Consider the following 71,163-nt stretch of genomic DNA (forward strand, 5'->3'; position numbering starts at 1 on the left):
TTAGTGTGTTGCACTGCATTTTGGATGCGTTTTATGTGTGTTCCAGTGCATTTTGGATGTGTTTTTGGTGTGTTCCAATGCAGTTTGGATGCATTTTGACGTGTTCCAGTGCATTTTTTAATGCATTCCAGTTAATTTTTTTCCCCTCTCTTTTTCTAAAATTTAATTAGGGACATGTGCGTTTTAGTGCGTTCCAGGGCATTTTACCACGTTCCAGTACAGTTCTATGCATAAACAAGGCAGCCTGTTTGACTTTTTTGGCAGCACCTGCAACGCACTGGAACTGCAAGCGCTTATGTGAAGTATGACATTGACAACCATATAACCTTCTTTCCGTGCGTTTTGGATGCAAAAAAAGCAACTGAAACACATGAAAAACATGAAACACATGAACTGGCCCTAAAGGTTATTATAGGTCAGGGAACGGGACTGACCAGGAATTGTGAATTCAATCAGACTAGTGGTGAGATACAATCAGGAATTGTATAATAATGCCAGATCTGAGCTGTAGGTGATAGGAAATGAGACACATTAACTAGATCAGTAAATACATAGTTAAATAAAAAGAATGGGGCGGGGATACATAGATTTGCAGATGGAAAAGGTTATGACGGGGGGGGGTCAAGTTGTATAAGGAGAGAGGTTTAAGGGCTCGTTCACACTTGACTTTATTTCTAACTCTTGCCAAACGCCCTTATAGTGTTTGACAAGCGTTTGGGAAGCGTTTTAACGCACCTCAAATGCTCCCCAAACGCCCTATGTGCGGTTTTGAGGCATGTGATAAGCATTTACCAAGCGTTAAAACTGCACCACAAATGCCTGTAATGAAGTTAAATGGTATTGACGCTACGAAAATGCCTCGCAACCACACCACAAACGTCTGCCAGGCATTTGAGGAGCGGCACCATAGACTTGAATGGGAGGCTTCAACTCCTCCTGACTGGACATGAGGCGCCAGTTTTGCCGTGATCAGGGACGGACTGAGCATTCGAGCACTTGGGCATTGCCCGAGGGCCCGGGGTCAGTAGGGGGCCCCATGAGATGCCCCTGGTACCTTTCATTGGCTTTTTCATAGGCTTTTTTGGGTGTGGGTAAGGACACAGGGGCCCCATAATCCCCTATTGCCTGGGGGCCCCATGAGTTGTCAGTCCACCCCTGGCCGTGATGCAATGCTAACGCTTCAGTTTGAACAGCCCTGTGTGCTGCCATGTGCAGAATTTTCATAGGTGTTTGAGAAGCGTAAAAAACGCTTCCCAAACGCCTGTCTGATGCCTGCTGACAAAGCTACTGCGAATGCAGCCTTAGAGAAGATAAAGTTGTAATGAAATATAAACAGAAGGAAAATTGAAAATTTCAAACTTGTCAGAAGAACAGGACGCAAGTAAGATTCACTCCCTTTCCACTTTCTAGTCAGTAGCCAAAATCTTAATTACCGTATTTTTCGCTCCATAAGACGCACCTGACCATAAGATGCGCCTAGGTTTTAGAGGAGAAAAACAAGAAAAAAATATTCTGAACCAATGGACTGCAGGCACAGTACAGGGGATGACCAGAGACTGCGGACACAGTACAGGGGATGACCAGAGACTGCGGACACAGTACAGGAGATGACCAGAGACTGCGGACACAGTACAGGGGATGACCAGAGACTGTGGACATAGGACAGGGGATGACCAGAGACTGCGAACACAGTACAGGAGATGACCAGAGACTGCGGACACAGTACAGGGGATGACCAGAGACTGCGGACACAGTACAGGGAATGACCAGAGACTGCGGACACAGTACAGGGGATGACCAGAGACTGCGGACACAGTACAGGAGATGGCCAGAGACTGCGGACACTCTACAGGGGATGACCAGAGACTGTGGAGATAGGACAGGGGATGACCAGAGACTGCGGACACAGTACAGGAGATGACCAGAGACTGCGGACACAGTACAGGGGATGACCAGAGACTGCGGACACAGTACAGGGGATGGCCAGAGACTGCGGACACAGTACAGGGGATGACCAGAGACTGCGGACACAGTACAGGGGATGGCCAGAGACTGCGGACACACTACAGGGGATGACCAGAGACTGCGGACACAGTACAGGGGATGACCAGAGACTGCGGACACAGTACAGGAGATGGCCAGAGACTGCGGACACACTACAGGGGATGGCCAGAGACTGCGGACACAGTACAGGGGATGACCAGAGACTGCGGACACAGTATAGGGGATGGCCAGAGACTGCGGACATAGTACAGGAGATGACCAGAGACTGCGGACACAGTACAGGAGATGGCCAGAGACTGCGGATACAGTACAGGCAATGACCAGAGACTGCGGACACAGTACAGGAGATGGCCAGAGACTGCGGACACAGTACAGGGAATGATCAGAGACTGCGGACATAGTACAGGGAATGACCAGAGACTGCGGACACAGTACAGGGAAAGACCAGAGACTGTGGACATAGTACAGAAGACCAGAGACTGCAGACAGTAAAGGAGATTACCAGAGACTGTGGACCTTTGGGGAGGGAGGGGGAACGGGTACCTGAATTTGACAGGTACCCGCTCCCACTTCCACGGAGTTGTCCTTCCTTCTTCTTCCCGCGGCGGCTTCTGTGACAGCCGGGTGCCCACTGCGAATGCGCGAGAAGCGCTGCGCTTTGCGAATGGCCTGGAGCCTTCTGGGACCTGTCATGTGTCCCAGAAGACACTGGACCATTCACAAAGCGCGGCGCTTCTCGTGCATGCGCAGTGGGCACCCGGCTGTCACAGAAGCCGCCGCAGAAAGACTGCAGCGCTGGAGCGAGGAACAGGTAAGGTTCTGCAGGAGAGAACAGCTGAGCGGCCGGCCCGGTATTCTGACATGGTGGCGGCAGAAATACCGGACCGGCCGCTTTACATTTGCTCCATAAGACGCACTGACATTTTCCCCCCTTTTTTTGGGGGAAAAAAGTCCATCTTATGGAGCAAAAAATACGGTAATTGATCTATATTCCTGGCACTGACAGAACCCTGGAAATTGATCTCCATATTTTGGGCATTCACAAATGTCAAGGAGCTTACAATCTAATGCAGGCCATAGATGGGTCGAAAATCGGCCGAAAAAAAAATCGGCCAATTTTTGCACCGTTAGTGGGTTAATTGGTTGGCCGTTTTTCGGGGTTTTAGCACATTTTTTTTCTATTGGTAAAGTTGGGAAGAAGGAGAAGGAGAATAATTATTCCAGTCCGCTATTATATTTTACATGAAAAATCTTGCGGTTGCAACAATGTATCTATTTGTATCCGAATAAAAACATCTGTATCCGAAATGGATACAATGTTGCAACCGTAATACTTTTCATGTAAAATATACAGCGGAGCACTCTGCAAGGGACAGAAGTAAAAATGCCGGCCGTAGACAGGACGAAAATCGGACGATTTTTTTGCCGTTGGTGGTAACGTCGGCCGATTGAACGACCGATTTTTCGTTTTTTAAAAAAATAGCTGTTTTTTCACATATACTAGGCCCAATTAACCTAACAGCATGTCTTTGGAGTGTTGGCAGAAACACACCCGTGCAGAGAAAGCATGCAAACTGAGATGCAGCCATGACTGGGATTAGAACTCATGACTCACATGCTGTAAATTCTGAGTTCTAACCACTAAGCCACTGTAGGAGACAGAGTTTAAACTGCAATGTAGAATAGTTATATTGTTTAAAAATAATGATAAAGCGAGCGCTGATAAAATTATATAGACTACTAAAATGGTATTACACAAGATAAATATAAATATAGGTATAGATATGAAGGTAGCAGCTAGCACTCAGGGTATTGGCAACAGTCCCAGAATAGAAATATGTTAAAGTAATAGTGCAGCGCTATAAATGCATGTTATCAATCATCAACGCATGTAAAATAAAAAAAGTGCAAATAATTACAATAATGATGTAAACTGGTAAATGGTGCTAAAAAATGTTCATATAATAATTCTTGAATAATGGAATGTCATTTGTGTGAGAGTACCAACTCAGAGAGTGCCTATGAATGGCACGTGTGGTTTATCTGTGACGGACAGTAGTGCATGAACTCGTGAAAGGTAATCCACCCTTGGGTGTACACTCACCAGAACAAAAGTATTAATGTGCATGGGTTATACGCATCACACATCTGGGGGTGCAGCGGTATGCTGGCAGCTATGGGTTAGTCATCCAACTCCATCCATCAGGGTGGGTGCCAAAATGGTCCTAGGGAGGAATTAGCTCAGCCACTGGAGCCAGAAAGGTGATTAATAGTGTAGTACTTTATTATAATGGTCACGAGTAACAATTTAAAATATCCACATGGAGTAATAAAAATAACAGCAAAGTGAGTACCAAGATGGCAGATGCTCCTCAATGGCGGTGGCGTGGAGTCAACAATAGGGATCCACCCAATGCATTTTGTGTACCAACACGTCCTATTGGTGTGCCCCTGAGGGCGTGTTGGTACACGAAATGCATTGAGTGGAGCCCTATTGCTCACGCCACTGCCATTGAGGAGCATCCGCCATACTGTTCGTCACGGATAAACCTTCTGCACTACTGTCCGTCACGGATAAACCACACGTGCCATTCATAGGCACTCTCTGAGTTGGTATTCTCACACGAAGGACATTCCATTATTCAGGAATGATTATATGAACTTTTTTTTGCACCATTTACCAGTTTACATCATTATTGCAATTATTTGCATTTTTTTTATTTTACATGCGTTTATGATTGATAACATGCATTTATAGCGCTGCACTATTACTTTAACATAAAATAGTTACATGATTAAAGAGAAGGAAGATATATCATTATATTGGGAAATTAGAACTAGACATTCCCAATTATTTGAGATATAAGTGTGAAAATGTTTGACATTTGAAAATAGAATGTATGACATTCATTAGGAAATGCATTAGTTGTCTGATCATTTTGGAGAAACAGCAACCCAAAAAAAAAAATATATATAGGTGTACTTTTACTTTAAATTCTAAGTATTCTCATATGCAAACACAAAAACGCCAGTGGGACAAAGCCCGTGGTTGTGCGCCACCTAGTGAACATATCCGGTATTGCACCTAAAAATGTGCCAGACGCGATTCCACATTTACTAACAGGAAAGAGTCTACAAAGTAGAAGCTTTTCAATGAGTTTGCTAGACACCTTTCAGAAGACTGACAGGTCTTGATTGATTTAATTGAGTCTGCCTGAATGTTCAGTGTCTGTTGGTAGCAGGGGCAGACTGACATCTCATGGGGCCCCCGGGCAATAGGGGATCATGGGGCCCTGTGTCCTTGCCCAAACTCAAAAAAGCCTATGAAAAAGGTACTAGGGGCATCTCATGGGGCCCCCTACTGACCCCGGGCCCTCGGGCAGTGCCCGAGTTTCCAAATGGTCAGTCCGCCCCTGGCTGGTAGACTCAATTCTTAGTAAATCAGGGCCAGTCTGTCCAGACAGTATGGTCACCTGCTGACTTGACATCATCTGCAGGCAGCTTTTTTCTTCAGTAAGATACAGAAGCTGAATCCAACAGAATTTACTTCAGCTAATTGCAGTACAGAGAATGTTTTTTCTGTCTCTATCTCTTAACTGTCTCTGTGAATGATTAACACTGACTGGGGGAACATGGAAGAAGTGAGGAGGGTTTAGTTTTGGACTATTATTATTATACAGGATTTATATGGTGCCAACAGTTTGCTCAGCGCTTTACAATATAACGGGAGACAATACAGCAACAATACAGAGGGATAGGAGGGCCCTGATCCTGGGAACTTACAATCTAGGAGGGAGGGGCTAGTGGTACAAAAGGTAGTAACTGTGGGGGATGGACTGGTTGGAAGAGTAGAAGATTCCATTATTAGCTGAGGGCAGGATAGGTTTCCCTGAAGAGACAGGTTTTCAGAGATTGCCTAAAAGTGAGCAGAGTAGGTGATAGTCTGATAAATTGTCATCCTACCTATCCCACCGCACCTTCAGCGTCAATTACAATTTTACTTACTCCTCTCCTCTTCCTTTCTCCATCAGGGTCTCCCTAGGTTCTGTTTTTGTCATTTTCCTATTCTCCATCTACACCTCCTCCCTGGGTCAGCTGATGGTACCCAAATCTATCTCTCTACCCCAGAGCTCACGCCACCAGTCTCCAGATGCATCACTAATTTACTAACAGACATATCAGCCTGGATGACACACCACTTCCTCAAACTCAATCTATCCAAGACCGACCTCATAATATTTCCTCCCCCACATGCCCCTTCCCCTGGTTTCTCTGTCGAGATCGACGGCTCAACTAGCAACACGTCTCAACATGCCAAGGTGCTAAGTGTAATCCTGGTCTCTGAACTCTCCTTTTGGCCCCTCATCCAATCACTGTCCAAATACATCTCCAGAATACGCCCCTTCCTAAACAATGACACCACAAAGCTTCTAACTCACTCCCTGGTCATTTCTCACCTTGGCTACTGCAACTCCCGCCTTATTGACTTACCTCTACATAGGCTATACCCTATTCAGTCCATCATAAATGATGCTGCCGGACTCATCCACCTTACCAACCGTTCAGTGTCTGCTACGCCTCCCTGCCGATACCTCCACTGGCTTCTGCTCGCCCAAAGAATCAAATTCAAAATTCTAACAACTTACAAAGCCATCCACAACTTGACCCCCAGCTACATCACTAACCTTGTCTCAAAATACCAACCAAACTGTTCTCTTTGTTCCTCCCAGGATGACCTACTCTCTTGTCATCTCCTCCCATGCTCGCCTCCAGGACTTTTCCAGACTCTCTCCAATCCCACGGAATTCCCTACCCCAATCTCCTACTCTGTATACTTTTAGATGCTCTCTGGAAACCCTTCAGAAAAGCCTATCCTGCTCCACATAAAAACTGTACTTTATTTTATCCATCAGCCCATCCCGCACAGTATTTTTTTTTTTCCCAAACAAATTTTATTGGAGTATAACAGCAAATACAAGTAAAGTACTGCACCGTATAAGTAGGTATTTGCAATACAACTAGTAATCAAAACATCAGATTAGGGTACAAGTCAATCATTTGATAACGAATCAAGTCTCTGAGAGTTACAAAGAAACATGGACAACATTGGCCATCGAGATTGTTACAGAAAATCCTACAAACACGTGATGGCCTGGAGGCCCCCTGATCCCGGAGACTGCAATTTCCTTCTTCCAGCTAGCTAGTTACTTAGCTAACCTGATAATCAGGGGACCCCAGAAAAGAGGAGAAGAGATGGAAAGAAGAAGGGGGGGAAGAGAGAAAAAAAGGGGGGAGAGAAAGAAAGAACAAAAAGAGGGGAAAGAAGTAGAGGTGTAGAAAAGGTGTTTTAGGAGGCAATGTGTCACCTTCACCTTTAATTAAGGTAATAAGGTATAATTATTTTTTTCACTTGTTGGGACTGATTTCTTCACTTTTTGGGACTTTTTTTTTATTTATTTCTATCAATTGATATACAGTATGTCACGGTTTTATAATTGGTCACTTTGATTTTATATTTACTTTGGAATGTATTTCACCTTTAATTAAGGTAATAAGGATACACAAGGTTTATTAACATTCTTTCATTTTAATATTATTTATATTATGATTTGACAATATGGTATTTTAGTATTTACAGCACTACATCATTTGTTCAAAATTATTCTTGGTGGGTATTATTAGACTGAGCATGAAGCCGACCGTAGATGGATAGAAATTTGACCACATGCATTTCGATCCATTGATGGTCGCTCCCGTTCTATTCAATTCAATCTAGTAATGGACTTATCCCGAATGGGATCGTTGGTATATTTCTGCTCAATCAGTGGAGGAGTCCTGCTGCCAGAACACAACAGCCCAGCACAGCAGGGAGGATTCCCCCATCCACCTCAAATGTTTTATTGATCAGCCGGTTGGCTGATCCATCTATGGCTAGCTCAGGGGCAGACTGACCATTCGAGCACTTGGGCACTGCCCGAGGGCCTGGGGTCAGTAGGGGGCCCCATGAAAGGCTTTTTTGGGTGTGCTTTGAGTGTGGGCAAGGACACAGGGACCCCATGATCCCCTATTGCCCAGGGGCCCCATGTGTTGTCAGTCCGTCCCTGGGCTAGCTTTAGTTTTTTGGTTGAACAAAATGTTCCTCCAGGTCTGCTGGGCTACAACAAAATGGCCGAAAACAACCAATCACAGAAGAGCCTTCTTTTTACCCATGCTGCTAAGTATTGGGGGATGGGCGCTATTGTTGCAGGAAGTGAATGGAACTGAGTTACAAGCAATGGAGGCAAACTGCACCAACCTGACGGAGAGGATATTAGACCTCACCCTGGAGATCATCTACCTGCTGACCGGGGAGGTGAGGAGGATTCTGGGAGCACGGACCAACACATTTGGTTAATTTTATTGATTGATACCTGACCGAAAAATAACTTTCCTCCAGTTTTATTCCAGCAACAAAAAGTGTCTAATGGATGTATTTTTTTATTTACTGTTTCTATTTGTAATACATTGTAACTGTCAAGATGCGGAGCATTGATAAGTAACTTTTTTGTACTCACAACTGAATGATTTTTTTTTTTTTTTTGTAACAACTGGTTTAGTAAGTTACAAGGCAAAGTTTTACTAAGTTTTTGTTACTGACAATGACAAATTGTTTTTACATATGTATAATATATATGTCCGCATCCCCCCAAAAAGCAAACAAAAAAACTATATATATATATATATATATATATAATTATTATACAGGATTTATGCCGCCAACAGTTTGCTCAGCGCTTTACAATATAACGGGAGACAATACAGCAACAATACAGTTCATTACAAGAGGGAAAGGAGGGCCTGATCCTGGGAGCTTGCAATCTAGGATATCTATCTATCTATATATCTATATATATATATATCATGGAAGAGTGGTGGCAGAAAAGTACATTGAGTCTGTCTTTTTCTTTTTACTTACATATGTTTTTTTATTTTCATCTGAGTATAGATGTGTCTATATGTTTTCCCAAGTATGTTTGAACCCACTTCCTGTTGAATGACTCACTACCACTGTCTGTTCCAAGCATCAACTACTTTTTCAGTAAAATAATATTCTCTAAGATTAGTTTGGAACTTTCCTCCTGCTAGTTTGAGGTCAGGTCCCTGTGTTCTTGATCTTGGCTTCATCTTGAAGATGCTGCCCTCATGAACCTTATTCAGCCCACTGATGTGTTGTCCACCATTATAATTCTGACATTCCTCTCCTACATGTAAAAATCATATATTTTTTTTGCTGCAAAATTACTTAGAACCCCCAAACATATTAAAATATATATATTATTATTATACAGGATTTATATAGCGCCAACAGTTTGCACAGCGCTTTACAAAATCAAGGTAGACGTTACAGTTACAATACAATTTGGTACAAGAGGAAACAGAGGGCCCGGCTCATTAGAGTGGCCCTAGATCAGCCTTTCTCAACCAGAATACCCAGGCACCCAGGTGCCTTGAGGTTTCTTCAGGGGCGCCTTGGCAAAATGTATAAAAGTTGCCCAAAACTTGTATACAAGCCAGCGGGTGGAACAGGCCCGCCTTTTAGTAACACAAAATCACAGGTTTTCATTGTGCACCATTACGACCTTCTAGCCGCCTGCGTCCTGACAACCAATGACATCATCAGTTGATAAGGAGAATGTCAGCTGCTTGCACACCATTCTAGTTTGACCCTCCCCTGCCCCTCTCCATCAGTGCTGGGGTCACATTAGCTCAGTGTTGGAGAAAAACTGAGGGAGAAGAGAAACATGGGAATACTAGTCAGTACCAGTGTGCAAAAGCGTATTTGCTTTGGAAGAATAATTCACCTCTAGTGTTGGGTGTCCTACATGTTTGGATATTGCTGCAATATATAAAAACTTTTGGAATAGTTTTTCACATTTTAGAATGGGGTACCTCGAGACTGTCCATAATATTAAAGGGTGCCTCGGGACTGTCCATGATATTAAAGGGTGCCTCGAAACTGTCCATGATATTAAAGGGTGCCTTGAAACTGTCCATGATATTAAAGGGTGCCTCGAGACTGTCCATGATATTAAAGGGTGCCTCAAGACTGTCCATAATATTAAAGGGTGCCTTGAATGAAAAAAGGTTGAGAAACACTGCCCTAGAGAACTAAACAGTGGGTGTTGCAATTTTTTATGGCACGCAGTATTTGCGCAGCGTTTTTTTAAATGCAATTTTTTTGGAAAGAATACACATTAATGAATTTTATTGCACATAAACACAATATAATGCCCATTTTTTGGTACAATATAAAATATCATGTTACACCAAGTCAATAGATACCTAATATGTCACTCTTTAAAATTGTGTATGTCCGTGGAACTATGGTACCTAAAAAAAAATCTCCATAGGCGACGCTTTAAAAGCCTTTACAAGTTACCATTGATGTGCATTTACAGCTGGCATTGATGGGCACTGATGGGGCTACACTGATCATCAGGGCACACTGATCATCAGTGCCTTGATGATCAGTGTAGATGTCCGCTCTGAGTAATGCCGATTACCGGATCTCCTCTCCTCACAAGCTGTCAGCGGGAGGGGAGAACTGACGATAAACGGCATTTCCTACTTACATGTGATCAGCTGTGATTGGACACAGCTGATCACATGATAGAGCCGACGTCATCGGCTCTTTACAGCGATCGGTGATCCGCGGTGTCCCAGGGACACAGTGCACCGCCGATCGCCGCATGCCCCAGGGGGCGCGCACGTGCAGTTACAGTGGGAGGACGTTACATGACATCCTGAGAGAACCGGCGCCCTCCCGTCATTACATCATATGGTGGGCGGGAGGCGGTTAAAGGATAAGTTCAAAATGTAACATGTTCCCAATGCTGCAGCCGCTGACTGATTCCCCCCCCCCCCCCCCCCTTTCCCTGTAACAAAAGTACGGGGAGAAGTTCCCCATACAAAGCTGTCGTTTTTTTAAATCAGCGCGGCCATGCGGGCTCCGCCCACACGGCCGCGTCATTCATTCACAGAGTTCTATGAATTAATGAACCTCAAGTCCTGATAGCCTTAGCGGCTATTGGCTCGTAGTTCTCCATGAAGTACCACTGCACTGTGGAGCGCCATCGTGGTTGATTCTTTCTGTCAGTATGTCTGCTTGCCCATACTTCCCGTTGTTTTTTGTTTTGTTTTTTGTCAAAAGGCAAACTTATCCTTTAGATTTTCATGATGACTTGTATTGCTCTTGCAAGGGATAGACCACATTCCTTTTGATAGCTGGAGCAGTGACTGAGAGATCTGGGGTCTGTTAGATCCCAGATCTCTCCTCTCCCCTTAAAAGCATGTGATCGATCGATTTGATCAGATGCTTTCACAAAGCAGCAACGGCTTGTTTATATAGTGGCAAAACCGGACGTGACAAAATACTTGTCGCTTTCAGTTTCTTATACCATAGAGATGATCTGGGAAGTTACGGTCCTTGGTCATCTCTATGGTAAACCAGTGGGGACAGGAGAGCCCGGAAATGCTGCGGAAGATGGCAAAGGGGGGGGGGGTGGTACCCTTCCCTCCGCATGTAAAAGCAGTCTACCAGCTATGCAGCCGCTAGGATCACTCTTACATGAAAGTGAATTGTCAGCTGAAAAAAAAGATCCTGGATTGCAGCCTGGATATAATTGCTGAAACTCGATGTCATATGATGTGCTATGGGTGGAAATTGGATAAAGGTTTCAATAATGTCTCCCCCTTTCCCTTCTTTCCTCCAGACTGTACATTTGAAGTTCCTGAAGCCTCTCCGGATATGTTTTATCCCTCAGACCTTTCACCCGTTTTGTTCCTTGTCTATGGACTTGTTCTATCTTATCAATATCTTTTTGTAAGTGAGGTCTCCAGAATTGGGCACGGTATTCTAAATGAGGTCTAGCTAAAGATCCATATATATGGATATTGGAGACGCACAATCTCAAAATGGATTTTGGTGGAACTCCAGCCATAAACAGAACCATGTAGGTCACATTAGTGTTCCTGTTTGGTCTACGGGAGGAGGGAGGCACAGATTACATATTTCAGATTGAAGTTTACCAACTGCAAAACAATAGTGACTGGACGAGGAGTTCAAACATATCTAACTACTTTTTTTTTCTAAGTTCTGTTGGCCAGGACTGCCTAAGCTGCCCATACCCAGTTTATAAGCAGTGACAGTCTCGTGCCGCTCTGTAGGCCCTTTTGGTACTGATGACATCTCAGTACGGTTTTTCTGATAGGTAGGGATCTACCACGAAATGTAGAGGTGGCCAAACCACAACTGGACATTACTTGTACACTGCAGCCCTGCTCTCACTCTGCCTCAAAAGGGTAACCTCTTACGTCTTATTAGACTCGGCTCCTTCTCAATGCCCGTTGTTCATCCATATCCCAGCCTTGCATAACACCTATGATCTTGCATCTTTCAGATCATTATGAATGAGCCGGTCCACCTTCATACCACCCCAATTATTGCACAGTACTTAAAGTGATACTAAAGTCTTTTTTTTTTATTTGTAATTATTTATTATTATGTATTTCAGGTACTTATATAGCGCCGTCAATTTACGCAGCGCTTTACATATATATTGTACATTCACATCAGTCCCTAAACCTCAAAGGGCGTACAATCTAAGGTCCCTAACTCACATTCGTACATACACATAATAGGGCCAATTTAGACAGGAGCCAATTGACCTCCAAGCATGTCTTTGGAGTGTGGGAGGAAACCGGAGTACACGGAGGAAATCTACGCAGGCACACGGAGACCATGCAAACTCCAGGCAGGTGGTGCCGTGGCTGGGATTTGAACCAAAGACCCTAGTACTGCCAGGTGGAAGAGCTAACCAAATAGCAAACATGTCATACTTACATGCTCTGTGTTATGGTGTTGCACAGAAAAACCCGGATCCTCCTCTTCTCAGGCCCCTGCCGGCACTCCTGGCCCCTCCCTGTTGTCAGATGCCCCCATAGCAAACATTTTGCCTTCTTGTCCATTCACACACAGAGCCGCAGCTTGCCCCCCCCGATTGGCTCACTGGCTGTGATTGACAGCCAATGGCTCCTGCTGCTGCTTCAGCCAATCTGAAGTGAGAGTCCCTGGTGAACTGAGGCTCTCGTGGACATGACTGGATCAAGAGGGAGCTTAGGTAAGTGTTAGAGGGGGCTGCTACACACAGACGGTTTTTTACCTTCATGCATGGAATGCATGAAGGTAAAAAAAAACCTTGAGCCTTTAGAAGCACTATAAGCTGGCCATGGATGGATCGAATCCCAGCCAGTTCAGCAGGGACTGGCCAAGATTTGATTCATCTATGGGCAGGCTGGCTGTGCTGAAGTCGATCCATCGTTTGACTTCAGTACAACCAGCCTGTCAATTTTTTTTCATGTGATCACCGCCGCTGGCTATAGCCGTCAGGAGTGAGCATGGCGTTCTGCCAGTGGAGAAGGATACCCACCAGCAAAACACAATAGCTCCACGGGAGGGATTCCCACATTACCACCGACTGTGCTGATGGGGAAATCGACCAGTTTTATTTCCTGCAATCTATGGTTGTAGGAAAGAAAAATTGCTTAATGTATGTCCTGCCTTAGACTAAGGTCAGGACTTCTCCCATACTTAAAACGTCCCCTTTTTTGTGACCTCACACCATCACATCATACAGAGAACCCCGAAACTAAGACCTTACAAGAAAAGAGGGGCCATGAATGCAGGAGGTTACATTTGAATGCGACTGCACTATAACTGATACTGTCTTAGTAAAGTAGTAGCTGATACAATGTGACTGAAAACATCTCAAAGGCTTACCTGAAAAGATGAGAAGAAACCTAATTACTTCTGAAAGAGATGTAGGAAGGTGCAGGTCCCCCTTCATGCTGTAGGTGGCACCGTGCCATTATTACAGGAGCGGAGTCTGTCAGGGGGATTCTATCAGTATTTCAGAGGGGCCTGTCTGATTGGACCCTGCAACCTATCAAGCTCTCCGGCAGCCATATTGGTGTGGGACCTTTAATAATAGGGTACTTGCATCATTCGGGCACACCTGGAGTAAAAGGTAGGTCAGGGATAGAGACCTCGTTGGTTAGGGAAAGTGCAAAGCCATTATTACAGATGGGAAAGAAGTCTGTTAGGGGAATTGTCCCCTCAGAAGGGCCAGCTGTTTCACTGGATGCTGCAACCTCTTAAGATCTCCAGTGGCCATCTTGGTGTTGGACCTTGCTGGTTAGGGAAAGTGAATAGCACAGGGAAAGGTTCCTGATGAATAGGGTCAGCTCAGGGATGTCTGTTTGTAGGAAATGTTCTGGTATCCAGATCAGCAATGTTCACAGCAGCATTATAGTGCCATCCCAATACATTGCAAACTTCTATTCCTCCAGAAGAAGCTGTCCTCCAGTAATACAGGCCCAAGCCTGGTGACACTATAAATACCAACTTTTCTATTGCTATATATCCGTGCCTACAAAAAGTGTCTTTATACATCACTATTAACCCATATGATATACAAGATAAATGACAACATCAAGAATTGGGCGTGCATGGCCTCTTCCTGTTTGAGTACCCTTGGCCTAGGCCCTGCCTACAGATGCTGCCAATCAGATTCTAGCAAAGATTGTTGATGATGGCAGCAAGTTGTAACTTTTTTTGGGGGGAAATGTCTATAGTGATTGGTAATTTCTCTCCACAGGATAACATAGTTGTGAAAAAGACATCAGGAAATGGACAGAACCCCATTATGGTTCCTCTACTTTCCTTACCAATTACAGAAAGAAACAATGAGCAGAAGATTTTACAAGTTACCCAGAAGATCATTGACCTCCTAATGAGAGAGGTGAGCGGTGCCGGGAATTCTGGGGCATTATCCAGGAACAAGGGATGTGACTGGATGGTGACTGTGTCATGTGTGTGTCAGATTCCTATAAGGTGTTAGGATGTCTCCATTGAAGAGCATTTTAGAACATTTGTTTTATATTTATATTCAGAGTGGAAGCTGGAACAAATTTAATGTTAGAATCAAAGAAGAGATAAAAGAAAGAGAGGAAGAGGATGGTGTGATGAAGGATTGGAAGTGTTTAGAAAGACACAAGTATCTCTACAAGGACTTCAAGATGGAGAGTCAGCCACCCCTCACATCACCGGGTAAGAGGAGACTTTATTGTAAAGGAGAGAGCAGTATGGAGGCTCCACCTAGATCCCCCATCATCTGATAAACACATAAAAACAATGGATTCAGTCAGTGTGTGTGTTTCCTACAGATGGATCCAGTAATGGGAACCCACCAGAGAGATGTTCCCGTCCTCTGTATTCCTGGGATTCCACACAGGAAGATCACACCAACCATCACCATCGTCAGGTAGGTGAGGCTGAGGATGCTGAACTCAAACTTGGCTCTAAACTGTAGTAGATGATATTCTTGTATGTAGTCTCAGGATAATAATGCTGAAATTAATTCTGTTATTTTAGGGGGAAGAAAGGATGGGTCTAAAATTTGAGATTAAAGAGGAAGAAGAGATGTATGTGATAGATAATCAGCTGTCTATAATAGAAGGTGAATTGATGGAGACCATGACCAAGGAGGAATCTTCTCTAGATGCCAGCACAGGTAAAAATTATATAACATAAAATAAAGCACTTCACATTTTTATGTTCCTTCTTTCACATTTCAATTAATTTTCATCAAATTTAGATATGCAGATTCACTAAAAAGGATGGAAAATCCATCAAACACAATTTGATGCACATAGGGTGCCCCACCTTTAAAATAATACGTTTGGCTTGTTATGCAAGAAACGTATCTGGTGAACCTATGACACTCCCCATGCAGTGGAGATCAGAGTACCTTCCACACCACCTAATATTCCCAACAAATGAGGTGGAGATACTGTACACCATATGACAGGTCCATCTCCATTCCTCAATATAGCGTCATGTTCCAAACAAATGAGATACTGTACACCATATGAAATGTCCATCTCCATTCCTCAATATAACTTCATGTTCCAAACAAATGAGGAGGAGATACTGTACACCACATGAAAGGTCCATCTCCATTCCTCAATATAACGTCATGTTCCCAACAAATGAGGAGGAGATACTGGACACCACATGAAAGGTCCATCTCCATTCCTCAATATAACGTCATGTTCCCAACAAATGAGGAGGAGATACTGTACACCATATGAAGGTCCATCTCCATTCCTCAATATAGTGCCATGTTCCCAACAAATGAGGAGGAGATACTGGACACCATATGAAAGGTCCATCTCCATTCCTCAATACGATGTCATATTCCCACAAATTTCATGGTGGAAGGTCCATTTCTGTTCCTCACCATATCAATGTCATTGGTGTATGTACAGTACATCTTCACCCATTGTCTTTTAACTGCTTTGGTTGTATTGTACACCTTTTATCGGATTTCTATCCTTGCGTTGCCATCTCTGTACCCAACTGCAGACCAAAGATCTAGATAACGGTTGACTTCTAGACCGACCTTCATTATTCCAAACTGCAAAACAGAAACAATAAACATGTTTTATTATCTTATTATTTCCAACAGGAGACCACAGAAGCTGGAATAACCCAGAAGGATGTCTTATTTTATCTGCAGATTATAATGAGGAGGATATTGGCATGGCACTGTATTCCCCAAGAAAGACCATTGTTACTAAAAATTTTCATCACAAACTTAATCCTATGGTAAGATACACATTGGTTTCATTTTGAGAATTCCAAGGATAAATCCCATACCAATATCCCATATGTCCACACAAGCTATAGATGCAGATAAATCAGCAGATCCTTCTAATCTTGATGAATCTTCTCACAATTGTTTTTCTACTTTTCAGAATTGTGAAAACCCATTCAGAAAATACCATGACCTGGATGTACACCAGAGAATTCCCACCAGCGAAAAACCCTTTAAGTGCTCTGAGTGTGAGAAGTCCTTCATGAGAAAAGCAGGACTTGTTCAACACCTGAGACTCCACACTGGGGAAAAGCTTTTTTCCTGTTCTATTTGTGGAAAGACTTTCACCGAGAAATCGCAACTGAATAGACACAACATAGTCCACACCGGGGAGAAGCCCTTTTCCTGTCCTGAGTGTGGAAGGTGCTTCCCTCACAGGGGGAACCGTGATAAGCACATGAGAATTCACACCGGTGAGAGGCCGTTTTCGTGTTCAGAGTGCGGCAAATGTTTTGCACAAAAATCGACATTGATTATCCACCAGAGAATGCACACTACCTGAGGCTGCTGAAAACATTTACAGTGGCGTGTCATTGGCTGATGCTTTATGTTCTTTGAACAATCAATACGAAAAAGATGAGGAAAGGATCAGCCAACCTATATATAATATTTTAGGGGTTTTTTTTGTTGTGCGATCTGTTTTTTTTATATCATTATTTAAAAAAGTTTTTTTTTTATATATATCATTTGTTGAGTATCTTTTAGGTTGCGGTTTTTCCTAAAACTCAAACATTTTGTCTTTCTCGGTTATGGGGATTTTCCCCTTTTTTCCTGTTGTGTTAAAAATTGGGGGAAAATCTATCCATCAAGTATCAATAAAATCACTGAGTAGCGCAGGGAAGAGATTGGACGACTTTTTTTTAGCTGTACACATGGAACCACCGGAGGGACTTTCTGTCCCAATGATAGTTGTCACAGGGAAATTTCCTCAACATGGATACAGAAAATAATAATCCAACAGAGGTTTGTACCTTCTTCGTTCTGTCAAACAAAAAACAGTTCCCACTAATTATAGAAGTTCTTCGGGAACAATGGTGGGGTCTCAAGCTGTCCTTCTTTCTTACGTTAAAGATATGTATTGCGTGACGGAAATAAAATAAAATTTTCATTGGCAAACCATAGTATGGACCACTGATTACAACTACATCTTCATCAGCAATGCTATGATAGTGGCCAATTGGAATTTGGTCTTTGGAGAAGGTCATGTGTTTTCTAAAGAAGAGATTATCTGGGTGTAACTTTATTTTTTTTGCAATTAAAAAAAACTAAAAATTTTTTACTTAGTGTTACTAAACCCCGGACCCTGTATTCTCTATATCCGCTCTCCTTGGACCCTGCATTCATTATTTCCGCTCTCCCCGGACCCCGCCTTCACTATTTCTGCTCTCCCCGGACCCTGAATTGCCTATATATGCTCTCCCCGGACCCCGCATTCACTATATCCGCTCTCCCCAGACCCTGCATTCATTATATCTGGTCTCCCCGGACCCCGCATTCACTATATTCGCTCTCCCTGGATCCCGTATTCACTATATCCGCTCTCCCCGAACCCTGCATTCACTATATTCGCTCTCCCTGGATCCCGCATTCACTATATCCACTCTCCCCGGACCCTGCATTCACTATATCCGCTCTCCCCGGACCCCGCATTCCCTATATTCACTCTCCCCGGACCCCGCATCCACTATATCTGCTCTCCCCAGACCCCGCATTCCCTATATTCGCCCTCCCCTGACCCCGCATTCACTATATCCGCTCTCCCCGGACCCCGCATTCACTATATCCGGTCTCCCCGGACCCTGCATTCACTATATCCGCTCTCCCTGGACCCCGCATTCACTATATCCACTCTCCCCGGACCCTACATTCACTATATTCGCTCTCCCCGGACCCTGCATTCCCTATATTCGCTCTCCCCAGACCCCGCATTCCCTATATTCGCCCTCCCCTGACCCCGCATTCACTATATCCACTCTCCCCGGACACCGCATTCACTATATCCGGTCTCCCCAGACCCCGCATTCACTATATGCGCTCTCCCTGGACCCTGCATTCACTATATCCACTCTCCCCGGACCCTGCATTCACTATATCCGCTCTCCCCGGACCCCGCATTCCCTATATTTGCTCTCCCCGGACCCCGCATCCACTATATCCGGTCTCCCCAGACCCTGCATTCATTATATCTGGTCTCCCCGGACCCTGCATTCATTATATCTGGTCTCCCCGGACCCTGCATTCACTATATTCGCTCTCCCTGGACCCCACATCCACTATATCCGCTCTCCCGGTACCCCGCATTCACTATATCCGGTCTCCCCGGACCCCGCATTCACTATATCCGCTCTCCCCGGACCCCGCATTCACTATATTCGCTCTCCCCGGACCCCGCATTCACTATATTCGCTCTCCCCGGACCCCGCATTCATTATATCCGCTCTCCCCGGACCCTGCATTCACTATATCCGCTCTCCCTGGACCCCGCATTCACTATTTCTGCTCTCCCCGGACCCTGAATTGCCTATATATGCTCTCCCCGGACCCCGCATTCACTATATCCGCTCTCCCCGGACCCTGCATTCATTATATCTGGTCTCCCCGGACCCCGCATTCACTATATTCGCTCTCCCTGGATCCCGCATTCACTATATCCGCCTTCCCCGGACCCTGCATTCACTATATTCACTCTCCCCGGACCCTGCATTCACTATATTCACTCTCCCCGGATCCCGCATTCACTATATCCACTCTCCCCGGACCCTGCATTCACTATATCCGCTCTCCCCGGACCCCGCATCCACTATATCTGCTCTCCCCAGACCCCGCATTCCCTATATTCGCCCTCCCTGGACCCCGCATTCACTATATCCGCTCTCCCCGGACCCCGCATTCACTATATCCGGTCTCCCAGGACCCCGCATTCACTATATCCGCTCTCCCTGGACCCCGCATTCACTATATCTGGTCTCCCCGGACCCTGCATTCATTATATCTGGTCTCCCCGGACCCTGCATTCATTATATCTGGTCTCCCCGGACCCCGCATTCACTATATTCGCTCTCCCCGGACCCCGCATTTACTATATTCGCTCTCCCCCGGACCCCGCATTCATTATATCCGCTCTCCCCGGACCCTGCATTCACTATATCCGCTCTCCCTGGACCCCGCATTATATCCCCTCTCCCCGGACCCCGCATTCACTATATCCGCTCTCCCCGGACCCCCCATTCACTATATCCGCTCTCCCCGGACCCTACATTCACTATATCCGCTCTCCCCGGACCCTGCATTCACTATATCCGCTCTCCCCGGACCCTGCATTCACTATATCTGCTCTCCCCGAAACCCGCATTCACTATATCTGCTCTCCCCGGACCCTGCATTGCCTATATCTGCTCTCCCCAGACCCTGCATTCAGTATATCCGCTCTCCCCGGATCCTGCATTCACTATATCTGGTCTCCCCGGACTCCGCATTCACAAAATCCAGTCTCCCGTGGTACACACAACATGGAAATGCAATTATTTTAGTAAATATAAACTGCTAAATACCTTTTCTCATCAGCAATGAGAGCAGTTTTGTGACTTCAGCAAAGCACTGGTTAAAGCTCGTAGGAGGAGTTTTCTTTCTGCTCTAGGAGGAAGTGAAACCCCTGACCCTCTGTCTGGGCAATTCTAATTGGCCCTTAGCTGATCACATGCACTCTCCCAAGAAAAAAAAAACTCTCCAGCAATACACACCAAACTGAGCATGTGACCACGGGTTCAGTCTGTACCATATATGTTTACCACTGCTCAAGGTAGAGAAACTCCCAATCTCCAAGCACAACTCCTGTAGGTGCTAGCCCAGCTAGTGTGCTGCATAGATGAGAACAAAGGATGTTGGATCGGCTGCACTCCAAACAATCCACTTTATTGAACCAAGATAAAACCAATACAGACAGTGGAAATACAGTGGGGGAGTGTCAGGTCAAAGCGTTTCACGCCAAAGACAGTGCTTATTCATTACTGTCTTTAGAATGAAACGCGTTGACCTGCCAGTCCCCCACTGTATTTCCGCTGTCTGTACTGCTTTTATCTTGGTTCAATAAAGTGAATTGTTTGGAGTGAAACTGATCGGACGTCCTTGGTTCTCTATCGGTCTGTATCAGGTGGTCATTTCAACAAGAGGAGGATCAGAGAAGACAGAATCAAACAGCCTTTTTACACAATGCGAAGGATTAACCCCTTAGGATCCACAGTGAGTATAACAAGTATGCTTTACTGCATCTACAGACTGATTGTACTGTTGTGGGTTTTGTAACACTTTACCTTTTTATTTTTCCATCACATAGGGGACTTTGTCATTTTATAGGTGACAGGTTCTCTTTAATTAGACAAGCAGAGTCCAACAGACCCTTCATGTCTCCTCTGGGCTCCATTGGATATATTGCAATGCAGATTGAAAAGTGACAGGTGAAGTGATGTCATACACGTCACCTTCTGGGTCACAACAACAAGGGAAGGGGTGGGGATGTTTGTCCGCTCTCCTCTCCACCTTCCGGTACCCGCCATGTTGGCCCCCGAGTCCGCAAATGGGCAAACGGAGTCCGGAATGCACGCGCTCACGGGAGGGACACTGTTACCAGGGGCTGTGGAAGTAATTGGGTGGCAATGTAGCCACCTGACTGCTTTCACCCGGCAGGCAAGAGTCTGCCTGCCAATTTTATACACAATCCCACCAAATTGTGTATAAACCACCCCCATCCCCCACTGTCAGGTCTATACAACGTATGGACCTGGCGGTGAAAGTGTTAATTCTATACTGCAGTCTGTAGAGAGGGAAGATGCACAAAATGCTTGCATTGAAAAGAGGACATGCATAAAAAAAGAAGGAAAAAAAGGGAGAAAGAAAGAGAAAAAAAAAAAGATGGAAAACGAGAGGTAGGAAGAAGAGAGGGAGATCCTGAGATTAATAAAGGAAGAGAAGGAACTGGAAAAAATAGGGGAAGTGTTTTTTTTTTTTTAAAGAAGGGAATGTTCCAGGCAAGAAGGAACAAAAAAGGAGAGTCACCAGCAGGGGCAGACTGACAACTCATGGGGCCCCCAGGCAATAGGGGATCATGGGACCCCTGTGTCCTTGCCCAAACTCAAAAAAACCTATGAAAAAGGTACCAGGGCCATCTCATGGGGCCCCCTACTGACCCTGGGCCTTCGGGCAGTGCCCGAGTTTCCAAATGGTCAGTCCGCCCCTGGTCACCAGGCGCTGAATAGGTGCATCAGAGGTTCTGTGCAGACCATGCTTGCGGCTGGCATGCAGAAGAGATTATGAATGTAGTTGAGGTGTCCATCCTGGGACGTCATCTGAGAGACACATGCCACCCCAGCCAGACAGCACTTCTGCTTCCTTCAGCTAAAACATTGGCTTGTTACTCTGCTCCGCATGTCCACCTACCCATAACTAAAGGCTTTATTTGAACATGCAATTCAGCATGCCCCTGGTCTCATCTCAGCCATCTCTGCATCCTTGAATGGACGCCCGTCATCAGCATCCCTCTCCTATATGTCTCAATGGGAACGGGACCTCTAGCTCCCCTCCATAGATTTTGAGGACTGGAGTAAGGTTTGGAAAATGGTTGCCAAATGCTCCTTCAATACAAGTTCACTTGAAGCAGCATACAAGGTCCTACTCTGATGGTACTGGGTCCCTGCCCGAGTTACCCATGCTTGCCCCTAGCAATACACACCAATCACTCCTAGAGCTCTGTTCTATCATCAGCTGGATTGGGGACAGTAGAAGAAGGGGAGGGTGAGAGAAGACAGGATCAAACAGCCTTTTTACACAATGTGGAGGATTAAGCCCTTGGGTTCCACAGTGAGTATAACAAGCACGCTTTACTGCATCTACAGGCTGATTGTACTGTTGTGGGTTTAGTAACACTTTGAAGCATAACCTCAGGTTTGAGCCTTATTTTATGATGAACAGTATGTTCCTCCAGGTCTGCTGGGCTACAACAAAATGGTCGAGATGAACCAATCACAGAGGAACCTGCCTTTTACCCATGATCCTGAGTGTTGGGGGATGGGCACTGTTGTTGCAGGAAGTGAATGGAAGAGAGTTGCGAGCCATGGAAGCAAACTGCTCCAACCTGACGGAGAGGATATTACAGCTCACCCTGGAAATCATCTACCTGCTGACCGAGGAGGTGAGGATTTTTTTTTTTAACATATGCATATAATTGTCTTACTTTTTTTTTTTTTAATGACAAATCACCAGAAAATAAAGTACACATTTATTACAACTATTTTTGTTTTTAATATTTTTATAATTCCCCATTTGTTAAAGCAACTAACAAGACAAAAATAATAAAAGAAAGTTCTGATTTTTGATAACTGATGCTTGGCCTAATTAGAATTTTTACAGCCAGATGTTAATTGTCCTACTTTTTTTTTCCTTTATTTTTAATGACAAAATACCAGAAAATAAAGTACACATTTTATACAATTTTTTTTAAATTTTTTTTTTAATGGACTAAAAACTCATTTCACATTTGTTAAAGCAACACATAAACCAATCACTTTTTTAAACCGAATATTATTATCTGTGGCAGCCATTAGTACTTCAGAGTGGTCACATTGTACCACCACATTCCTCCTGTCCTCCAATCTTTACTGATGGATGGGGATATGCCACAAATGGAGAACCTTGACACTTCTGGTGGACTACAGCTCTGCTCTCACTCCTCCTCAGGGAGACTCCACCCATATCCAATGAAATGCAGCAACCTCCTCTTTGTATAGCGTTCCTCTGTTTCTTTGCTTTGTGCAACACATATGTCTAACATCTTTCGAGTCGCTTCCAACTGGTCATCTCATGCTACCTCTGTGCTACACCCAATCATCACACAGAGCTCAGTCTAAAGTCAGGACTACTCCCATGCTTTCAAAGCCCCTTCCTCTTGACCTAATACCACCACATCATAAGGAGGACACCCAAGTAGAACTTTACAAGATCATGGTACCAAAGTGGACCACAAATGCAGTTAGGTAAAACTAGATGTCCTGAACCTTGAATGGACGGTAAACCTACACAATTTAAGAGGAAATAGCAAAAATGCTTATCTGCAATTACATGGAGAACTATAACTGGCACTGAAGAAAAGATGTCTTTGCTTAAAGAAGGGCAATGTCTATAGTGATTGATAATCTCCCTCCAACAGGTTAACATAGTTGTAAAGAAGACATCAGGAGATGGACAGAGCTCCATTATGGTTCCTCTACCTTCCTTACTGGTTCCAGAAAGAAACAATGAACAGAAGATTCTAGAAGTCACCAAGAAAATCACTGTCCTCCTGACAGGAGATTCTGGGCTCCGGAGCAGAGTACGGGATGGGGAGAGGAGGCTACAGCATACAGTACTGCAAGTACTGTGTGCCAATCAGGGTTTACCTATCATCAGAGGCCAACCAGAAGTAAATACGCGCTGCTAAGAGATAGATCGAGCTGCAGTGTTCAGGCTGCAGGACACAGATTTGATCTGCGGGATACTGGGACTCAATTCAATTACCGGTGCAGTCCCGCAGGATCCGGGATGGTTGGGAGGTATGGCCTTCAGAGTGATGCTGTTTATCAGATTATAGCAAAGAGGGACGATGATGGCATCAAGTTGCAACTTCTTTTGCTGGGGAATGTATATTGTGTTTGCTAATCTCTCTTCACAGGATGACATAGTTGTGAAGAAGACATTAGAAGATGGACACAACTCCATTATGGTTCCTCTACATTCCTTTCTGGTTCCAGAAAAAAACAATGAGGGGAAGATTTTACAAGTCACTCAAAAGATCATTGACATCCTTACCAGAGAGGTGAGCGGTGCCGGGAATTCTGGGACATTCTCCAGTAACAGACAAGGGATGTGTCTGGATGGTGACTGTATCATTGTGTGTGTCAGGTTCCTATAAGGTGTCAGGATGTCACTGTCTATTTCTCCATGGCGGAGTGGGAGTATTTAGAAGGACACGAGGATCTCTACAAGGACGTCATGATGGAGAATCAGCCGCCCCTCACATCACCGGGTAAGAGGAGACTTTATTGTAAAGGAGAGAGCAGTACGGAGGGTACACCTAGATCCCCCATCATCTGATAAACACATAGAAACAATGGATTCAGTCAGTGTGTGTGTTTCCTACAGATGGATCCAGTAATGGAAACCCACCAGAGAGATGTCCCCGTCTTCTGGATTCCTGGGGTTCCACACAGGAACGTCACACCATCCCTCACCATCATCAGGTAGGTGGAACTTGGATTTAAACTTGACTATAGCTTATATTAGATAATATTCTTCTATGTAGCCTCCACATAACAGCAATTGTTTTGTTATTTTAGGGAGAAAAAGTGATTAGTATGAAAACGGAGGTTAAAGAACAAGAGTGGTATATGAGGGATGACCAGTTGTCCATGAAGGAAGCTGAAATGATAATGACAATTACCAAAGAGGAATCTTCTTTGGATATCACCACAGGTGAGCAGCACTTCACATTATATGTACTGTATGTAGATTGACCAAACGTGACAAAGAATTAGCAGACTTTCAAATAATTTCACATAATGTGTGCTATCCTTTTGAAAGAAAAAAATTGTTTGTTTAATCAATCTAGACAGTATCTTCAAGCTATGTAAGATGGAAAAAAAATCTTTAATATTGTCAATAAGAACATTGCTGGTGTACCTACTGCATCAGCTAAGGTTCAAACATAAAGTATTAACTTTGTATAACATATGAAAGGTCCATCTCCATTCCTCAATATAACGTCATGTTCCCAACAAATGAGGAGAAGATACTGGACACCATATGAAAGGTTCATCTCCATTCCTCATTATAACATCATGTTCCCAACAAATGAGGAGCAGATACTGTACACCATGTGAAAGGTCCATCTCAATTCCTCATTATAACATCATGTTCCCAACAAATGAGGAGGAGATACTGGACACCATATGAAAGGTCCATCTCCATTCCTCATTATAACGTCATGTTCCCAACAAATGAGGAGGAGATACTGTACACCATATGGAAGGTCCATCTCCATTCCTCATTATAACGTCATGTTCCCAACAAATGAGGAGGAGATACTGTACACCATATGAAATGTCCATCCCTATTCCTCAATATAACATCACGTTCCTAACAAATGAGGTGGAGATACTGTACACTATAGAGCTCTGAGTAACAATTGACTTACAGACCAACATTCACTGCTCCTGATTGCATAACATGAACAATGAACAAGCTATTTCTCATTATTCTCAACAGGTGGACACACTGGCTGGAATACTACAGCAAGAACCCTGATTTTATCACCAGGCTATAATGAAGGACAAAATGGTGTGGCACAATGTTCTCCAGGAGTAAGACTTGCTGGCCAATATACATATCAAAGAATAGATCATGTGGAGAGATCAACAGGTCAGTGTACTTCTGAGGAATCTAATAACAAATCACACATTATCTCAAATGTCCAACCAAGGTGTCCCAGTAGAGTGGGGGCACCACATCCTTCCAATCTCCAAGAATCATCTTCCAGAAAATTGAATACAGTTACACATAGAAACAATGAGACATTCCCATGTACTGTTTGTGAAGAATCATTCCTCAAAAAAAGTGACCTGGTTGAACACCAGAGAATCCACACCAGGGAAAATCCATTTTGGTGTCCTGATTGTGAGAAACCCTTCCTAAACAATTCAGAATTCATCCAACACCAGAAAATCCACACGGAGGGAAAGCCTTACTCATGTTCCGAGTGTGAAAAGTCTTTCACCGTTAAATTACAGCTCACAGTACACCAGAGATTCCACACTGGGAAAAGACTCTTCTCATGTTCTCAGTGCGAAAAGTATTTCACCTGCCAATCAAAACTTGATATACACCAGAGAGTCCACACCGGAGAGAAGCCCTATTCATGCTCCAAGTGTGAGAAGTCCTTCACACACAAGACAGGACTAATTCGACACGAGAGAATCCACACCGGAGAAAAGCCCTTCTCCTGTTCTGAGTGTGAAAAGTCTTTCTCCCAAAAATCGCAACTCAAGGTACATCAGAGAGTCCACACCGGCGAGAAACCATTTTCCTGTCCAGAGTGCGGCAAATGCTTTTCTGAAAAGGCTAATCTTGATAACCATTTCAGAGCTCACACCGGCGAGAAGCCGTTCTCCTGTCCGAAATGCTGGAAATGTTTTGCACATAAATGGACGCTAAATCTCCACATGAAGAAGCACACCGCTTAAGGATGCTGAAAAGTAAAGCTGTGTTTCACAGGATGAATCAATCTGTCTATAGAACAATCGGTGAGGCATTTTGAAAGGATCGGGTGTTGCAAATGGGAAATTTTAGTTTCAGAATTGGTTTATTCCAATTATTATTATTTTTTTTTTTTTAAGTACTTCTCTGATTTATAATTTATTGCAGATGTTAATTACGTTGTAGCTTTGCTTTTTTTGTAACATTCATTGAACAATGTGACCCAGTATAAGGCTTGTAGTGCCTCTCTAAGCCAGTGGGAAGGTGCGATCCCCCCCCCGATCCTCGGAAATGGGTGCCGATTTTAAGCTCACCCATCCAGCATTGGTGTAAACAAAGAATGCTGCACCGCCAACCCAACTGGAGTGTAGATGAAGGTGTCAAATGGTTTCAGTCAGTGTTGCTCCACAAAAAAAAGACCCCTGATGTTTTTGCCCCACCCCCTGGGGAGGGGTTTGGTCACAGGTGGATGGGGTGAAACACGTCAGAGGGGGAGTGGTTTGTTAGACAGTGCTGGCTGAGACTGTTTGACATCTTCATCTACACTCCGGTTGGGAGTGTTATTGGTTTACACAATTCATTGAACATTCTAATATTTTATACAACAGAAAATGAAGCCTTGATATGTACAGAGGGAGGACAGACTTTGATGTATCTGCCTTACAAGTTTGAATCTGACAAGTAATTAAAGAGAAGAGAAAATAAAGAAGAAAAGAGGAGAAAATTACTTCCCCCCTCGTAACCTCTGCTCCTTGAATTCTGGTCTTCTGTGTATGTCCCCTACTCATCTAAATTCAATGAGTGACAGACCCTTCTCCTGCTATGCTCCAAACAGGGGCGGACTGAGAACTCATGGGGCCTCCGGGCAATAGGGGATCATGGGGCCCCTGTGTCCTCGCCCACACTCAAATCACACCCAAAAAAGCCTATGACAGGTACCAGGGACATCTCATGGGGCCCCCTACTGACCCGAGGCCCCCGGCCAGTTCCCCAATGGTCAGTCCGCCCCTGGCTCCAAAACACTGGAATTTACTTCCAAAAAATTCAGAGAGTCAGTGCCCGTTCACATATATGTGGATTGAATGCATGTGAAAAAACATTGCTTCCTATGGTGCCTGTTCACATATGTCCGATGCACGGTGCGGTGTGGATTCAGTGCGGTTTTAAAAAAGAGTCCTGTCCGATATCTAAGCTGTGCAGTCCGGCTCAGGTGCGGATTACAGGCTATTGATTTCTATGGGAACCATTTCTAAACCGCATGTGTGATAGAAGATCCTGAGCTAATCCTGTCCTGAACCTGACGTAAACCTGACGTGAACCTGTGAACAACTAGCTGTGAAACCCGAGCTTCAATCCGCACCACACGTGTGAATCAGCTCTCATTCTCTGGGAACAATGGTGGGCTCTCAGGCTGACCTTCCTCCGTGTGTTACATCATGTAGAAACATGCACGGTATGACAGTATTAAAATAAAGTTCTCATTGCTAAACCATATTGTGGACTCTTGTTTGATATGTGCAATGCTACCCATACTTTTTTAATCAGCAACACTATGATTAGATTGTAAGCTCCAAGGAAATGCTGTTATCTATGCACACACTTCTTTTATGAGAAATTGCAGAAATTACTACTCTGTTGCATTTTTGTTATTACGTGCCATAGAGTAGTTTACGGAAATCTTTCTTTTGTATTCTGATTGGTGCTTTATGGAAACCGCCTGAAATATGCTGTGTTATCAGTTATTACTTAAGGCCTGATCAATCATAAAGAAGTTGAATTCTGCATCACACATTTAGGTATTTGTTATTAACTGGGGTATTATAAGGTGATATCACAGGGGTCAAAATTCCCTAGTTTAAAAATATTTCAATCATGGGTTGGATGCCTTCCAACTTTTCTATGGCCAAAGGGTATTGCTTCTGTAAAACTGGCTGGGTGTTAGGCTTCAGTGTGGCTTTATATGGTGTACAAGGTATAAATGCTACATCCAACATATCCCTTGCCCACACTTTGGGATCTACCTCCTCCAATTCCTCTCTAGCAACAAAGCAATATGGGGATTCCACGTGAACACTTCCTTCAGGGCTTACTGTAATGACACTTTTTAACTTTCCCAATAAATCTATTTACCGGACAATTTGGAATGACCTTAAAAGAATGATTTACAATGTGACCTCGTCCATAGGGATTGCTCATCTCTAACGGTGGCATTTCCCAAGTTTTGATGAAAACCCCAGTTATTCCCATAGAAGGTTAACACTCAAGTACAGCACCCTTGTAACACGCTGACCTTAAACATGAATGGGTAGCTCCTGTATCAGGTACGAAAGATAGCATCACAGCTCCTACCAAAAAAATATAGAGGGTTGTTCAGCGTATTCAAAAGAGAGCTGGGGGAGCATGAGGGGAACACCTTCCGGGCAGCGCTATTGTTGTTGATTTTGCCATTGGAGGGGATATTTCACGGCAGGCTGTGCAGCGGGAGGTGCTTGTGGTGAAAGAGCTTTTAAAGACACATTTAATATATTCTGATTCTGTGGTGTCACATTTGGGCACTGATTTCTCCAATGTCCAGGCTGGCAGCAGGAAAAACAGCGGTCATTCTTGTTATTGAAAACTCTAACTCTTCCCCCTCTACCCCTTCCCCTGATGTTGCTCCTTAACTGTCCCATCCAGGGGCGGACTAACAACTCATGGGGCCCCCGGGCAATAGGGCATCATGGGGCCCCTGTGTCCTTGCTCAAAAAAGCCTATGAAAAAGGTACCGGGGCATCTCATGGGGCCCCCAACTGACCCCGGGCCCTCGGGCAGTGCCCGAGTTTCCAAATGGTCAGTCCACCCCTGGTCCCATCTGATCTCTTGGTCTGGCATTTCTAGGATCACTGTCATGTTTCACATGACTGTCATATGCCTTTAAGTGTTCTCTGTATTTTGTCTGTGCTCCTCCCTTTCCTCTGGTTTAGTTAATGCTGTATAGATAGCCCATCCTTTTTCCCAGTAAGGCATTGCAGCTTCTAGCCTCATGTCATGAAGCAGACCACGTTATGATCTTTTGACCTATCCGATGTTCATTGTTGTAAGATTCTCTCAGTTTATGGAATAAACTTCACAAGATCTACAAGGTGTCATCTGATCGAGTCACTGCCTGTGTTATTCAACTAAGATTGGAGTTATCGCTATCTCATCACAACTGTAAGTTACAGAGATCACACTTTCAATGCTTAGATTGGAGAGACAGAACAATCACAATGCTGTAATCCTTGGAAATGAACCTTTCTACTTGCTTTAGGAAAATCAAAACAGCCCGCTGAATCTTTCTCCATTACTCTGGCTTCAAATGTTTTTGGATCCATGTCTGTCCACTCCGACACTAACTGTTTGATCAGTAGTGAAATCTCCGGTTTCAACCCCTGCATAACTGCCTGTATATATATCATTTCTAATTCCCTTGTCAAATCTAATCCTGCCTCTTCTTTCCAGACCTTGTTAAATCTTTTTAGGTACTCTGTAGCTGATGCCTTACTGTCCTGCATACAAGCAACTGTTGTAGGTAGTGACTGTTTGTCTTTCCATAACCTTCGCATTTCTTCATTTAACTCCTTCCACATCTGTTCCTGTCCCGTGACAGTTCTCCACCCTCCTTTCTTCCCTTCTCTCTCTTTTCTATCCAACCACATAACAAAAAAAGTTTATGGAGTGTACAAAATTCAGCTGGACACCCAGCATTCAACTTCCCTTCCAGGAGTCAGAGAGACTTTCTTTGTATCTCGGAATAGACCTTGATATGTCACCTCGGGAGGCTCCTTTGGTTCTCCTCCAATTGTTGACTTTGACATGCTCCTGACTGCTTTCTGATGGATGCTCACTGCGATTGCTTTTTGATCACCTTGTGGAATTTATCTGCCTGCTTACTGTACCTCTTGTACCATGTCATTGGCTATTATGTATGAGAAGTCTACAATTTATTGTATTTGCTGCACACCTATAAATAATAATTAAAAAATCTTAGATTGTAAGCTCCAAGGATCAGGGCCCTCCTAATCCTCTTGTATTGATCTGTATTGTTGCTGTATAGTCTCCCGTTATATAGTAAAGCGCTGAGCAAACTGTTGGCACTCTATAAATCCTGTATACTAATAATAGTAATAATTTTAAAAAAACTTCCTATGCACACACACGCACACGTACCACACACGTGTGGTATCACCGCGAATGTCAGATCATGGGAAGTAATTCTAGCACCAGACCTCCTTTGTAAATCTAAAGTGGTAACCTGTAAAGGCTTTTAAAGGGTCTCCTATGGATAGTAAAATTTATGTAATTTGTTGCCGTTGCATGGGCATGTGTAATTTTAAATCGTGGCATGTTTGGTATCTATTTTCTCGGTGTAACATCATCCAGAGGCATCCCTAGGGTTGGTGTCACCTGGTGCGGTAACATGTGGTGTCACCCCTCCAGAGAGGAAGGAGCGGTGCCGGTGTAGTGGAAAAATGAGTATCCCTTGAAGATATGTATCCCCTGAAGCAACTGTGCATGTGCTGGTTTCAGACCGAAGAAGCCGATCTCTGACTTTAGCACAGAGCCGGCGATCAGCTTCTTCGGCCTGAAACCGGCACATGCGCAGTTGCTTCAGGGGATACTCATTTTACTGCTACACCAGGGTGGGGGAAGCTGTCACTGTGCCGGCATCCTGCTCCTGAACCCCCTGTGATGGTGTCACCCAGTGCGGCCCGCACCCCCCTAGGGACGCCACTGACATCATCTTTTATATTTTACCAAAAAAATGGGTTATGTGTTTTTTTTTGCATTAAAATTCCAAAACAGTGTATTTTCCCCCAAAATATTGCCTTTGAAAAACCACTGCGCAAATACTGTGTGCAATAAAAAATTGCAAAACCCACCACTTTTTTCTCTAGGGCTTCTGCTTGTTTGGGGTTCTAACTAATCTAGCAAAAAATATTGATTTTTACATGTAAACAAAAGTGTCTGAAAAAGGCCTGGGGGTCAAGTGGGTAAACCGATGAGCCTTGTAACGCCTCTAAAGGCAACACAAGAGTTTCACAACCATAACCCATGTACAGCCACCAAGGAGCCTTTAAAAACCCACAAACGTACCAATATCTTCTTTTTTAAGTTTCCTCAGTGATTGGTAAAACCAAATTTGGGTCCTGGAATCTGGAGACTTCGTAGAGTTTTGGGAGAGATGAAATCTTCAATCCTGGGTCCAGGTTTTGTGAACAACCATCACACTAATTAGGCAAGTGTATGCAGGGTTCATATTAGAGACAAGACTAGGGTTCAGGAATCCACACCGGCAGACGGAGGACGGAGACACATGGGAGCCAGTGCAGCAAGGGGCTGCTAGGTGTATGCACGAAGCTTGTGTGCAAAGACTGCCTGGAGGATGCAGACAAATGGCCTGAAATGAGGCCTGAGCAGCAGTGCTGCAAGAGTAAGCCAAGAGACTGCCGAATGTGAATATGTGGAAGAGAAATGCTGAAAAAACCCACTGAGTGGTGAGGGAGAACAGGTAAAACATTTATATATTTAACTATAGCCACCAACCATATGTATGCTGCCATAAAGGCTTCAGGAAAGTAAAGTTATGGTAATAAAACAATTTTTACATTTTTGACTCTTTTTAGATAACACATGAGTACAATGCTGATCCCACATGCTATGGAATAGAGGATAAATATGACCTTCGGAACTCAAGGACAAGTGCACCACTCTAACATCTAATCAGGTGCTGGTTTGGAGTCTGTCACGCCTCACTCATGGCTCATTATGATTAAGCCCAATGGGTATAACATATCATGGGGTGGTCCTGGTGGTGGGATCATGTCTTGAAGCTTGACGGCTGATTAAGGTTTTGCCTGTGAAGACATCATTAGCAGTGATGAGCTCAGGCGGGTTTGGACACGAGTCTGCTGAACCCGCCTGAGATATCCAGTCTTGCATATGTGTGGCTGCAGGGCAGGGAATTCCTCTGCTATGATTGCTTGTCAACCTTGACAGTTTCCCAGCAGGGTTCCTCAGGCGGGTTCAGACTTGTGCCTGAACAAGCCTGAGCTCATCCCTAATTGTCAATGTGTGGCTCTTCTTTTGAACTATACTCCGGAACTCAACTCTTCAAGTCTGATCATTTGGGTGTCATTGTGTTCCCTGAATTGTCAGAAATATGAGGCTGTTCATATGTCCTTTACAAGCTGGAACCACATATTGCAGGGCTATTCCATAGTATGTGAAGGAAGCATGGGTTTCTGGTGATAGCCATTTTATTGTAGCCCATATATGAAGACTTGTTGGCATGAAGTTGTCAGAAATACAAGTTTAGAGACCATCCACATACATTTACAAGGCAAAATCTCATATGTCTGGTCTACTCCATAGTATGTGAAGGCAGCATGGGCTTCTGGTGGCAGCCATTTTATTGTAGCCCATATATGAAGACTTGTTGGCATGAAGTTGTCAGAAATACAAGTTTAGAGGCCATCCACATGCATTTACAAGGCGAAATCTCATATTCCATAGTATGTGAAGGCAGCATGGGCTTCTGGTGACAGCCATTTTATTGTAGCCCATGTATGAAGACAGGCTGGCATGTAGCCAAATAAACATAATAAATGCCTTAGAAATCTATCTTGCTTTGAGCTGACATTAAATTTTTGGCGTGTTTTGATGGAGGACTTCAATTTTAACTACTTTTAATGCCAATCAATGCATAGCGTCTGGTCTTCTGAGCTAGGACAAAGTGGTCAAGCAGAGTGCATCACAGAAGAGCCTGCCTTTTATTCATGATGCCGAGCATTGGGGGATGGGCACTATTGTAGGAAGTGAATGGAACAGAGTTGTGAGCTATGGAGGCAAACTGCAGCAACTTGATGGAGAAGATATTACAGCTCACCCTGAAGATCATCTACCTGCTGACTGGGGAGGTGAGGAGGATTCTGGGAGCATGACCAACACATTTGGTTCATTTTATTGATATCTGACTGAAAAATAACTTTCTTCCAGTTTTAGTCCAGCAACAAATCACAAATGTTATACAGTGTACATTTATTTAAAAAATTTTTAATTACTAAAAATTACACAACTTCTTTTTCAACTCATGACTAGAAAAAAATTTTTTATTTTTTTTTTCAAAAATCAGTAACTGGACAACTCTTTTTTTTATATAGATTCTGTGTTACTGACAGATGACTACAACCTTTTTTATTTTTGCCCAAAAGCTATTCAAGCAAAAAAAAAAAAATTAAATACTGTTCCTGATACTTTTTGCAGTAACATCCAAACTTTTCAGTACAAGCTTTTGGGGTGTACCCCCTTCTTCAAGGTCCAAGCAGTACTACACCTGATTCTCAAAACCTTTATCTTTCCCCTTGGACAGGGAGTGAAACCTAAGGTGGCTGGCTAGCGACCGTGTGTCTCCCCCATATGGACTGAAGGACCAAGTAAAAAGGAGCGATTACGAAAGGAGAGAAAAAGAAGCCGAAATAAGAAATAACATTGAACACCCCCATCAGCCCCAGCAGGCTTCCAAGTAGACTTAAGGGGTAGCATTTGTCAAATGTTTAATCCAGGCATCCCATGCTTCTCAAATATGGGCATCTTATCCTGCCAAATAGCAGAAAGGTATTAATTGATCATGACCCAAAACATTTTGGCCTTTAGAAGGTCAAATGGTATCCTTGAGGAATTCCATGATCTAGCTATAGTGATTCTTGCTGCTATAAAGATAAAAATTATCAGGCACTGCGTGGGTCTTGGGGCTTCCTCCACAGGGTGACCAAGTATTGCCTGTTGCAGAGATTTGATCTAGTTTGTTCCAAAAAGAGAGTAGAGCTCCCTTCAAGGTCCAATCAGTTCTGAAGTAGTTTCAGGTTAAGCATTTGGGGTGTACATCCTTCTTCAAACTCCCAGCAGTACTGAAGTATTTTCAGGACAAGATATTGGGCTGTACCCCCTTCTTTAAGGTCCAGGTAGTTCTGAAGTATTTTCAGGAAAAGCTTTTACTGTGTACCCCCTTCTTCAACATACAAGAAGTACTTTCATAACAAGCTTTTGGGGTATACCCCTTATTCAATATTCAAAGCATTACTTAATCATTTTTAGGATAAGCTTTCAGGGTATACCTTCTTCAAGGTTCAAGCAGTACTGAAGTATTTTCAGGTCAAGCTCCAAGCAGTATTCAAGTATTTTCAGGACAAGCTTTTGGGGTATACCTTCTTCAAGCTCCTAGCAGTAATGAAGTATTTTCAGGATAATATTTTGAAGTTTACCCCATTCTTCAAGGTCCAGGTAGTCCTGAAGAATTTGTAGGACAAGATTTTAGTGTGTACCCCCTTCTTCAACATCCAAGGAGTACTGAAGTATTTTCAGGACAAGCGTTTGGAGTATACCTTCTTCTTCAAGGTTCAAGCAGTACTGAAATATTCGCAGGACAAGCTTTCTTGGTGTACGTCCTTCTTCAAGCTCCAAGCAGTACTGAAGTATTTTCAGGATAATATTTTGGAGTGTACCCCATTCTTCAAGGTCCAGGTAGTCCTGAAGTATTTTCAGGACAAGTGTTTAGTGTGTACCCCCTTCTTCAACATCCAAGGAGTACTCAAGTATTTTCAGGGCAAACTTTTGGGGTATACCTTCTTCTTAAAGTTCCTAGCAGTACTGAAGTATTTTCAGGACAAGCTTTCTTGGTGTACCCCCTTCTTCAAGGTCCAAGCAGTACTGAGGTTTTTCAAGACAAGATCTTGGAGCGTACCCCTTTCTTCAATGTCCAGGTAGTCCAGAAGTATTTTTAGGACAAGCTTTTAGTGTGTACCCCCTCCTTCAACATCCAAGGAGTACTGAAGTATTTTCAGGACAAGCTTTTGGGATATACCTTCTTCTTCAAGGTCCAAGCAGTACTGAAGTATTTTCAGGACAAGCTTTCTTGGTGTACCCGCTTCTTCAAGGTCAAGCAGTACTGAAGTATTTTCAAGGCACGCTTTCTGGGTATACCCCCTTCTTCAAGGTCCAAGCAGTACTGAAGTATTTTCAGGGCATGCTTTCAGAGTATACCCCCTTATTCAAGGTCCAAGCAGTACTGAAGTATTTTCAGGGCACGTTTTCAGGGTATACCCCCTTCTTAAAGGTCCAAGCAGTACTGAAGTATTTTCAGGACAAGCTTATGGGGTGTACCATCTTCTTCAAGGTCTAAGCAGCACTACTGCTTGGACCTTGAGGAAGGGGGTACACCCCAAAAACCTGTCCTGAAAATTTGGATGTTCATGCAGATATTAAAAGTATCATGGACAATACTCAATTGTTTTTATAACAAGTACACTAATACTGCTACAATCACCTCAAGCAATCTGTAGTGGACAGAATTAAAGCAGAGCTTCGGGCTGCAACAGAAAAAAAATACCCTTGATAAAGTCCATCTATTGATCACCTAGTCAGAGAACAGATGTATAGTGTACACTTTGCTGTATCTGTAGCAATTATAAATGGTCAGAACTGATACATAAGTGCATTAATAAACATTAGTTTATAAAACTGTCAGATTAGGAGACCTTCTGGCCATAAATATTAGAGTGCTGTCAAAGATGTATGCAGTTCAATGTATTCAACAGCTTTCTTCAAAAGATCTGTTGGCCAAGAGTGTCTGAAGCTACCCATAGACATCTTATAAGGGGTAAGTCTCATGTTGCTCTGCACAGTGCTGATAAGCTTGACAGTCTTTCAGATGCTCTGTAGACTTTTTTGGTACAGACAACATTTCAGTACTTCTTTTCTGATGGGTAGAGATCTGATATACAATGGAGAACTTGCCTGCCCACATGTAGGCAGGTGTAGTTAGCTAGTCTTCTACTAGGTGGCTCTGGTTACAGCAGACTGTGTCATCAGGTGCTAGGCCCCTTTTAGCTAGAGCCCTTCTGCAGAAATGTAATGGGTGAGTCAGTGCATAGATATACGCCAGGTTGGGAGAAGCTCTAGTGCAGCTGGGGCATGGGATCCAAACACCCAACACCAGCACAGATGTAATCAGCACGTAAAGGTCCTGGACAGGGCTGGAGGCTGGGGAAAGGCAGACCTGCAACCAAGAGAGCCAGTTGTGGACGTCCTGACCCTTATGGAGGTGAGGACTAGGGAGTGTTGCTAACGGCCTTTTAGGCCTGGCCAAGAGTACCCTGAGTAAGGCTATAACCCTGGAGGGTCCTTGGAAAGGTGTACCTACAAAAGAGGTGACTACAGAGAGACTACGAGAGGGAGACGGCTGCTTATAGTGCTGCATATGCTTTCATATGTGACTGATGTGGACTATTAAAAATAACTGACTATGTATTGTCAAGTGACTCCGGAATGTATGTTTGTAACGGAACCGGACCCCGACTGCACTAGGGTATTACTCTTGCTTCCCTGTCCGAACACCATCCACAGACCCCACCGCTGATCATACAGGAAATAGACAGCACCAGACTCTTCTTAAGACAGGAAGTCAACTGCTTTATTTTAACACAAACACAAGATATATACACAGGGCGGGGAAATACAACCAGGAACAGGAAACACATCAGCAGGCCGTCCCATCAGGGGGAAGGGCTGCTGGTAACACCCCCCCACCAAACCAAGACACACAATAGAACAATGGAACAACCAGGTGGCAGTAAACAACAGACAACCCGCACACCAATACACAAACATTACATCCCATAATAGTTTGCTAAAACAATGGGATGCAGCTGCATGGCAGAGAACAATGAACAATCCCCACACCAATATTAGAACATATCACCCTGTACCCCTAAAAGGCACAGGGTGCCTTACACATAAGAGGAGCATGGGGAGATGATACAGGGGTCCCCCCACCCCCAAAAGTCACTCCCATCACAATGTTGATGTGATGTGACTGTTTATGCCATTTCTTAAGTACCATCAGTAAAATGCAGCAACCCTATTCATGTGTGGACATTCCTTCCTTGGGAAATGTCATGTGGAGGACTCTGGTACGGAGTGGGGCACAATATGGGTTTGGTTTCAGCAGGAGGGACAGTATTCTAGTAATGCTCCAAAGAGCAGGGCCCTTGATCCCCTCATGTTTTGCATTGTATTGGTATTGTTCTGTCACATGTTCTGTCCCCTTTGTAATGTACAGCGCTGAGCGAACTATTGGTGCTTTATAAATACTGTATGATAATAATAATAATAATAGGAGCAGGGCAGGGACTTGTGTTCTTGCCACCAATCTTAAAAGGATGACCTCCTAAGAACAGGGCAACACTTTGCACAGCGTTCCTCTGTGGCCTACCCTTGTACAACACATATCCTCTCACATCTTTTAGATCACTGCTAGAGATGAGCGAATTATTCAAAAATTCGGTTCGGCTGATTCGCCGAATTCGCCGAATAAATTCGCTTCGAGCCGAATATATTCGCTGCGAATTTAACTTATAAAAAGGGTGTTTCTAGGCTTCAGAGAGCCTTTATATTAGTGCAGAACACTGTACCTTTAATTTAAATGCCCTTGGAGTCTGCTGGGGAAGAGAAATAATACTGTCAGTCAGTATGACATGCAGATGAGTACCGTCGATCTTAGAATCACCGCACACTTCACTCATTTGGGCAGTCACGGGGCCAAAACCAGAGTGTGGAGCCACAGTGTGGCGGTGGAGGCAGCAGCAATGGGAGGCCATACAGCACCCTATGACAAAATGGAACCCACCAGCAGTGTGAGGAGACCTGAAAGTGGCACATGGCAGAGTGTGGCGATGGAGACAGCAGCAATGGGAGGCCGTACAGGGACCCATGACACACTCTGGACCTGGCAGCAGCATGAGGAGGCGGTACAGGGGCCCATGACAGATTACGGGCCTGGCAGCAGCATGAGGAGGCGGTACAGGGGCCCATGGCAGAGTGGCGGAGCGTAAGCAGCTAAAATTGAAGGCCATACAGAGGCCTATGTTAAAAAGTCCCCCCAGCAGCAGCGTGGGGAGACGACTATCAAGAGTCCAATGGCAGAGTGGCGGAGCAGAAGCAGCTTCAATTGAAGGCCATACACAGGCCTAGGTTTAAAAGTCCCTCACAGTTAATTCCAATAGCGAACTCTACTCCTCCGTGCAATCTACTTACGAGACCCTGGGCAGGTCTGGGTCCAATTTGTGGTAGAGACTGGTTTTGTTCAGCCATGCTTGAGCGAGTAATAACAGGTCTGTGCTGCCCTTTGGTGTCTGGCTTAATGCGCACAACACTGAACGTCCCAGCGTTTGTCAACGATTTGCCGTTAAGTGATGCAAACCCGCTGAACCACGTTCATGAGGAGCCGGTACAGGGGGCCATGAATCAGTATGGACCTGGCAGCAGCGTGAGCAGACGACAGAGGCACATGGCGCAGGGTGGCGGTGGATGCAGCAGTATTCGGAAGCCAAACACAGGCCTCGGTTAAAAAGCGGAAGCCGTCAGCAGCGTGAGCAGACGACAGAGACACATGGCGCAGGGTGGCGGTGGATGCAGCAGTATTCGGAAGCCAAACACAGGCCTCGGTTAAAAAGCGGAAGCCGTCAGCAGCGTGAGCAGACGACAGAGGCACATGGCGCAGGGTGGCGGTGGAGGCAGCAGCAATGGAAGGCCATACAGCACCCTATCACAAAATGGAACCCACCAACAGTGTAAGGAGACCTGAAAGTGGCACATGGCAGAGTCTGGCGATGAAGTCAGCAGCAATGGGAGGCCGTACAGGGACCCATGACACACTCTGGACCTGGCAGCAGCAAGAGGAGGCGGTACAGGGGCCCATGGCAGAGTGGCGAAGCGTAAGCAGCTTAAATTGAAGGCCATACAGAGGCCTATGTTAAAAAGTCCCCCCAGCAGCAGTGTGGGGAGACGACTATCAAGAGTCCAATGGCAGAGTGGCGGAGCAGAAGCAGCTTCAATTGAAGGCCATACACAGGCCTAGGTTAAAAAGTCCCCCCAGCAGCAGCGTGGGGAGACGACTATCAAGAGTCCAATGGCAGAGTGGCGGAGCGGAAGCAGCTTCAATTGAAGGCCATACACAGGCCTAGGTTAAAAAGTCCCCCCAGCAGCAGTGTGGGGAGACGACTATCAAGAGTCCAATGGCTGAGTGGCGATCCGGGAAGTCAGCGTTGTGATTGCAGATGCAATGCAGAAATTCTACGAAGTAATGCCGTGGGTGCGAAGAAGATCATATACCGTCGTACTTCCATCCATAAGACGGAACAACCTGCGAACCGGGAGCTTTATTGCCCTGACCCGCTGAACAGCTTCTGGGATACCCAAGAGGCCCATGGCAGAGTGGCGGAGCGTAAGCAGCTTCAATTAAAGGCCATACAGAGGCCTATGTTAAAAAGTCCCCCCAGCAGCAGCGTGGGGAGACGACTATCAGGAGTCCAATGGCAGAGTGGCGGAGCGGAAGCAGCTTCAATTGAAGGCCATACACAGGCCTAGGTTAAAAAGTCCCCCCAGCAGCAGTGTGGGGAGATGACTATCAAGAGTCCAATGGCTGAGTGCCGATCCGGGAAGTCAGCGTTGTGATTGCAGATGCAATGCAGAGATTCTATGAGGTGATGCCGTGGGTGCGAAGAAGATCATATACCGTCGTACTTCCATCCATAAGACGGAACAACCTGCGAACCGGGAGCTTTATTGCCCTGACCCGCTGAGCAGCTTCTGGGATACCCAAGAGGCCCATGGCAGAGTGGCGGAGCGTAAGCAGCTTCAATTAAAGGCCATACAGAGGCCTATGTTAAAAAGTCCCCCCAGCAGCAGCGTGGGGAGACGACTATCAAGAGTCCAATGGCAGAGTGGCGGAGCGGAAGCAGCTTCAATTGAAGGCCATACACAGGCCTAGGTTAAAAAGTCCCCCCAGCAGCAGTGTGGGGAGACGACTATCAAGGCCTCCCTCTCAGCAGGTGTGAAAAAGGCCACCATTTTTGAACGGTAGCGAGGGTCCAACAAGGTGGACAGCCAAAAGTCATCCCTCTGTCTGATGGTTATTATTCGGCTGTCGCTACGCAAGCAACCGACCATGCTATGAGCCATTTGTGCCAAGGAATGCGAGGGACTCCCTGCCTCCATCTCCACAGCATACTGCCATGGTGCGTCTGGGTCCTCTGTCTCCTCCTCCTCCTCTACCAGATGCTCCTGCTCCTCCACTCCTGTCCGCTGAGTGGAAAAACCACCCATTTCACTCAATAATTCCTGAGCACCAATGTCCTCCTCTACCTCCTCCTCTTCTTCCTGTCCTGCCCCCATAGGGGTCATGTGGCGTTGAGATCTGTGCGCCACGTCTACCGCACCCTGACCAGCCATTGTTAACAGCATTTGTTCCAGGACGTGCAACAGAGGAATGACGTCGTTCATCCCATAGTCCTGCCGACTCACGAATAGCGTGGCCTCCTCAAAGGGCCTGAGCAAGCGGCAGGTGTCACGCATGAGCTGCCAATGGCTGACATCTAAGTTACACAGGGGAGTACCTTTATCCGCTTGTAACATCAGGAAATCGGTGATGGCCTTTCGCTGTTCGTAAAGGCGGTCTAACATATGTAGGGTTGAATTCCACCTTGTTGCAACGTCGCAGATCAGGCGATGCTGTGGAATTTCGTTCTGCCGCTGCAGCTCAAGGAGGGTGTGCTTTGCGGTGTAGGAATGGCTGAAATGCATGCAAAGTTTACGTGACATTTTAAGGATGTCTTGCAGTGGGATGGTGGATTTTAGGAACCGCTTGACAACCAGATTGAACACGTGAGCCATGCATGGCGCATGGCACAACCTTCCTTGACGCAGAGCAGACACCATGTTCTTTCCGTTGTCGGTCAACATGGTTCCGATTTTCAGTTTGCGCGGAGACAGCCATCTGTCGATTTCTCTGTTCATTACACTCAGAAGTTCCTCCCCTGTGTGACTACGTTCGCCAAGGCATACCAGGTGCAGCACAGCGTGACACCGTTGCGCCCTGCACATGTGATATGCCGGTCGGGTAATGGGACTTGGCACGGGGGTGGCGGCTGAGGACACGGCGGAAGAAGAGGTGGTAGAGGCGGACATCTTTGCTGGACCAAGGACGTGCAAACGTGGAGGCAAAAGCGGCGTGACCTGTCCAAGTTGCTGGTGCGGCTGTGCCGGCACCACGTTCACCCAGTGGGCCGTAAATGACATGTACTGTCCCTGACCGTAGTTACAGCTCCACACGTCGGCGCTGCCGTGCACTTTGGCAGAGACCGACATGCTCAAAGACTGGCCCACCATCTCTTCTACTTGTGAATGCAGGGCTGGCACTGCCTTTTTGGCGAAGAAATGCCGGCTTGGCACTCTCCACCGCGGCTCGGCACAAGCCAGCATTTCTCGGAAAGGTGCTGAGTCCACCACTTGGAAAGGGAGGGACTGCAGCACCAGCAACTTGGACAGGAGGACGTTCAGCTTCTGCACCGTCGGGTGCGTGCTCGCAAACTGTTGTCTCTTGGAAACAGATTCCAAGAAAGACTGCTGACGGAATCCGTGAAGAGGAGTAGCAGGAGAAGGAGCATCTGAACGAGCGGAAGATGCCAACGAGCGACAACTCCCCTCAGCAGAGGTGTTGGAGCCTTGACTGGCTGATAGAGGGCGATTGACGTCGGGTGACGGAGCAAGTAACGGAGCGGGTGATGGAGCGGGGGCTGGGGCAGGCAGAACCGCCGTATCTTTATCACGGTTTTCCCAGGCCACCGAATGGCGACACTGCATATGCTGACGCAACGCTGTAGCCCCAACATTGGCCCCCTGGCCACGCTTGACTTTCTGGCCACATAGTCGACATACGGCTACGTTTACTTCCTCGGGCGGCTTGACGAAAAATTGCCACACCGCCGAGTAGGAAACTTTGCCCCCGCTACTCCTCACTGGCTGACTGCTACTTCCTCCGTGCACACCGGCACCACTACTGGCCGTGGTGGTAGGCTGCAGTGGAGCTGGTGCTCTACTCCGTGGCCGTTTGGCTCCACTGACACTGCTGCGACCCTGCTGCCTCCTGGGCAACCCACCGACTGTTTTGCTCGCTGGCAAGCTGGCACCCTCTTCTCCTGATGATGCGGAAGCAATAGCCTGATGACGACGAGGCTGCCAAGTGCGATCAGCCTCATCATCATCAATTAGGGTCTCCGCGTCACTACTAGCCCCCTCGGCTGCGTGTGGGTCAGGAGACAGACCTAAATGCAAAACCAAAGTAATATAAAATATAAAATTATAAAAATTATCTGCACGTGACGTCATACGCATCGACGTTTGACCGGAAGTGCGATCGCGGCCATTTTGGAAGTGGGAACATGCGGTTTATGTTTCCCTGAACCTGTCCATGTGCACACTGCTTGTGAGGAGGAGCTGTTACCACGAATTGTATGTGAGTTATCAATAAAGAAGATTATCTCTTACACTGTGACTGGTTTTTGGAGGAAGGTGGAGGAAGTGACCCTAGTCTTTGGAGAAAGTCGAGGAGAGGAGAGTGTGGCCCAGAGTGGTTAGTCTGCCCTGCTGTTTCTACTATAGGGTGAATGTGCTTTCACTCATATTGCCATTTCACTTATCTCTTTCACTGACTGGTTCTCTGGAGGAAAGTGGAGGAAGTGACCCTAGTCCTGGGAGAAAATCGAGGAGAGGAGAGTGTAACCCAGAGTGGTTAATCTGCCTTACTGTTTCTGCTATAGGGTAATTACCCATCCATATTAGAGTTGGAGAGTTGGGATTTGGTTTTCATTTATCACCCTTTTATATATTAGAGTGTTATTTGTGGAGTGGTTTTTCACATATTGTATGTGCTTTCACTCATACTGTCATTTCACTTATTTTATGTGTTTTGACACTTGGTTTGAGTTTACACGTTTAGTTAATATCTTGCATGCTGCACAGCGAGTGGCACGTGTGTTTTCATTATTTAAGGTATGACACTATGTCGAGTTTTTTTTTTTCTTTTTTTGAGGTATATGAATATCAAAATTTGCAGGTATTAAGAAGGTTTTGGTGATGAAAGAAGAAGAAAAAGTTTAAGTTTTTGTGTTTACACTTGTGAGGATTATTTTTTTGGGGATTCCTTTTGGGACTTTTTGATTTTATTTTATTTTTGGACACGGTGGGACTTTGGACATAATTTTTGCAGATAATTATTTGCAGATAATTTTTATAATTTTATATTTTATATTACTTTGGTTTTGCATTTTGATTTGATGTATTTTGTTCATAGAAAAGTCACATATATATTATTCAGTTGGCCTTCAAGGGTGAAGGCAGATCACTTTTCTGGGATATTATAGGTTGAAGTGTTGTAATATAGAAGTACAGGAGACAGACCTGTCTCTAGACCGGCTACCGAGCCACTCTCCTCGCCAGTACTTCTTCGCCTGGCTGCTGAAGAGGCGGATGTCTCCCCCCGTTCCTGACCGCCCTCTGTTAGCTCTTCCTCACTGTACAGTGGGGCTGAGCCCACAGCATGCGATACTTCGCTTGGTGAGGGAACACCAAAGGACAGGGGCAGGTCGAGGACACGTGATTTCAGTGGGCTTGCTCCCGGGCCATGCCAACTAACGGTTGTGTCTGACGTACCCACCGACCGTTGGCTGTAGGTGTCAGAGGTGACCTGGGAAGAGGAAGACGACCGAGTCAACCAATCGATGACGGCAGGGTTGTCGGTGGAGACACGACCGCTGGATGACACCGGGAGCACTGGCCTCTGGCTGCGACTAGTGCTGCCTCGACCCCTTCCTCTGCTGCCACGTCTGCTCGCTCCTGAAACATTGCCTCCTCTGCCACTCCTCTGCGTGTTGTCTGACATACTCTTTAATTCAATAAGCACCCCAAAAATAAAACCGGATTTAACTCTTTGAACGTACAATAGTGGTTGTGAAGCAGAAAGTCAGTTTATTTAGCACAATCGGTCAATTGCAGCTTGCCGTTGGCTGTAAACTATACGTTTATGTCACTGGAATGCACTAATCACCCAAAAAATATTACCGCCACCCGGCGTGTATATGGATTTAACTCTTTGAACGTACAATAGTGGTTGTGAAGCAGAAAGTCAGTTTATTGTACACAATCGGTCAATTGCAGCTTGCCGTTGGCTGGAAACTGTACGTTTAGGTCACTGGAATGCACTAATCACCCAAAAAATATTACCGCCAGCCGGCATGTAAATGGATTTAACTCTTTGAACGTACAATAGTGGTTGTGAAGCAGAAAGTCAGTTTATTGTACACAATCGGTCAATTGCAGCTTGCTGTTGGCTGTAAACTGTACGTTTATGTCACTGGAATGCACTAATCACCCAAAAAATATTACCGCCAGCCGGCGTGTAAATGGATTTAACTCTTTGAACGTACAATAGTGGTTGTGAAGCAGAAAGTCAGTTTATTGTACACAATCGGTCAATTGAAGCTTGCCGTTGGCTGGAAACTGTACGTTTCTGTCACTGGAATGCACTAATCACCCAAAAAATATTACCGCCAGCCGGCGTGTAAATGGATTTAACTCTTTGAACGTACAATAGTGGTTGTGAAGCAGAAAGTCAGTTTATTTAGCACAATCGGTCAATTGCAGCTTGCCGTTGGCTGGAAACTGTACGTTTATGTCACTGGAATGCACTAATCACCCAAAAAATATTACCGCCAGCCGGCGTGTAAATGGATTTAACTCTTTGAACGTACAATAGTGGTTGTGAAGCAGAAAGTCAGTTTATTGTACACAATCGGTCAATTGCAGCTTGCCATTGGCTGGAAACTGTACGTTTCTGTCACTGGAATGCACTAATCACCCAAAAAATATTACCGCCAGCCGGCGTGTAAATGGATTTAACTCTTTGAACGTACAATAGTGGTTGTGAAGCGGAAAGTCAGTTTATTTAGCACAATCGGTCAATTGCAGCTTGCCGTTGGCTGGAAACTGTATGTTTATGTCACTGGAATGCACTAATCACCCAAAAAATATTACCGCCAGCCGGCATGTAAATGGATCTAACTCTTTGAACGTACAATAGTGGTTGTGAAGCAGAAAGTCAGTTTATTGTACACAATCGGTCAATTGCAGCTTGCTGTTGGCTGGAAACTGTACGTTTCTGTCACTGGAATGCACTAATCACCCAAAAAATATTACCGCCAGCCGGCGTGTAAATGGATTTAACTCTTTGAACGTACAATAGTGGTTGTGAAGCAGAAAGTCAGTTTATTTAGCACAATCGGTCAATTGCAGCTTGCCGTTGGCTGGAAACTGTATGTTTATGTCACTGGAATGCACTAATCACCCAAAAAATATTACCGCCAGCCGGCATGTAAATGGATCTAACTCTTTGAACGTACAATAGTGGTTGTGAAGCAGAAAGTCAGTTTATTGTACACAATCGGTCAATTGCAGCTTGCCGTTGGCTGTAAACTGTACGTTTCTGTCACTGGAATGCACTAATCACCCAAAAAATATTACCGCCAGCCGGCGTGTAAATGGATTTAACTCTTTGAACGTACAATAGTGGTTGTGAAGCAGAAAGTCAGTTTATTTTGCACAATCGGCAAACTGCAGCACCAACTGTGCACGACAGCCACCAAAAAAAAAAGGGTGTATGTCACTTTAAATTTTCGATTCTTTGATAGCTGTGGCCCTAAGTAACGATTCTGTGTCCCTGAGTAACGATTCTGTGTCCCTGAGTAACGATTCTGTGTCCCTGAGTAACGATTCTGTGTCCCCGAGTAACGATTCTGTGGCCCTAAAGTCTCTGTGGCCCTAACTCTGTCCCTTAATACACACAGGTCTGTCTCTCTTGAATGACCGGAGGCTAATGGAGAATTCTAAGATGGCCGCGATTTATAGCTCCACCATTACACAGTGCTGGCTGGCTGCTGATTGGCTAATGCGATCACATGTCATGAATGCATTATGGGTCAGCGCGCCTTGTCTGCGCGCCTTCCCAGAGATCCCCGCCCCATCTTCTCTGTCCATTTTCTCCGTCGCCACACATGTCGCCGCCATTTTTGGGAAAATTCGATTCGTGCATCCGAAGTTTGCTAATCTTCGGATTCGTCGCGAATAGAATTTTTCCAAATCTTCGGAACGAATTCCACTTCGTCATGTTCGATTCGCTCATCTCTAATCACTGCCAATTACCCAGCTTAATTAAGCTCCATACCACATGCATCATCGTACAGAGCCCAGTCTATAGGTAGGAGTTATTCCACACTTGGGGAGTCTTTTCCTCATGACTGCACACCAGTATGCCATTAGGAGGACCCCTAAATAAACCTTTACAATATCAGCACAAGGAAAGAACATATTGGGAGGAAGCTCCAGTTGGATGTCCTGCACTGTGATGTCTAGAATTTTAGCAGAGTAGTAACTGATGCAATTTGACTGGAAAAAACTCTGAGGGATACTTGCAAATATAAGGAGAAATATCATTACCTCTGAAAGAGAGATGATGTCACTTAAAGGTGGGAAGTTTATAAAGTGATTGCTACTCTTCCTGGACAGGATAAAATATTAGTGAAAAAGACATCAGGAGATGGGCAAAAATCCATAATAGTTCCCCTACACTCCTTACTGATTCCAGAGAGAAACAATGACAAGCAGATTCTGGAAGTCACTCAGAAGATCACTGACCTCCTGTTGGAAGAGGTGAGCGGTGCCGGGAATTCTGGGACATTCTCCAGTAACAGACAAGGGATGTGTCTGGATGGTGACTGTATCATTGTGTGTGTCAGGTTCCTATAAGGTGTCAGGATGTCTTTATGGAGGAATGTTTAGAACACAAGGATCTCTACAAGGACGCCATGATGGACAATCAGCCGCCCCTCACATCACCAGGTAAGAGGAGACTTTATTGTAAAGGAGAGAGCAGTACAGAGGGTCCACCTAGATCCCCCATAATCTGATAAACACATAGAAACATAATATTCAGTCAGTGTGTGTGTTTCCCACAGATGGATCCAGTAATGGGAACCCACCAGAGAGATGTCCCCGTCCTCTGTATTCCCAGGTTTCCACACAGGATGGTCACAACATCCCTCACCATCATTGGGTAGGCAGGACTGAGGTTGTAAAACTTGACTCTAAACTGTGTTAAACTATATTCTTCAATATTGTGTCAGAATAACAGTACTTACAGTCATTTTGTGATTTTAGGGGGAAGAAGTGATTGATAACAAAATTGATAACAAAATTGAGGTTAAAGAGCAAGAAGAGAAGGATGTGAAAGGTGATCACCTGTCTATGAAGAAATGTGAAATGAAAGTGACAACTATATTGGAGAAATCCTTTCTAAAATGTCAGCACAGGTGAGTATTCTATACATAAAAATACAGCATTTTGCTTTGCAATTTACAGACAGACAAAAAAGAGGAAGACTCAGCCGACATGCACTTGAGTTTGCAATAGCCTTTAAAAAACAAAATCATTCTTTTCTTCAATTTAGGGAACTTCTTCAAGCTATAATATTATGGAGAAATCTCTATTGTTGTTCATAAGAACATTAGCGATATACATTACCTAAATTATCATTGTATGTACACCTTGACTCCATTGTGCTATAGTTGGTCAGGTTTCCACAGATGGGGAGGAAATACTGTACACCATATGAAAGGTCCATCTCCATTCCTCAATATAACGTCATGTTCCCAACAAATGAGGAGGAGATACTGTACACCATATGAAAGGTCCATCTCCATTCCTCAATATAACGTCATCTTCCCAACAAATGATGAGATACTGTACACCATATGGAAGGGCCATCTCCATTCCTCAATATAACGTCATGTTCCCAACAAATAAGGATGAGATACTGTACATTATATGGAAGGGCCATCTCCATTCCTCAATATAACATCATGTTCCCAACAAATGAGGAGGAGATACTGTACACCATATGAAAGGGCCATCTCCATTCCTCAATATAACATCATGTTCCCAACAAATGAGGAGGAGATACTGGACACCATATGAAAGGTCCATCTCCATTCCTCAATATAACGTCATGTTCCCAACAAATGAGGAGGGGAAACTGTACACCATATAAAAGGTCCATCTCCTTCCTTCAATATAATGTCATACTGTTGGCACTATATACTGTAAATCCTGTATTATAATAATATTGTTCCCAAAAAATAAGGTGGCAAATGTGTATATATATTCCTCAACTCAATAAAGTTATCATTGTATGTACACCTTGACCCCAGTGTGCCATGGTTGATCTGATTCCCCACAAATGAGGAGATACTGTACACCATATGAAAGGTCCATCTCCATTCCTCAATACATCGTCATGTTCCCAACAAATGAGGAGGAGATACTGTACACCATATGAAAGGTCCATCTCCAGTCCTCAATATAACGTCATGTTCCCAAAAAATGAGGAGGAGATACTGTACACCATATGAAAGGTCCATCTCCATTCCTCAATATAACATCATATTCCCAACAAATGAGGAGGAGATATTGCACAGCATATGAAAGGTCCATCTCCATTCCTCAATATAACGTCATGTTCCCAACAAATGAGGAGATACTGGACACCGTATGAAAGGTCCATCTCCATTCCTCAATATTAATTCATACTTCCAACAAAAGAAGATGAAGGTACTATACACCAAATGAAAGTTCCATCTACTTTTTTCGATATAACGGAAGGTTCTTAACAAGTGAGGTGCAGGAACTTCCATAGACATTCCTCGCCCTAACAAAATTTTTAGTGTATGAACACCTTGACCCAACATGCTATAGTTGATTTGGTTGCATTGCACATCTTATCTAACTTCTAGCCTTGCATTGTTGTTATTGCTGTACTTTATTCCATGCTAGAGATTTCAGGGGTATCAATTGACTACTAGACCAACATACTGTAATGACTCCTGAGTTCAAAATATGAACAATAACCATGCTGTTATTATAATAAAACTTCTTCCCAACAGGTGGACACAATGGCTGTAATACCTCGGAGGGACATCTTATTTTGCCTTCAGATTATATTACAAAAGATAGTAACGTGGAACAATATCTTCAAGGAGGAAGCCCTTCTCATGTTTTGAGTGCAAAAAGTCTTTCACGAATAAATCAGAACTCATCCGGCATGAGAGAATCCACACGGGGGAAAAGCCGTACACGTGTTCTGAGTGCGGGAAGTCTTTCACCTCAAATCTCAACTCAAAACACACCACAGAGTCCACACCGGGGAAAAGCCCTACTCATGTTCCTTGTGCGGAAAGTCTTTCACCCAGAAATCGCAACTCATTACACACCAGATAGTCCACACCGGCAAGAAGCCCTTTTCTTGTTCTGAGTGTGGCAAATGCTTCCCCAGCAAAGGAAACCGTGATAAACATTTCAGAGTTCACACCGGCGAGAAGCCGTACCCCTGTCTAGAGTGCAGCAAATATGTTGCGCAGAAAGCAACACTAATTATCCACCAGAGAATGCACAATACCTGAAGCCACCAAAAAGCAAATGGTGGAGTTTGATAGGCTGAATCGTCATGTCTGTTGGACCATTGTGAGAGAAGGATGAGTCAGTTTGAAAGGATCAGACCACCTAGATGGAATATTTTAGTTTTAGGCATTTTGGTCTATTTTATTTCAATTCAATTTATTTTTTTTTTTTTTGCACATACAGTGAAGGAAATAAGTATTTGATCCCCTACTGATTTTCAATGTTTGCCCACTCACAAAAAGGAAATGATCAGTCTAAAAATCAAATGGTAGGTGTATTGTAACACTGAGAGACAGAACAGCAACAAAATCTGTGGAGGGAGCTGAAAGTTTGAGTTGCCAAACGTCAGCCACAAAACATTAATGACTTGGATAGGATCTGCCAAGAGGAGTGGGCCAAAATCGCTCCTGAGATGTTTGCAAACCTGGGGGCCAACTCCAGGAAACGTCTGACCTCTGTGATTGCCAACAAGGGATTTGCCACCAAGTACTAAGTCATGTTTTGTGAAGGGGATCAAATACTTATTTCCCTCATGAACATGCAAATCAGTGAACCCCTTCGGTTGTCTTCCAGGGGGTGAAGACCCAGATGAATGCTATGTTGTTCAATGAACAGATGTCTAGCATTCTTCATGATTCTCATCCGAGATTCCTTAAGGTTTGGGAACCTTGGATACGTTATTCCTTGCCATCCCTGCCTCCTACTAGTTATGGCCTCCTATAGTCGCTGCCTATGCTAGCCCCAGATCCTTGATCCTTCTAGTTTCCCTTCTTTCATGTTTTCTTTCTGATTCCCTGTTGTTTTATTTTATTTTCTTCTAACCTTTTTTCTTTTCTCTTCTTTTTACGATATTATGTTGGATTACTGCTGCTATTTGGTTCGACTTATTGCCGTCCCTTCTTGATGTCATTGGACATTTGGTTATTTGACTAATACAAGTCAGCAGGATGTTTATGTGTTATTGTTCTGCTCTGCGTATTTTGAGCTTGTTATATTCTTAAAAACAAATTTTCTTAATAAAAATATTGAAACAGAACATACAAATCAGTGCATCATTTGTTAGACATGCATTTCTTTTGAATTTTGTGTTGCTATTCTGTCTCTCAGTGTTACAAAACACCTACCATTCGATTTTTAGACCAATCATTTCTTTGTGAGTGGGCAAACATTCAAAATCAGCAGGGGAGCAAATACGCATTTCCTTCACTGTATTACAATGATGTAGCTTTGCTTTTTATGTAACAATTTGTTGTACTTTTTTATGTTACAGAGAAATGAAAATCAAGCCTTGGACATGCTCAGAGGAAGCACAGATTACCCACTGAGGGTTTCAATTTTTATGCAGAAACTGATGTAGTGCAATTTTCTCTTGTTTGTGTTTCAGCTGAGGAGGATTTCCACTCTGTTGTGCCATTAACCCAGATTGTTGGAGATCTCTCCAACAAGGACAGGAACAGTAGTGGGGGTTGAAACTGATCTTCTTACATCTTACATTGCCTAAAAATATGCATTTTATGGTTGCAGATGAATAAAGTTACTGCTAATCCATGTATGTATTATTACGGCTGATGAGAAATACTTCTCAGGGCTTTTTTTTCCTCAGAAAAAAGGTGCAGGAACTCAACCAAATTCCCACCTACACCCCACACACACACCCTCCAAATGGCATCAAATAGTGGGGGTGGTCAGATTTCACTAACAGTAAAAGGGATATTAAAGCGGAGCGCCACCCAAAAGGGGAAGTTCCGCTTTAAGGACTGCTCCATGACTACCCATTAAGGATTGGCACCTTTGGGGGGCAGGGGGGAGCGGGTACCTGAATTTGAGAGGTACCCACTCCCATTTCCGGTCCGATCGCTTAGGCGATTGGAAATGGAAGGTGTTCTCCCTCCCTCTCTGTAGTCTTTTGGGACACGGGACAGGTCCCAGACGACTACAGGACCATTCATGAAGCGGAGCGCTACTCGCGCATGCGCAGTGGGTACCTGGCTGTGAAGCCTCAAGCTATCACAGCCGGGTCCCCACACTGAAGATGCCGGCCTCCTGGAATCCCAAGACGGCCAGTGAAACGGGCTGCAGGGGACACACCACGGGACCGAGGGACAAGTAAGTGCTACAGTTTTTGTAGCTGCTGACTTTTATTTTTTGACAGGTGAGTGGAACTCTGCTTTAAATACCAGGAGTGCATTACATACAAAGTGCAGAGTTGGGGGGAATGCTGTATAGAAAGTTCAGATTACAGGGGTGCACTACACACAGAGTGCAGAGTTCAAAGGTGTGCTACATACAGTGTGCAGAGTTCAGAGGTGTGCTACATACAGTGTGCAGGTTTCAGAGGTGTGCTACACACAGAGTGCAGAGTTCAGAGGTGTGCTACACACAGAGTGCAGAGTTCAGAGGTGTGATACATACAGTGTGCAGAGTTCAGAGGTGTCTACATACAGTGTGCAGAGTTCAGAGGTGTGCTACATACAGTGTGCAGAGTTCAGAGGTGCGCTACATACAGTGTGCAGGGTTCAGAGGTGTGCTACACACAGAGTGCACAGTTCAGAGGTGTGCTACATACAGTGTGCAGAGTTCAGTATTCTTCCACAGCTGCTTACCTCTGTATCCCCCATCCACATCTTACTTTCACCCTTCTTCAACTCCGATCTTTGCATGCAACCCCACCTCCACTGCCCCATCTTCTCCCCCCCCTTAAAAGCTCCACCATCTTCCACGTCTTACTTTTGTTGCTGTATTAAGCCGAAGCATCCAGCCAACTCTAGCTCCTCCCTGCACACTGCAGGCATCTCCACCTCTCACATGTGCAGAAAGATCGTCCAGTGGGGGTGTTGGCATCCACACTGCACCCCAGGCACCTGCATCTCCCTTGTCCCTGTTCTGTACTCAGTGGGAGCCACTCAGAAGATCAGATATGTGGGGGCTGTTGGAAGACAAGCTGTTGCTTGTAAACACAGTAGCTGGAATTCTGTTTACAAGTGATAGTGGTGAGCAGGGAGCAGAGGGTCCGAACCAGCGGTGAAGAAACTGAGTTCCAACAAGTTCTAGCTGAAAAAAAATTCTTCTTGTTTCCTGATTCTTCTTGTTTATTACCACTGTGAGGGTGAGCTATTAGAACTTGGCTTTTGGAGAAGGTCCTGTGTTCTCTAAGCTGGTGGATCTCAACCGCAAGGTCATGGCCCACTGCCAGGACATGGCCTCCAGCCAGCGATAGACCTGTTGACCTCCCAGCTCCCATAGTGCCCACTAAGAGACCTCAGCCTTCATAGTGCCCCCAACCTCGGCAGTGATTTCAATAGTGGAACTGGATCATCATCTCCCTCACCAGTCAGTACTGGTTCATCAGCCTGAGTCAGCCTGTCCTGACTCTAGCACTTTAGTCTCTTCCTGTTTCTGTGTTTGGGCTAGGTTTCTCATGTCTTAATCATTCTGATCTAATCTATTAACCCCATTAAGACAACAATATGGATTAATGCTGCAGAAGGGAAGGGTGGGTCCTGAAGCAATATTAAAATCAAAATTTGAAAGACCGTTGACAGGCAGGATTCTAATGGTCTCTTCTGTCATAAATGCCTTACCAGGCCTGTCAGTGGTAATGTATTCTGAACCGTGCATGCGCAGCTCAGACCACATTTATGACACGTGCTTTTTGCCGTGATGAGGCGAAACACACAGGAGTAACTTCAATGGGGCCTAGCTATTCACGTGGCCTGAGCAGAAGCGAACCCAGAAGAAAGGCCAGGCAAAGATGGAAGCACCTGGGACCAGCTGGAGTGGTGACAGCATTGTGCTGGAGAGCTGTGGTTGACAGGTAAGTCTGCTATAATGTGCCAATATGCAGTCCCCAGTGGCACATTATGGCATAAATCTCCTGGGGGCCCATTGAAACAGGACTGAACACGCAGCAGGCAAGTTAAGACACAGGCTGCTAAACAAAGTAAAGACTATACTCAAGTAGAGAAAGGAAGAGATGAGTTTCTGTATCGTTAGCCAGAATCAACATATCAATTAGCAAGTCAGCAATAACTAATGTATACAAACTCAAAATGCAGCAAAAAAGTTTAGAACTCTACGCTGGATTTCAGTGCGCTAAAATGAATGGACAGGGGTATGGAAACGGGCATAAACAGGGGCAGTTTTTGTCCTGACTCTTCACTGGCTCAGTCACTAGGAACAGTAGTGGATCCAGCGAAACTGCAACAATGCTCTCTCCGGCTGGACGTTCGCTCACTCTGGGATGCCCGGGCAACTCCAGTCTGAAATGCAGCATGGCTGTACCCCAGCAGTAGCTCAGTCTCTCTCTGGCTGGTGGTGCTGGGCAGTGTGATGCTCTCCCCCCAGCATAGTCCTCTCCTCACTCCATCCTCTGTAGCCCTCCCTGCCTCCAACTCTTTTCCCCGGGCTCTGTGGGTTCTCTCCTCCTCTGATCTAGCAGGGCCTTGCTGTGTCTTAGAAGGAGGTGGCAGCGGGCAGCAAGCAGTGGGTGGGAGGGAACACACAAGCCCTGTCCAGCACTAGATTCCCTCTTCTAATGGGACATCCAATTAGGGAACACCAACAAAGTGGCATGTATCAACTATCAAAGGGCACAAGGAGCCTGGCTGCCTTGAAAGATGCAATCAAGATTCTCTTATGGGTAGAAGCTCACTGTCTCTCAATTTCTGCAGTCCACATCCCAGGACTTGGAGGCAAATTATCACAACCACCACTGCTTGGACCAGGGAGAGTGGTCTATTCATCCAAATCTGATATGCCAAAAATGGAAGACTCCAGATGTGGACATCCTAGCCTCCAGATCCAAAACAAACTACCCGTGTTTGTATACAGAACCATGGATCCTCTAGTCTGGCCTTGGATGCTCTAGTTATCCCCTGGTCTCAGCTCAGGATAATTTATTCCTTTTCGTTCCTGAGCATTCTTCCTCGCCTGCTCCACAAAATAGAGCAAAAGAGAAAAATGGTGATTCTTCTAGCGCTGAACTGGCCAGAAGAATCTAGAACACAGACACTTTTAGACTTTTTGCAGAAGACCCCTAACCTCTTCTCAACAGGCCAAGTCTGCTAACCCAAAGCCTTGTATTCCACTCTACTTCACAATCACTGGCTTTAATGGCTTTTAAAACTCAGATCTTAAAGGATAGAGGAGTCTCTGAGTCAGTGATTCATACCTTGCTGAAAGCAAGAAAGCTACTTCCAGGAAATATTACTTCACCTGGTGTGACCGAAGTCAATACAAACCCAGAGATTACTCTGTGCCTTGCGTTCTGGCCTTCCTACAAACAGGTCTGGACCAGAATCTAGCTCTTAGCACCCAGAAAGTGTAAGTTTCAGCCTTATCCATCCTTTTTTCAAAGGTGTTTAGCTTCGCATTCCCTATAAAACCTTTATTCAATGCATTTTCCATATCAGGGAACCTTTTGTAGCACCCCTTGGACACTCCAGTGTTTTACACTTCCTCTCCACCAGGTCTGCTGGAGCATTCTCGGTCTTTAGCCACTGACCCAACTAAGGCTGCCATCTGGTCTTCGGTTCATACTTTTTCAAATTTTTATGTCCAATCCCCTGCGGATGCAACTTTAGGCCACACGGTCCCTGCAGGTGTATTCCAAACCCAGGTCTTCTACTCCTTTTCTTGTTTGGACCTGTATGCACATTTCAATTGCTTAGTTGTTACACACCCTTCTATTCCTTGCTTTGGGACATCCCAGGGTGTATGAGAAAGTTACCCATGTCCTGTACTTTACGATTAAGATCAGAGGAATTTTGTCTTGTTTGTACATTTCAAATCTTGGAGTACAGTACAGGACAGAGGACACCCTCCCTAAACTATCCTTATTAATCTGCCTTGCTTGCTACAAAACTGTGGGAGTGGAATAGGGTAATAGGGGAGGCACCATAACAGAGCAAGTCCTCAAAAGCTTGCCAGTGTCCAATCACATGAAGGTACAAGTCTATGAACCATAGACTGTTGCCTGTGTCCTATACTGTACTCTAAGGCAGCCTTTTTCAACATTCTTACCCCTTGAAACAATTTTTGGGTTAGTCCATTGGGGGGTCATTGGGAAAATTCTCCTTACACTGGTGGTGGTAAGTGGGAAGAATGCCGCCCTACTGGTTGGCCAGAATTACACCCTTGCAGTCATACCGCTGGCTCTGCCAAGTGGTGTTGGACCTGGAACTAAGCAGGCACCATAACACGGGAGGTCAGTTAGCCAGATCTCAAGGTACCCCTAGCCACCACTGGAGGAATTCTAGTGTTCCATGGAACCCTGATGCTAGCAAAAAAGGAATAAAAGAGGGCGCACTCTCCTCGTGCATTAACGTGATAAATGGAAATTTATTGAAAAAAGACAAAAAAAAAAGCCTTTTAGCTCTGAGGAAGGGAGTTTGACTCCCGAAACGAGTAAGCTCTTTCCACTATGGTATCCCTATGGGTCTGGGACCGTCATCTGTGGCTGTTTCTCTGTTCCTATTGGTTTGTGAGTATCCATTTGTCTTTTTACAACAAATTTCCTTTTATCACGGTAATGCACGAGGAGAGGGCGCTATCTTTAATTCTTTTTTGCTAGCATCAAGACTCCCCTATCTTTAGAGGGCTGCGCCTCAGAGAGTGACGGTTTCTGTGATCCTGTGTAGCATGAAGATTTGACTGCTGGTTTTTAGATTACATTGGAGATTTTTTTTCAATGGAACCCTGGTTGAGAATGACTGCTCTAAGATATGGAATTGACAAGCAAGTCAAAATTCCTCTGTTTATACAGTATACACATTACATTATATACTCCACACTCTCCTGTCTATTACATGATACTGTAAATTGCATACTATACATGGCTCCACTATGTACACCGTCCTAAATAATTACGTATTTGACCCTGAACTGTACATTTTATATTATACATTGCCCCACTGTATACAATGTGCTCCAAAATAAATACAGTACTGTATATTACATACACTGTTCACTATATTAGATCCTTCACATTACTGTACCCCGGCCACTGTGCTGTCCTTTACATACGTCAAACAGCTCCTCTTTGTGCTGTTCTGCACACTGCTCCAATCTGTACACTGTGCTGTATGTCATACAGCTGTGCTCAAAAGTTTGCATACCCTGGCAGAAATTGTGAAATTTTGGCATTAATATTGAAAATATGACTGATCATGCCAAAAAATGCTCTTTTATAGAAGGATGATGATCATATGAAGCCATTTATTATCAAATAGTTGTTTTCCTCCTTTTTAAATCATAATGATAACAGAAATCACCAAAATGACCCGGATCAGGCATGTTTTTATGTCCTTTTCCATCTTTATAAAGTTCCATTACCTTGTTACACAGGACTTTTGACAGTTCTTTTCTGATCCCCATGGCTCAGTATCTAGTTTAGTCAGTGCTTCCATGTAAGAACTAACAAACTCATTGACTATTTATACACTGACACTAATTGCCATTTAAAAAGCCACAGATGTGGGACATTAACCTCTAATTGGCATTTTAACCTGTGTGTGTCACCTTGTATGTCTGTACCAAGGCCAAACACTCCAGGGGAGGGAAACTTCTGATCCGGGGGCAGAGACTTCTGATCTGGGGGGTGGAGACTTCTGATCTGGGGTTGCGGAGACTTCTGATTCGGGCCATTTGGGTGATTTCTGTTATCATTATGATTTAAAAAGGAGCCGAACAACTATGTGATAATAAATGGCTTCATATGATCATCAACCTTCAATAAAAGAGCATTTTTTGGCATGATCAGTCATATTTTCAATATCAATGCCAAAATTTCACAATTTCTGCCAGGGTGTGCAAACTTTTGAGCACAACTGTATACTCCATACCGGTAATACTCGCAGCAAACTTCACATTTTTAGTAACTTACTGGTGCAACTAATTTATATTTCTAAGGCACCCTGGAGTGGGAAGTGAGGCAGCTATCTTGGATGCGCTCAGCAGAATATACTAGGGCCAACTTCAGACAGGAGCCAAGTAGCCTACTAGCATGTCTTCAGAGCGTGGGAGGATACCCGAGTACCTGCAGGAAACCCGCACAGGACATGGAGAACATACACACTTCATGCATACAGTGTCATGGCTGGGATTAAAACCAAGGACCACAGTGCTGCAAAGCAGAAGGGCTAACCACTGAGCCACCCAAAGTAGATGTACAGAATCTTTTTCCATTCAGAGATGGACACCCTTACTAGAAGAACACAATCGTGGCAAATAGAGTGGCCTTTCTCAACCTATTTTTTTTTTTTTACCCCAGGGGAACCTTGAAACAATTTTGAGGTCTCAGGAAAACCTCTAGTTAAAGTGGTTGTAAAGACTCAAAGATTTTTCACCTTCAGGCATTCTACGCGTGAAGGTAAAAAACCTGTGTGCAGCAGTGCCCCCAGCCCCCTCAATACTTACCTGAGCCCCATCACGATCCAGCAATGTGAACAACAGCCTCGGCTGTTTCGGCTCTCTGCCTCCTCATTAGCTGAGACAGCAAGTGGGAGCCATTGGCTCCAGCTGCTGTCAATCACAGCCAGTCAGCCAATGAGGAGAGAGTGGGGGGGCAAGCCACGGCTCCTTGTGTGAATGGACACACGGAGCAGCGGGTGCCCCATAGCAAGCTGCTTGCTGTGGGGGCAACCAACAGGAGGGAGGGGCCAGTAGAGCCTGCGGGGGACCCGAGAAGAGCAGGATCCAGGCTGCTCTGTGCAAAACCACTGCACACAGTAGGTAAGTATAGACATGTTTGTTATTTCCCCCCCAAAAAATGAACCTTTAGAATCGCTTTAAGTTATAGCCCATCTCTGGGCAAATTTTTTCTTTCTCCCGTGCAGTGGGGCTGTGCCCGCACTGCACGGGTCAACTAGTGGGGCTGTGCCCGTGCTGCACGGGTCAACTGCCTGCTGTCTAGTGGGGCTGTGCCCACCCTGCACAGGTCAACTGCTTGCTCTCTCTAGTGGGGCTGTGCCCGTGCTGCACGGGTCAACTGCTTGCTCTGTCTAGTGGGGCTGTGCCCGTGCTGCACGGGTCAACTGCTTTCTTTTTCTAGTGGGGCTGTGCCCGTGCTGCACGGGTCAACTGCTTGTTCTGTCTAGTGGGGCTGTGCCCGTGCTGCACGGGTCAACTGCTTGCAGTCTAGTGGGGCTGTGCCCACCCTGCACAGGTCAACTGCTTGCTCTGTCTAGTGGGGCTGTGCCCACACTGCACAAATCAACTGCTTGCTCTTTCTAGTGAGGCTGTGCCCGCGCTGCACGGGTCAACTGCTTGCTCCGTCTAGTGGGGCTGTGCCCACGCTGCACGGGTCAACTGCTTTCTTTCTAGTGGGGCTGTGCCCGTGCTGCACGGGTCAACTGCTTGTTCTGTCTAGTGGGGCTGTGCCCGTGCTGCACGGGTCAACTGCTTTCTCTTTCTAGTGGGGCTGTGCCCGTGCTGCACGGGTGAACTGCTTGTTCTGTCTAGTGGGGCTGTGCCCGTGCTGCACGGGTCAACTGCTTGCAGTCTAGTGGGACTGTGCCCACCCTGCACAGGTCAACTGCTTGCTCTGTCTAGTGGGGCTGTGCCCACACTGCACAAATCAACTGCTTGCTCTTTCTAGTGAGGCTGTGCCCGCGCTGCACGGGTCAACTGCTTGCTCCGTCTAGTGGGACTGTGCCCACGCTGCACGGGTCAACTGCTCTTTCTAGTGGGGCTGTGCCCGTGCTGCAGGGGTCAACTGCTTGTTCTGTCTAGTGGGGCTGTGCCCGTGCTGCACGGGTCAACTGCTTGCTGTCTAGTGGGGCTGTGCCCACCCTGCACAGGTCAACTGCTTGCTCTGTCTAGTGGGGCTGTGCCCACACTGCACAAATCAACTGCTTGCTCTGTCTAGTGGGGCTGTGCCCGCGCTGCACGGGTCAACTGCTTGCTCTGTCTAGTGGGGCTGTGCCCGCGCTGCACAGGTCAATTGCTTGCTCTGTCTAGTGGGGCTGTGCCCAGGCTGCACAGGTCAATTGCTTGCTATGTCTAGTGGGGCTGTGCCCATGCTGCAGTGGGCACGGGTCAACTGCTTGCTCTGTCTAGTGGGGCTGTGCCCGCACTGCACGGGTCAATTGCTTGCGCTGTCTAGTGGGGCTGTGCCCACGCTGCAGTGGGCACGGGTCAACTGCTTGCTCTGTCTAGTGGGGCTGTGTCCGCACTGCGCGGGTCAACTTTTTGCTCTGTCTAGTGGGGCTGTGTCCGCACTGCATGCGTCAACTGCTTGCTCTGTCTAAGGGTTAGCAGAAAACGAATACTCACCTAATCCCTCAATCTCCTGGAAAACGACGCTCCCCTATGGTCCAGCGGTGTTCCTGGTCTATGGAACCTGCTCTGGATGTGAAGATGTCAGGAACAGCCCACTATTCAAACACGCTGGAGTGTGCGGTACTGTACCGGTCTTGTGCTTGGAAGATTGGAAGATCAGGTAAGTATATCTCTGCTCTGTATGGGCAGTTAACCCATTCACTGCAGGCACAGCCCCATGGGAAAATGTACATTTTACCCTTACATTGGTGATCAGAATGCCACCCTAACAGACAGTAAAACAATCACCGGTGACATGCAGCTGACTCTGCTAAGTGGCTTTGAACTATGCAGGCACCATCAGATGGGAGGTCAACAAGTCATGGTTCCTTTGACGCTTTTTTTGACTCCTTACGACTACCACGTTTGATGTAGCAGTTCTATTTATATTACAAGTCATGGTGGAACGTGGTGGCCAGGATGCCACCCATGAATTAAGCTTTAGAGAACATTACTGTCATGCTTATGGCTCTGATAAGTGGTGATGGAGCTGGATTTATGTAGGCACCATCAGATAGGAGGTCAACAAGCCATGGTCCCCTTGATGCTTTTTTGACTCCTTACGACTACCACGTTTGATGTAACAGCTCTAAATGCGGATATCTCTACTGAAGAATTATTGGATGTTGTCAAACATCTCCCTACACACAAATCTCCGGGGACCAGATGGCCTTCCTTATTCATATTACAAGTCATGGTGGTCAGGATGCCACCCATGGATGCAGCTTTAGAGAACATTGCTGTCATGCTACCGGCTCTGCTAAGTGGTGACGGAGCTGGATTTATGTAGGCACCATTGGATGGGAGGTCAACAAGTCATGGTTTCTTTGACACTTTTTTGACTCTGTATGACTACCAACTTTGGAGTAACAGCTCTAAATGCAGATATCTCTACTGAAGAATTATTGGATGTTGTCAAACAGCTCCATACACACAAATCTCCAGAATCAGACGGCCTTCCTTATTCATATTACAAGTCATAGTGGAACGTGGTGGTCAGGAAGCCACCCATGGATTCAGCTTTAGAGAACAATGCTGTCATGCTACCAGCTCTGCTAAGTGGCGACGGAGCTGGATTTATGTAGGCACCATCAGATGGGAGGTCAACAAGTCATGGTTTCTTTGACACTTTTTTGACCCCTTACGACTACTACGTTTGATGGAACAGCTCTAAATGCGGATATCTCTACTAAAGAATTATTGGATGTTGTCAAACATCTCCCTACACAAAAATCTCCGGACCAGACGGCCTTCCTTATTCATATTACGTCATTAAGTCATGGTGGAACGTGGTGGCCAGGATGCCACCCATGGATGCAGCTTAAGAGAACACTGCTGTCATGCTACCGGCTCTGCTAATGCAGGCCATAGACGGGTCGTTTATCGGCTGTTCGTTAAACCGACATAACCCCCAATTATTACGAAAATCGGCCAACCAAGTCATAAAAATCATGACATATAACAGGAAATTATGTAATTTTTGACCATTCAGACCCTCCCCTACTATACAGAAAGCCTGACAGAACGAACATTACAATCGTTTCGTACACACAAAAAATCTGTACATCTTGTACGAAAATGCCCGGCAACATCTCAAAAAGAAAAATTGCCATAATGGTGCTTGGTTTGGTAGCACTGGAGCAAAAAAAGAAAAAAAAAAAAAAGGAAGAGCAGAGTATGGTCCAAAGACTGGCTTCTTCAACGGGCCATGTTTTCCCACATGAACCTGATTTCAAACGATTTGAATCGTACGATTTGACCATCATTGCCACGAAAATCGATCGTCTATGGTCGACGTAAGTGGTGACGGAGCTGGATTTATGTAGGTACCATCAGATGGGAGGTCAATCAGCCTCAGATCCAGGAACACCTATCGACCTCCGGGGCAACCCTGGTTGAGAACGGCTGGCGTAGAGGAATGCAAAGAGACTGGAAGAAATGACAAACACAACCAGGATGTGATGTCAAGTACCAACAGGATGTGATGTCAGGTACAGACAGGAAGTTCCAGGTGAAAGGTGAAGTGGAGGGAAGTAAAGAGGAGACATTGCTGGACCTGGCAGCAGAGGAGGTAATAAGATCTTATTTTATATTAACACCCAGTAACCCTCCCGTGTCTGTTTTCTTATCACCGGCAGACTCTGCTACAGTCATATACAGAGAATAATAATACAACAATAGAATTTTGTCCACCATTGTCCTTGTTTTGGGTTTCCTCCTTTTGCGGTGGCTATCGATAGTAGATCAGGACGATTGGCTTCTCTATGTCACGTATTTAGGGTGGCCACCTCGTCCCACTAAAACTGAACACATATTAATGACACGGGTTCTGAGGTTAATTCAAAGCAGATAAGGCACTAGGTGAGTTTCACCGCTTAAGGACCGCCCTATAGTAGATATACTGTTACAGGGCAACACCTGTGTGAAGAATCACATATATATACGTCATTCTGCATTACTGGGTAGGGGGCGCACGTGAGCCCTACCCGTGCCGCAATTTGTGGCCGCTGATGTCAATCACCGGGTCCCCGCCAGTAATTCCCCGCCAGCGCCCGGTGATTATTGAACATCTCCGACGGGGAGGAGGACTGTTTTGTTTACAAACAATCTTCCACTGTGTCAGCTCGAGCACACTGCTCGGAATGGCTGTGCACAGTAAAGCCATCCCGATCAGTGTGCTTACAGTGAAGAACACCCAACAGGCCCCCCCCCCCCTAGTAAAACACGCCCAGCACACAGTTAACCCTTTGATCGCCCCAGTGTCATTAGTACAGTGTCATTGCTTTTTTTTTCAGCACTGATCACTGCATCGGTTTCACTGGGGATGTTTTTTTTTTGCCTTCCTCTGGATCAACTCTGGGTGTAGGATTATAACTTTTTTTTTTTCTTCTATGGTTGAACTGGATGGACTTTTGTCTTTTTTCAGCCAGCCTAACTATGTAATTCAGTTCCCCCCCCCCCCCCCCAGTGTCAGAATGTCCGCCGCAGTCCCACTATAAGTCACTGATCGCCACCATTACTAGAAAAAAAAAACATTATCTATACTGCCATTTGTAAATGCTATCACTTTCACGTAAACCAATTAATTTACACGTATTGCGATTTTTTTTTTTTAAGCAAAGACACGGAGCGGAATACATTTTGTACTAAATTTAGGACGAAATTTGATTTTTAAAATTTTTTTACTGGATGTGTTTCATAGCAAAAAGTCCAAATATTGTTTTTTTTCTCAAAATTGTCAGGATTGTTTTGCTTATAACGCAAAAAATAAAAACCGTACAGGTGATCAAATACCACCGAAAGAAAGTTCTATTCGTGGGGGAAAAGGACCTAAATTTAATTTGGGTGCAGCATTGCACGACCGCGCAACTGTCAGTTAAAGTGCCGCAGCAGCGTATCATAAAAAATGGCGTGGTCAGGAAGGGGTGGGAAATCCTCAGGAGGGCGAGGGGTTAATTACCGCCTTAAAGCGGAGTTTGAAAAAAACAAAAACTGTAGCTACTGACCTTTAACAAACGGATACTTACCTGTCCCTCGAATCTGCGGTGACCCCCTTGCAGCCATTTTCACCAGCAATCCTGTGTTCCAGGCATCTTCAGTGTGGGCACCCGGCTGTGGCAGCTTTGTGAATGCTCCCGTAGGCTTCTGGGACCTGTCACGTGTCCCAGAAGACTATGCTTCCAATCGCCTAGGCCCGGGGTCTCCAAACTTTCCAAACTAAGGGTCAGTTTATTGTCCTTCAGGTTTTAGGGGGACCTGGACAGTGGCCAGTGGGAGTAGAAAATGCTCCAACGTCAGTGAGAGTAAACAATGCATCGTTGGCCCATTGGTGGTTTTAGAGGGCAGAATTGTACCCCAAGGGCTGAATAAAGGAAGGCAAAGGGCCACATTGGCCCCTGGGCCGCAGTTTGGAGACCACTGGCCTAGGCGATCGTAGTGGAAGTACATGTCAATTTCAGGTGCCCACTCCCCAAAAGGTGCCAATACTTAAGAGGGAGCAGGGGACCAATCCTTAAAGCGGAACTTCCCCTTTTGGGTGGAGCTTCACTTTAATCAGCCACAGTGTAAATAATATGTGTTCAGTTTTAAAGGGATGGGGTGTCAACCCTACACATATTTGACTTCCTCAGGGCGGAAGGACAAGCTGTAAAAGTATCCACGAAATTTCTTCACTTTTAACCCTAGGTTCATACCTATGTGGCCGTGCGGGCCGCGTTTTGCTCGGGCACAAGATCCCATTCATTTGAATGGACTCCCTGCCCCGGGACACGCAGGGAAAGAAGTCCCTACACTACTTTGGAAAACGTAGCCCGCACGGGAACCTCGGTTCCAAGTTCGGTTGTGTTTCCCAGTGCGGGTGGCGTGCCATTAGTACTAATGGCACCTGCAGGTCCACATTTCTCTGTGGGGGTGGTGCGGCTGCAAGGATTTTTGTGCGAGTCCACAGTTAATAAATGTTTCAGAGGCCAATTGCACAGCCAGAGTAAGTTTACTGACCAATGTTTCAGAATGATTACGAGGGACTCTTTGACGAGGTGCCAAAGGAAAAAACATGGCATGGAAAGTGCACTACCTGAGTAGAGAATAGTGGGGGGGTGGCCAAAAAAGGGTGTGACTTCACAGTTTACAGCTTGCATTGTCACTTTTACCAATGCTTTGCTGTGGTTAAAGGATGCATTTACTTTGAGGGCTGGTTCACAACAATTGGCACGTGGAAAGGTGAGTGCAAAAAGTGTGCAATTTCCCCACACAGTGCAGAAACGTGCTGCACTCTGCAGACGTGCATGGGTGCCATTACTTCTCAATCTAATACATTTAGCAAACACGGTGCATTCACGGCCACCAAAATGTAGGGCACTGCTGTACCGTGCGGTGTGACTTCATGAAAATCATTCATGCAGTACATTTTGTATGTTGCGGCGTGTTGGGTAACCCATTGAAATTAGTGGGCTGCTGAAAAGCTTGCCTTGCGGGATCATGCAAATAAACATACGCGCTCTGACTGTATACTCATTGGTCCGTCCATCCAGAGCCTCTGGTTTATAGACCGGATCCATCCTAAATCTAGAACCATTTATCCAACTGTCCATCCAGAGCCTCTGGTTTATAGACCGGATCCATCCTAAATGTAGAACCATTTATCCAACCGTCCATCCAGAGCCTCTGGTTTTATAGACCGGATGCATCCTAAATATAGAACCATTTATCCAACCATCCATCCAGAGCCTCTGGTTTATAGACCAGATGCATCCTAAATATAGAACCATTTATCCAACCGTCCATCCGGATCCTCTAGTTTATAGACCGGATACATCCTAAATATAGAGCCATTTATCCAACGTCCATCCAGAGCCTCTGGTTTATAGACCAGGATACATCCTAAATATAGAACCATTTATCCAACCGTCCATCCAGAGCATCTGGTTTATAGACCGGATACGTCCTAAATATAGAACCATTTATCCAACCGTCCATCCAGAGCATCTGGTTTATAGACCGGATACATCCTAAATATAGAACCATTTATCCAACTGGTGTAGGATTATAGAAGAATGCTGTGTAGTTATTCTTTACTCTGTACAGTCCAGGTAATTGAGTTTTTTATGCATCTAAACACAGGAGAGTCGTTTATAGATCACACAACTGACCACCTGAATGAGGATGGATGAAGACCGAAGTTACATGACTGAGACATTATTAGACCTCACCCTGGAGATCATCTACTTGCTGACTGGAGAGGTGAGGAGGATTCTGGGAGGTCACATGACAACACTTTCATTTTCTATTTATTGCTAAAACACATGCCTGATATAGATGTGTAGTGTTACTGATTGTCATAATGAGAATGGCAGTAAGAAGTAAGTAGTATCTATCATGCACACTCTCCATAGGATTGCACAGCAGTGAAGAAGCCATCTGGTGAGTACGTGACATCCAAGACCCATTTTTATCTGAGAGGAGAATGGAGGAGGACCCACAGCTTGATTGCTATGTCTACATCAGACTCCTGGAAATATGAGAGAACTAATGATCAAAAGATTCTGGAAGTCATCAGGAAGATCACTGAGCTGTTGACAGGAGAGGTGAGCAGTGCCGGGAATTCTGGGACATTCTCCAGTAACAGACAAGGGATGTGTCTGGATGGTGACTGTATCATTGTGTGTGTCAGGTTCCTATAAGGTGTCAGGATGTCACTGTCTATTTCTCCATGGAGGAGTGGGAGTATTTAGAAGAAAACAGGGATCTCTACAAGGAATTTGTGAATGAATATCTGCATCTTTTTGAATCATTTGGTAAGTAGATGGTAAATAGCAATACTTGTCTAACGTAGATATTTTAGTTATGGGTGGATTCTTGGGTCCGCCTAGATCCCCTGTCATTTGATAAACACATAACAATGTATTCAGTCAGTGTGTGTCTTTCCTACAGAAAGTTCCAGTGCTGGGAATTCGCCAGAGAGATGTTCCACTCCTGTAAAAGAAGAGATTGAGGAAGTAGTTGTGACAGAGGAGCTTGAAGAAGGATACATGGACATGTACAAGAACGTCATGGTGGGAAAACGGCAAAACTTACGTTATGTGAGGTTGAGAGAGAAAACAGTTCACATGAATGACAGAATATTGAACATTACTCAGGAGATCATCAACCTGTTGAGTGGAGAGGTGAGGAGGATTCTGGGAGGTCACATGACGTCACTCTTACCTCTATTAATAAAACACAAACCAGACCGGAGAGGTGAGGAGGATTCTGGGAGGTCACATGAAGTCACTCTTATCTCTATTAATAAAACACAGACCTGACCGGAGAGGTGAGGAGGATTCTGGGAGGTCACACGATATCACTCTTACCTCTATTAATAAAACACAGAGCTGACCGGAGAGGTGAGGAGTATTCTGGGAGGTCACATGACATCACTCATCTCTATTAATAAAACACAGACCTGACCGGAGAGGTGAGGAGGATTCTGGGAGGTCACATGACATCACTCTTATCTCTATTAATAAAACACAGACCTGACCGGAGAGGTGAGGTGGATTATGGGAGGTCACATGACATCAATAATGCCCCACTCCAGGATGATTTCCCCTTTATCCACCTTTACCTAATCACTCAGATAAAAAAATAACATCCCTTTCTAAATGCCCTTCTTACTTGTATAAAGCCACAGTTACATGATGATCCAGCCCTCCTCCTCTCTTTATTTCCTGCTAGGATCCTTCTTCAGATGTCAACGTCACTGTCTGTGTGATGTGGACAGTTCCTATTGGATGTCTAACAGCAGGTGGTTCTCTCAGGATCCAGATAAAGACAGACATTCGCAGAGGTGGTCTTGGATGCCATCACAGCTCTGGATTAGTGGTCCCTCACAGACACAAAAATGGGCATCGCATTCATCGGGGTCCCGTGAGGGAACTGAGAAAACGGTGCTCAGGCTGGTGGTGTCTCCACTAGCACTAGATATAAAAATTCAAAGGGATAAACAGCAACTCAGTATCATCCAATTGCAGAAGTATTTATTGGTTTCAGGATGAATACAACATAAATACTTCAGCTGTAAGTATTCATGTTTTATTCACCATGTAACTAATAAGTACTGCAATTGGATGATACTGACTGTTCGGCTGGTTGTCCCTTTGAATCTTTTTAGCTATTCCCCACACCAGAACCAGCTCAGGAAAGGGACTTGGGACTTTGCTGGAATATTGCTGGCTTCACCATGTAAGGGATAAAAAAAAAGCTTGGCAGGATGGGTTAGAGATGAGTGGGCAAAGAACAGCTTTAGTTCAGAGTGGGACTTTAATCTAACATAGACCTAACCAGATTGTGGGTAGTGTTTTGGAAAGGTCACATGACATTAACCTTCCCAATAAATAAAGCACAGACCTGGCGAGAGTAAAGGAGCATTCTGGGAATATACATAGCAACATTTCTGTATATTTTTACACAGGATTATGAAGTAGTGAAAAAGTCATCTGGTGACCTATTGATGTCCAGCAACCAACCCCGGGATCCATTACTAACGACAGTTCATGATCCTTCCTCCTTGATACCTGAGAGAAACAATGAGCTAAAGATACTAGAATTCACCTACAAAATCACTGAACTACTGACAGAAGAGGTGAGTGATGCTGGCAATCCGGGGACATTATCCAGTAACAGACAAGGGATGTGTCTGGATGGTGACTGTATCATTGTGTGTGTCAGGTTCCTATAAGGTGTCAGGATGTCACTGTCTATTTCTCCATGGAGGAGTGGGAGTATTTAGAAGGACACAAGGATCTCTACATGAATATCATAATCGAAAATTTGCAGACCTTCACATCACCGGGTAAGAGCAGACTGGAATTGAACAACTGCCAGATCTTTTGAAAAAATATTATCCTTTTCATTGTAGGCTGAAGAGGTCCATATTCATTTCATGGAGTGTCATCTTCCCAACAAATGAGGAGGAGATACTAGACACCATATGAAAGGTCCATCTCCATTCCTCAATATAACGTCATGTTCCCACCAAATGAGGAGGAGATACTGGACACCATATGAAAGGTCCATCTCCATTCCTCAATATGACTTCATGTTCCCAACAAATGAGGAGGAGATACTGTACACCATATCGAAGGTCCATCTTCATTCCTCAATAGAACATCATGTTCTCAACAAATGAGGTGGAGATACTGTACACCATATGAAAGGTCCATCTCCATTCCTCAATAGAACGTCATGTTCCCAACAAATGAGGAGATACTGGACACCATATGAAAGGTCCATCTCCATTCCTCAATATAACGTCATGTTCTCAACAAATGAGGAGGAGATACTGAACACCATATGAAAGGCCCATCTCCATTCCTCAATATAATGTTCACCTCTATTCCTCATCATCATCATTAACAAAGTAAGCATTATATGTATAGCCTGACCCAGTGGGGTTTATTTAGTAAAGCTGGAGAGTCCAAAATCAGACTCCCTTCTGCATAGAAACCAATCAGCTTCTAACCTCAGCTTGTTCAATGAAGCTTTGGCAATGAAACCTGGAAGCTGATTGGTTTCTATGCAGAAGGGAGTCTGATTTTGGACTCTCCAGCTTTAGTAAATAAACCCCAGTATGTCATGGCTGGTTTGGTTGTATTGTACACTTTAATTTATTTTAGTACATCAGTGTTATGTTTGGTACTCATTGTCTTTGCAGGAGTCTGAAACCATTGGCTTCTAATAGTCAAGAATGAACATATTTTAGTATTATAAACAATATTATTTCTTACAGATGGGCACAGTATGTGGACTACTTTGGAAGAACATCGTATTTTGTCTCCTGATCATTACACAGAAGACGGTGGTTTTGCACAGTTTTATCCAGGTGAAAATCTCATTACACAAATGATGTATGGTGGCCTTTTCCATGAAGATAGATCAAGAAGGCTCTCCAGTACAGCGAGACGTTCTTTCAATAATTCGGAGAGAGACCATTCTACCGAGCGAGCATATCCGTGTCTGCAGTGCGGGAAATCTTTTTCGTGGAAATCAGATCTCACTAGACATAAAAGAACGCACACCAAACTGTATACCCTAAATTGTTCAGAATGCGGGAAACCTTGCAGAGACAAAACGGACCTTATCCAACATCTGAGAATTCACACCGGTGAGAGGCCTTATGCCTGCTCGGAGTGCGGCAAGTGTTTTCAACGCAGTGATCTTCTGAAGAGACATCATAGAGTCCACACAGGAGAGAGGCCTTTTGTGTGCTCAGAGTGTGGTCACAGTTTTAAAGAGAGGGCCCTGCTGACGAGACATCTCAGGGTGCATACGGGCGAGAAGCCATTTTTGTGCACGGAGTGCGGCGAGTGTTTTATGACAAAAGCTCTTCTAAATGTACATCATAGAGACCACACGGGTGAAATTCCTTTCGCGTGTATGGAGTGCGGGAAAAGTTTCACACGGAAAGACACCCTCATCGTACACCAGAGAACCCACACGGGCGAAGTGCCATTCGTCTGTCCAGAGTGCGGGAAGGGTTTTAAAGAGAAAAGTTCGCTCGTTGCACACAAGCGAACCCACTCCAACGAGCGTCCGTTTCCTTGTCCAGAGTGCGGTAAAAGCTTCAGAGAAAAATTGTATCTTGCCCGACATATGAAACGTCACATGGGAGAAGGATCTTTTCCGTGCTCGGAATGCGGTAAAATCTTTGCATGGAAACACAGTCTCATGATACATGAGAGGACACATACAGGGATCATGCCTTTTGATTGTCTGGAATGTGGGAAAGGCTTTGTAGAAAAAAGTGCATTCATCAAACACCAGCAAAGCCACACCGGAGAGCAGCCATATACCTGTCCGGAGTGTGGCAAGCAGTTCACTCAGAAATGGTATCTCACCCGACACCTGAAAAATC

General features: G+C 45.0%; 4 protein-coding genes across 12 annotated transcripts in view; all 4 read left to right on the plus strand.

The window, feature by feature from the left end:
- Positions 1 to 8,244: 8,244 nt before the first annotated feature.
- On the plus strand, positions 8,245 to 17,876 carry LOC149453482 (uncharacterized). 5 transcript variants are annotated; one of them, XM_089688516.1, is made up of 8 exons: positions 8,245 to 8,356; positions 11,757 to 11,866; positions 14,700 to 14,843; positions 14,995 to 15,151; positions 15,268 to 15,365; positions 15,476 to 15,614; positions 16,572 to 16,711; positions 16,861 to 17,876. In XM_089688516.1, exons 2-8 carry the CDS (start codon positions 11,792 to 11,794, stop codon positions 17,260 to 17,262), a joined length of 1,155 nt encoding a protein of 384 aa, XP_089544642.1. In that variant the 5' UTR covers positions 8,245 to 8,356; positions 11,757 to 11,791; the 3' UTR covers positions 17,263 to 17,876. The 5 variants fall into 5 exon arrangements, with proteins under 5 accessions (XP_089544642.1, XP_089544641.1, XP_089544645.1 ...); XM_089688515.1 differs by lacking the exon at positions 11,757 to 11,866 and having other exon boundaries at positions 8,250 to 8,356; XM_089688519.1 differs by lacking the exon at positions 11,757 to 11,866 and having other exon boundaries at positions 8,306 to 8,393.
- Positions 17,877 to 22,797: 4,921 nt separating this feature from the next.
- On the plus strand, positions 22,798 to 28,532 carry LOC149453483 (uncharacterized). 3 transcript variants are annotated; one of them, XM_089688447.1, is made up of 7 exons: positions 22,798 to 22,944; positions 23,959 to 24,340; positions 24,460 to 24,603; positions 24,690 to 24,813; positions 24,930 to 25,027; positions 25,124 to 25,259; positions 26,052 to 28,532. In XM_089688447.1, the coding sequence occupies exons 3-7, from the start codon at positions 24,508 to 24,510 to the stop codon at positions 27,023 to 27,025; spliced, it is 1,428 nt and encodes a 475-aa protein (XP_089544573.1). In that variant the 5' UTR covers positions 22,798 to 22,944; positions 23,959 to 24,340; positions 24,460 to 24,507; the 3' UTR covers positions 27,026 to 28,532. The 3 variants fall into 3 exon arrangements, with proteins under 3 accessions (XP_089544573.1, XP_089544572.1, XP_089544571.1); XM_089688446.1 differs by having other exon boundaries at positions 23,959 to 24,603; XM_089688445.1 differs by lacking the exon at positions 23,959 to 24,340 and having other exon boundaries at positions 22,803 to 22,944.
- A 5,148-nt stretch (positions 28,533 to 33,680) lies between these two features.
- Positions 33,681 to 52,004, plus strand: LOC149453484 (uncharacterized). Of its 3 annotated transcripts, none has more exons than XM_089688550.1 (6): positions 33,681 to 33,976; positions 47,590 to 47,654; positions 47,741 to 47,843; positions 47,960 to 48,057; positions 48,162 to 48,313; positions 49,943 to 52,004. In XM_089688550.1, the coding sequence occupies exons 1-6, from the start codon at positions 33,856 to 33,858 to the stop codon at positions 49,959 to 49,961; spliced, it is 558 nt and encodes a 185-aa protein (XP_089544676.1). In that variant the 5' UTR covers positions 33,681 to 33,855; the 3' UTR covers positions 49,962 to 52,004. The 3 variants fall into 3 exon arrangements, with proteins under 3 accessions (XP_089544676.1, XP_089544675.1, XP_089544677.1); XM_089688549.1 differs by having other exon boundaries at positions 51,727 to 52,004; XM_089688551.1 differs by having other exon boundaries at positions 51,841 to 52,004.
- A 10,787-nt stretch (positions 52,005 to 62,791) lies between these two features.
- LOC149453485 (uncharacterized) overlaps positions 62,792 to 71,163 on the plus strand; it is a 10,204-nt gene continuing 1,832 nt past the window's right edge. The window contains exons 1-8 of the mRNA XM_089688251.1: positions 62,792 to 62,844; positions 66,393 to 66,512; positions 66,665 to 66,856; positions 66,943 to 67,066; positions 67,203 to 67,435; positions 68,722 to 68,892; positions 68,979 to 69,102; positions 70,039 to 71,163. The exon at positions 70,039 to 71,163 is cut by the window's right edge and continues 1,832 nt beyond it. Of these exons, the coding sequence (XP_089544377.1) occupies positions 66,429 to 66,512; positions 66,665 to 66,856; positions 66,943 to 67,066; positions 67,203 to 67,435; positions 68,722 to 68,892; positions 68,979 to 69,102; positions 70,039 to 71,163 (2,053 nt within the window). The 5' untranslated portion in view covers positions 62,792 to 62,844; positions 66,393 to 66,428. The remainder of the gene's footprint in view (positions 62,845 to 66,392; positions 66,513 to 66,664; positions 66,857 to 66,942; positions 67,067 to 67,202; positions 67,436 to 68,721; positions 68,893 to 68,978; positions 69,103 to 70,038) is intronic.

This window comes from Staurois parvus, unplaced genomic scaffold (genome assembly GCF_062004578.1).
Source record: "Staurois parvus isolate SC_StPar_1 unplaced genomic scaffold, SC_StPar_1.0 ptg000449l, whole genome shotgun sequence".
Taxonomy (NCBI): domain Eukaryota; kingdom Metazoa; phylum Chordata; class Amphibia; order Anura; family Ranidae; genus Staurois; species Staurois parvus.

Excerpts from the sequence above, each read along its gene's own strand:
- LOC149453482 (XM_089688515.1), top strand. The coding sequence starts at position 8,279 with ATGGAGGCAAACTGCACCAACCTGACGGAGAGGATATTAGACCTCACC. Across the intron at positions 15,366-15,475 it reads CCAACCATCACCATCGTCAG|GGGGAAGAAAGGATGGGTCT; the intron begins GTAGGTGAGGCT and ends CTGTTATTTTAG. Across the intron at positions 16,712-16,860 it reads ATCACAAACTTAATCCTATG|AATTGTGAAAACCCATTCAG; the intron begins GTAAGATACACA and ends TCTACTTTTCAG.
- LOC149453484 (XM_089688549.1), top strand. The coding sequence starts at position 33,856 with ATGGGCACTATTGTAGGAAGTGAATGGAACAGAGTTGTGAGCTATGGA. Across the intron at positions 47,844-47,959 it reads GCCGCCCCTCACATCACCAG|ATGGATCCAGTAATGGGAAC; the intron begins GTAAGAGGAGAC and ends TGTTTCCCACAG. Across the intron at positions 48,314-51,726 it reads TTTCTAAAATGTCAGCACAG|AGAAATGAAAATCAAGCCTT; the intron begins GTGAGTATTCTA and ends TTTATGTTACAG.
- LOC149453483 (XM_089688445.1), top strand. The coding sequence starts at position 22,867 with ATGGAAGCAAACTGCTCCAACCTGACGGAGAGGATATTACAGCTCACC. Across the intron at positions 24,604-24,689 it reads TTGACATCCTTACCAGAGAG|GTTCCTATAAGGTGTCAGGA; the intron begins GTGAGCGGTGCC and ends TGTGTGTGTCAG. Across the intron at positions 25,260-26,051 it reads TTCTTTGGATATCACCACAG|GTGGACACACTGGCTGGAAT; the intron begins GTGAGCAGCACT and ends TATTCTCAACAG.